This window comes from Nicotiana sylvestris, chromosome 1 (genome assembly GCF_000393655.2).
Source record: "Nicotiana sylvestris chromosome 1, ASM39365v2, whole genome shotgun sequence".
NCBI classification, from domain to species: Eukaryota; Viridiplantae; Streptophyta; class Magnoliopsida; order Solanales; family Solanaceae; genus Nicotiana; species Nicotiana sylvestris.
In genome coordinates, this window is record NC_091057.1 from 4,563,412 (window position 1) to 4,635,500 (window position 72,089).

Consider the following 72,089-nt stretch of genomic DNA (forward strand, 5'->3'; position numbering starts at 1 on the left):
ACCTTCATTTAAGCAAACCATTGGAATTCGATGGAGGCATAATTTCTTTAAAAAGTTGTTCACACCAACATTTCTCGGAGAAACTGGCTTTTTCCCACGAAGGTCTCTCCCCAATCCGGTGAGCCCACCTAATTCTTCCAATGTGGGCGTCATTTCACAATATTTGAACCTGAAGACATTGTTCGCGGGGTCCCAATAACCCACTAGAGCCTCAATTAAATCTCTGTTATGCTTAATTCCCATGATGTTTGCGAGGAACTTGAGGTGCTTAAATACTTGATTTTGTTCCCATTTAGCAAAACTAGCCCACCAATTACAGAGACTACTCGGGGTCTTATCTCTGATCAAGAACATAGGGGGTGTCTCGTCTCTTACCCTTTTCTGACTGCTTCTTTGTGGAGAACTCATGGTGATCCTAAGAGTAAAATAAAAAGGGTTAGGACTTACCTAAACTATATGCAAATTATGATCATTCATTATTTTATTTTTTATTTTTTTTAGGACAATTTAGGACTCGATCTATTTTTTTAATTACAATATATATTTTGAAATTACCGGACACAAAAGTTGAGATGATAAAAGCAGAAAAATGGCTATTATTACAAAACGGTCCTTTACTACTTCCATAGAAGGCATAAAGGATGTCTCGGCAAAAACCAGCCAAACACAGGAACAAAATGATAAAATAGAAAAAACAAAAAATAAAAACTATTTTTACGAAAATAACCCTTTGCTACTCCTATAGGGGTTAAAAAGCTGTCTCAGCAAATATAACCAGACAAAGCTAGATAAAAATGACTACTTTTTGCAAAAACAGTCTTTCGGTACTTCTGGAAAGGTTTAAAGTTGCTTCGACAAAAATGGCCAGTCATAAAGGTAAATGGTAAAAGGTGAACAAATATGGATAAAGTAACTACTTTTACAAAAATGGCCCTTCAGCACTTCACAAGAAGATTTAAGGCTGTCTTGGCAAAACAGCTAGAGCATGAGGGCAAGACAGTAAAAGGTGACAAAAATAGGGTTTTTTTTTTTGAAACATGTGGGCTGAACCCGATGGAAGTTGCCTACGTATCTCACATCCGGTGAGAATCAAACCCGCGTAGTTTGGTGAAACTGGGTACTTTTCTCTTTTGATTTTTATTGAAAATTAATCCTTACACCTCGCGCCAAACTACTAATTTTTTTTAAAAAAAAGGTTATTTGCGTTAAACTATGAGAAAAACTCCTTTTTATCTTTTTCCTTTTTTCTTTTTTTTAATAATTCCGCTGCGTCAATTTTCTAAAGCCGATCGACAATGCAAGTAAGCCTTCCAAATGATGTATCAAGTAGCACATACGTGAACATGATGGTCTCAAATAGGATACCTGTCTTATACGGACCCGGCCCATGTGCCGAGTTTCGCTAAGTCAAATGCATGTGATGCACATAGAGCGAACCTACTAGGGAAATCCGGTATGAGGTTTGTTCTTCTAGGTTTAAATCCTGGTGGAGAAGGTATCTAGACTGGCTTACTCGAGCGGACAACTCGAGCCGAGGAGGGTCAGTGTACCGGTAGCATTGCTTTTCGGCTTAACTGGTGGTGCTCCCCGCCTAAAATATGTGAGACTAAAATCCTTCACCGGGTGACAAGCACCTCAGCTATCTCAAAGAAAGCGGGTTATGTCAAGCAAATGCCCAATTTTTAATTTCAAGAAGACTTAGAGAGGATGCGTGAGAAGCCAGTTTATATGTACAGTTCAACAATATCGAAGCAGTAAAAAGTGAACAGGCAGCACATTAGGCACAGATAAATCACAATATATACAAAATTAATAAAGCCAAATAAAAAGTCAACATGTATAAGCTCGAATTCTTAAAAGGTCCCCAGCAGAGTCGCCAGAGCTGTCACACCCCTTTCTACCCCTCCAAAAGATAATGGGTGTTATGGATTGTGGGTTAAAGAGTTTTTTCCAATTAAAGTGACAAATTTGAAATATGGATTATTTTGTTATTTAGAGTCGCCACTTGGAATTGATTTTTGGGTGTTCCAAGTCACCTTTTATTTGATCCCTATTCAAAGAAAAGTTTGACTCTTTCGTTATTGATCTGCAAAAATAAAGTCCCGGTAAGGAATTCTGTTAACCGGGGAGAAGGTGTAAGGCATTCCCCGAGTCCCGTGGTTCTAGCACGGTCTCTTTATTGACTATATTTGGCTTATACTATTTTTTGGATAACTTGTGTTTTATTGGTTCTCATCTTTTACCTATGTCCGCTTTATTGTTTGATTAAAATTATGGGGAAAAAAAAGTTATCTTGAAATAAGTTACGCATTCTAATACTTATTTTGTTACATATCACAATTATGCCACGGAGACCATACACATAGTCATGATATTTAATTATTTAAAGCGCACCTAAATAAACTAGCGCACTTGAAGTATTTTCCTAAAGTAATTTAATATTATTGTAAGGCCAAAAGTTATGGAATTGTTTGTGGAAAAAGTGTATGATTTTAGATATTTGATTAAATAAATTATCATATATCAATACCATACATCCCAACAATTGAAGCCTAAACTTATTAGTGTCCAAATCTTCCCAACTTTTAGCAAGTTTAAATACTATATTTTCAGAAACATGATTAAACATATAACATTTAAGGATTGATTTACATTATTATTTATAAAGTTTAAAGATAAATAAATAAAATCACATAAAATAAGATAAAAAAAGAGAGGGAATAATAAACCTTTTAATGAAAGATTTTCAATTAAATGAGTCCCCAAGAATATGTACAATAACTCAGACGAACGCCGAACAAGCATAAGCAAAGATGATCATCAAAGCCGGTGAACAGAGCTCCAACGGAATCCTCGACCTCGACTGTTAACACCACTCTTTGGCGTGTAAAGGGGGATGTTTTGAAGTATTTTTTTGTTGGGTTTTGGGGTGTTGAATTGCTGGAAATTTTCGAAAGAAAGAGGAATAAAGAATAACCCGAGTAGAAATTGTCGTAGCGTAAGAAGAAAAAAATTGTTTCTCTCAATTCACCCCTCTCTTTTCTCCTCATATTTTCTCTTCTATTTATAGCAAAATTTTCGAAATTTTTCAGATTTGTTTTTATTTTTTTAAAAATATTTTATTATTTTTTAATTAAAAGAAATCTCACTTACAATTTGCTTTTCTTTTTTATAAAAAGAAATCTCACCTTTATTTACTTTTATTTTTTAAATTCCAACTTTAATTACTTTTATCTTATTTAAAATCTCACTTTTTTTTTTACTTTTAAAAGAGGATTCCGCTTATTTTACCTTTCTTAAAAAAATAATCCACTTTTTTTTGCTTTTCTTATAAAAATTCTACTTTCTTTTACTTTATTTTTTTTAATTTTCAGCTACCTTTATATTTATTTTTTAATTCCAACCTTCTTTACTTTTTATTTTTTTAAAATTTTCACAAAACTTTACTTTTAATTTTCCACTTTCTTTTACTTTTTAAAAGAGAATTCCACCCACTTTTACTTTATTTTTTTTATTCCATACTTCCCTTTTCTTATTTTTTATATCTCACCCGAAAATTTTAAAAAAAAACAAAAAATTCGGATTTTTTTTATTATTTTAAAAATAAAAATAAAAAATAAAATAATAGTAATAGTAATAATTCACCTTTTAAAATTTTGTATTTTTACCCTATAATAAAAAGTTAACAAAGCTAAAAATTGTAGGTTAAAATTCCTAAAATATTTACATAGAAGAAGTGACAAAAAATTAAATATTGTCAAAAATTAGGTGCTCACAGCCCTAATGTCAAGTGGTGTCATTTTATATTTGTTACTTGTTTCGACACGGTATAATTACTCATGCTTAATAAAAAAAAATCATCAAAGCGATGTCGCGTGACACCGCTTCGTCCACCGTATCTCCGCCCCTGAATGTAGCAACGTCCAAATTTAAGGTTTTGTGTAATTATATTCTATCCTTTGATCACCCACTCACACGTGTAAAACATGTTTTTTTTCAACTGTGGACTGGGGCGGAGCTAAGTAGAGAAAGGGGATTCAATTGAACTTTTATCGTTGAAAAATTATATTGTATTAATCCGGTAATTATAATGACTTTCGTAGGCAAAGTTTCAACGGCTCACAACTGTTGACTGTTTAATTTCTTGCCCAACTGATTAATAAGTAAGACACTAATAAGTATTTTACAATTGGAAATTATATGCCACATACAATAAGAAAAAAAAAAGAAAAAAAAAAAAGCAAGGTGATGTTAACTCATTGATTAGCTATTCAAAATCTTCTGCTTCAAAGAAAATTCGTCGTACAAATAAAAGAAAAGTAGGCAGAAAATTTGTGGTGTTTGGACCCTTCATTTAGTCATGTGTTTGAATTTGCTAGTTTGGCAAGCCACAACGAGGGCCGAAGCTACAGTTCTGCTTAGGGTTCGGTAAAATTTAGTAGTTTTTGCAGATTTATAATAATTATCTATAACCTAGTAAACTGCCTTTTCTAGAATCAAGATCCTATAAAACTAAAGTACTATCTCCGCCACTTCTTAGGTAATGAACTTCCCAATTACCGGGAAAACATATATATATATATAGATAGATAGAGAGAGAGTGAGAGTGAGAGAGAGTAGAGTTGCATAACTCTTACATTAATAAGAGAGTCTGAAGGAGAGTGAGTAGGAGAGGAATATGGATTACTTTACACTTGTGTTTGGATCAATTTTTGCTTGCATTTTTCTTCTTTTTCTATCAAAAAGAAACAAAAAGCTTCCACCAGGGCCATTACAACTGCCAATAATAGGAAATTTATTTCATTTATTAGGTGCAAAACCTCATATATCACTAGCCAATCTTGCCAAAATCTATGGTCCAATTATGAGTTTAAAACTTGGCCAAATAACCACAATTGTCATTTCTTCATCAACCATGGCAAAACAAGTCCTTCAAAATCAAGATCAAGCATTTTCCAATAGATTTATCCCTAATGCACTTCAAGCACACAACTATTCCAAATTCTCAGTGACGTGGCTCCCCGTTAATCCGACGTGGCGAACCCTTCGACGAATCTTGAACTCCAACATCCTCTCACTCACTAAACTTGATTCAAATCAACACTTAAGATCACAAAAGGTACAACAGTTGGTTGATTATGTTGCAAAATGTAGTCAAGAAGGTGAAGCTGTGATCATTGGCAAAGCTGCTTTCAAGACCTCTCTCAATTTCTTGTCCAATATTCTCTTCTCTAAGGACTTGGTTGACCCTTTTTTTGATTCAAAGGTAGAGCTGAAAAATGTTATTGTGATGCCCCGACTCCTCATTTTGACTTTGTGTACTAATAAAAAAAGGGCAGTGGTCTATTACACGCAACATTACCCTACATTTCTATAAGAGTCAGTTTCCACGGCTTGAACCTGTGACCTCCTGGTCAAATGACAACAACTTTACCAGTTACGCCAAGGCTCCCTTCTTTTTGTATAAAGGTAGAGCTGAAAAATGTTATTGTGACGCTCCGACTCCTCATTTTGACTTTTTGTGTACTAAACAAGGGCAACCTAGTGCACTAAGCTCCTGCTATGCGCAGGGTCTATCGTACGCAGCCTTACCCTGCATTTCTACAAGAGGTTGTTTCCACGGCTTAAACTCGTGACCTCCTGGTCACATGACAACAACTTTACCAGTTACGCAAAGGCTCCCTTCTTTTTATTTAAAGGTAGAGCTGAAAAATGTTATTGTGACGCCCTCACTCCTCAATTTGACTTTTTGTGTACTAAACAAGGGCAGCCTGGTGCACTAAGCTCCTGCTATGCGCGGAGTCTATTGTAGGCAACCATACCTTGCATTTCTATAAGTGGTTGTTTCCACGGCTTGAACCCGTAACCTCCTGGTCACACGGCAACAACTTTACCAGCTACACCAAAGGCTCCTCTTCTTTTTGTGTACTAAAGAGTGCATAATTGTTTGTGACCCTTTTTTTTGGATTCATCACAGGTAGAGTTGAAGGACGTGATTTGGAACATCTTGGCCGAGGCTGGGAAGCCTAACCTAGTGGATTTTTTTCCCATACTTGAAAACATTGATCCTCAACGAATTAGGCGTAACACAGACATTCATTTCAATAAGTTGTTTGTGCTTTTCGATGATTTGATCAACGAGCGATTGGAGGAAAAGAGGAGCAGAAGTATAAAGAATGATGTTTTGGAAGTGTTTCTCAAAATTAGAGAAGAAAATTCGGAAGAAATCGATCAGAATCACATCAATTCCTTGCTCCTGGTTTGTGCTTCTCTTTTATCATCAGCTTTAGTTTTATTTTCGTGGTATTATTATTGGTTATTGTTATTGTTTGTCCATTTTTTTGGGTCTGTTACGATGCTAATATTATTTTTTCTGACTTCTGTTGTTGTTACGGATCTATTGTCTATTTCCGTCTTCTTGAGCTGAGTGTATTTCAGAAACAGCTTCTCTACTCCTCCGGATAGGGGTAAAGTATGCGTACACTCTACCCTCTCGATACCCCACTCGTGAGATTTCACTGTGTTCTTATTGTTGTTGTTTTATTTTTACTATCATAGTTCAAGACATCTTCTTTTTGAATTTAACATAATATGATATATAAAAAAACTGCAATCTTTTTTACGTAAAGAAAAAACAACAAACCCAGTATATTCCCACAAAGTGGGTCTGCGGATGGTAGTTATGTGTACGCATGCCTTACCCTTACCTAGTGAAGGTCGAGAGATTGTTTCCAATAGCAATCTTTTTTTACATACTAGAACAAAATTCTATGTTTCAATAATTCAGATGATACACTAAAGGGCAGCCCGTTGCATTAAGCTCTAGCTATGCGAAGGGTTCGAGGAAGGGCCGAACCACAAAAGTTTATTATACACAACATTACCCTTACCTTTCTGCAAAAGGCTGTTTCCATGGTTCGAACCTGTGACCTCCTCATTACATGACAACAACTTTACCAGTGTTTCAATAATTAAGATGATACACTAACTAATTAACACAAAAAAAAAAAAAAAAAAATTCTTACTAGGTTCGCATTGACATATTTGATGGGATTTATGAAAAATGTTTCAGGACATATTCATTGGCGGTACTAATACGACGACAAGTACAGTGGAATGGGCAATGGCAGAAATACTTAGACAACCTGAGATTATGAAGAAAGTCCAAGCTGAGCTTGCAGAAGTCGTTGGAAAAGGAAAACCAATAAAAGAAGATGATGTTTCTCGACTCCCCTACTTGCAATGTATTGTCAAAGAAACCTTAAGAATGCACCCACCAGTTCCTTTCTTACTCCCACGCAAAGTAGAGCAAGATGTTGAATTGTGTGATTACATCATCCCGAAGGGCTCACAAGTAAGGTTTTAATTTCAAATGTGCAGGTCAAAATGGGTTGAATCGATAAGCTAATTGGGTCATTAGCTGACCAAACCAACACAAGCTTTTCTTTTGATTATCATGACTACATTTAACTAACCAAACGCGAAAAACTTCTTTTTTTCAATGTGTTGATAAGTTTCCTTATCGGTTAATTTGGGCTACATAGGTTGTCCTAGTTGGTCAACTGTTCCGAATTGACCAAACTATAGATGGCTAACTCGGGCTATGCCTAAATAAACCCGCCAATTAATATATGTCCAGTCAAACCATCCAAATTTGGATGAGTTGGATAAGTTAAATTTTTTTGAGCTAAATTTGACACCCCTACTCACAGGTACTAGTTAATGTGTGGGCAATCAGTCGAGACTCAGCTTTGTGGGAGGAGCCACTAGTGTTTAAACCTGAGAGGTTCTGGAGTTCAGAATTGGACGTGCGAGGCAAAGATTTTGAATTGATTCCATTTGGTGCTGGGCGAAGAATATGCCCTGGCTTACCTCTGGCAGCATCGAGAATGGTTCCAGTAATGGTAGGCTCACTCTTGAATTCCTTCAATTGGAAACTTGAAGAAGGCATTAAGCCAGAAGAACTAGACATGGAGGAGAAGTTTGGTATCACTTTAGCCAAGGCCTGTCCTTTGCGAGCTATCGCATATCCTATTTGATAGTACAAAGGATCAGGAGGCGGAGCTATAGTGATAGCTATATGTTCGACAGTATAGCTTTGGCTCAAACTCTATATTAAAAATTCCACTTGATATGTACTATAATAATTTATCTGGAACTAGTCTGATGTCTTTTTTAGAATCCAAAACTCATAAACTCAAAATCTTAGATGCGTCTCTGCATAAGATATATTCAAGTTTTGTATTACTATCATTTAGTGATTTGCAATTTTCTCTAAAAGAATAAGGGAATAAGAATAAAAGGATTACATGATGATGAAAAAGAGGAGATTGTGGTATATTATTTGTTTTCTCATATATGCCAGTATGCCACCAACACTTGGTTTACAGGTAGAAATTTCAAGTCTAAAGACCTCACACACTCTTATATATGAAGTTCTGTATTGGAAGGACTTAGTTTAAAAAATATAACAAACATTTACTGAACATGAAACTTCGTTGTTTGGACATACACTATCATGTATATAAGGTTATTATCAACCCTTAAACTTCCTCCAGACCCGACATGTGGGATTACGTTGTTATTGTTGTTGTTGTTGTTGTATCGACCCTTAAACTTCAAGTTATATGAACAATGATTAGTGAATATTCTGGGATGACTCGACAGTACAAATGAGCCTAGACACTTGTTTAAACTTTTATAATATTTACTATTTCCAACAAGAACATGTTTCAGATACATTGTAACGTGGAAAGTGCGCGAAAATCTTATCTCGTAGCCTTCCAAGTTGACAATGGTGGAGTATCAGAGTTTTTGTGATTTGCACCAGAAGCATCTCTTTCACCTTTGACTGCATCAGCTGAAGCAATGTATTCAAGTTCCACCATGTCTTCTGTTGTTAACTTAATTGACAAAGCTCCGATGTTTTGGTTGAGGTTTTCGATCTTTGTGGTACCTGGCAGCAGCAGACGTATCATAGTCAATATTCAGTAGGTTCAACTGAATCTAGTATTTTTAACACGAAGTACATATATGTATTTGAAAAATCACTAAGATTAAAAAAAATAATGGGTTCAATTGTAAGAATGTAAAGATTGAACCCATGAAATTTAGATTCTGGATCCGTATCTGATACCTGGGATGGGGCACACATCATTTCCTTGGTGATGTACCCAAGCCAAGGCTAGTTGAGATGGCGTACATCCTTTCTTCTCTGCCATTTTGCAAATTCTCTCGTACAAGATCTTGTTATGCTCAAGATTCTCGGCTTGAAACCTTGGTATATGCTGTAAAATCAATATATGTATCAAATTCAATATCTAGTTAGTTTCTTTTGAAATAGAAACTAGCTACAAAGATAGAATTGGCTTTGATTGGTCAAGATTGAACTTAGCAATTCTAGCTAACACCAGATTTAAAGCTCAAATTTTTGCGTTCTAAATATATAAATCTTCTGCATAAGTGAAAAAAGGAGCAGTCCGATGCACTAAGCTCCTGTTATGCGCGGGGTCCAGGGAAGCGTCGGACCATAAAGGTCTACTGTACGTAGCCTTACTGTACATTTCTGCAAGAGCCCGTTTCCACGGCTCGAAATCGTGACCTCCTGATCACACGGCAGCAACTTTACCAGTTACGCCAAGGCTCCGCTTCAAAGTAAGACATGAGAAGAGCAAAAAAGGATGCAGCTAACCTTCCGAAAGTCCTCATTCGACAAATCCTCGAGCAGCTTCGGACCAGATGACAAAAAACCTTTTCCCAGGGGACTGTATGCTACGATTCCAATTCCAAGTTCCCTACAAAATTAAGTTTAATCATGATCAATGCTACATTAAGAACTTATAATTAACGTTTCTTTAGACACTAAATGAAAATGGATATGATGAATGTTAAACCTGCAAGTAGGGATTATTTCTTCCTCTACATCTCTCGACCACAGAGACCATTCTAATTGTACTGCTGTTATTGGATGAACTGCATGTGCTCTTCTAATCGTCGTTGCTGAAGCCTCGGATAGACCTATATATTTTATTTTACCCTCTTCAACCAGCTTCTTGAGTTCTCCCATCTTTGTAAAAAACAATAGCAAATCTCAAAGAATACTAAATTTTGAACGACAAGCATGATGGACAAAGATACAGAAGAAAATGATGTACACTTCTGAATAGGATGATGTATCATTTGATTACTATCAGTTCGTCTTGATAAGGAAGGGGAGGCTTGGCGTAACCAGTAAAATTATTGTCATGTAACCAGGAGATCACGGGTTCGAGCCGTGGAAACAGCCTCTTGCATAAACGCAGGGTAAATGTGCATACAATAGACCCTTATGGTCCGGCCCTTCGCTAGACCTCGCTAATAGCGGGAGCTTAGTGCATCGGGCTGCTCTTTTTTAGTTCGTCTTGATAAGTTTAATTGGAAAAATGAAAGAGAGCATCATTTTGCAACATTCTGATTATCTTCTTCACAAAATGCCCAAATAACTCTGAAATTTCCAATATTTTGTGCCTACCAAAAGTCATTATACCTTAGCAAGTCAATCATCTTATCCTCTATCACTAAGAGTTAAGTTATATGCACGATCGTGTATGAAATATTTACACAACAAGGTCACTTATAAGGTTATTACAAATAAATCGCTATGACAAGCTCTACTTTGCAACCTCGTTATAAAATTGGTGACAAAAATTCAATGGTAAAAGAGGACAGACCGTGATTTCAATAGGCACACGCTTATCAATCCGATGTTGATAGTACAAATCAATGCAGTCAACATCAAGTCTCTTTAAGCTGGCTTCGCATGCTGCCCTTACGTACGAGGGATCTCCAATTATTTCTATTTTTCCATCTGCGGAACTAATACCAAACTTTGTTGCCAACTCAACTCTTTCTCTCATCCCTTCTTTCATAGCCTGCCATGGTCATAATGTGAACGTTAATCAACAAATCTGTAAATCAGTAAATCAGTATAAAGACAGATAAATGCTCATGCTGATTACAAAGACAGATAAGTGGAAGTTGAACCAGCGACCTCAGAAAGGGTTTGAATCCCCTTGACCACTGAGCTATGGTTTTGGACTATGGCAAGGGGATCAAAATATAATATATAGACGTACAAGATGGATTTTTCCTTATACGCACAGTGTAATTTTTCGGCAAAAGGGATTCGGGTGAACCCCCTTCCTCCGGCTAAATCCGCCCCTGGTGGATGTAGTGTTCAACTTATGGTTTATTCGTACTCAGTAGCTTTGGCTCGACCAGTATATGTGTTAACAATTCACTAAATAAGTACAAATAATTGATTTCGAATATCGTAAAATAAATGAGTAGTGGTAGAATCAAGATTCGCGAACTCAAACTCATAAGTTCAAATCCTGGATCCACCTCTGATCACAAGTAGACACAGTATATATCACATGCGCACTAGTACCAACCTTTCTTGCTTATGCCATGCCAAACGAAGATACAGGGATCGAACCATTATGAACAACTTGATTACTTGCAGATTGTTACCCTCAACTGAACAAATTAGGAAACACACAAGGATTCAATAGCAAAATTGCTCCCTCTTTTCCAAATTACACTATGTATAAGATCCTTTATAACATTTTATTGCCAAGGAAGATGTCCTAGCAATCTTGCAATACTCTCTTGTGGGTATCCATAAACTGTTTAAAACAGGAAAACTGAACTGTAGTCTCAATTATCTTAGTATTCAAATTACAACAACAAATCCAATGTAATCCCATAAGTGGGGTCAGGGGAGGGTGGTGGGTACGCAGATTTTACCCCTACCTTATAAAGATAGAGACGTTGTTTCTGATAGACCTTCGGCTCAAGGAACAGTGAGAATAAAGCAACCAAGCAAAAAACATGCATTAAGACATTAAAATGAAAGGTCTATGACAAATAAACCAGTTGCGATTTCAAGAGGTAACTAACATGCCTTGCCGATGAGGATTTCATTGGTGTGAGGCCCATATACATCTGAAGTATCGAGGAAAGTGATACCGGAGTTAATGGCATGATGAATGAGCTTGATCATGTCATCTTCAGGTTTCGGCGGGCCATAAAAGGCTGACATGCCCATGCAACCGAGTCCTTGAGCTGACACTTCCAAACCTTGTGAGCCGAGCTTCATTCTTGGCACTTTTCTTCCTTCGGAATCCATTGTTGGGTTTAAGAAAATCTCTTTTTGCATGTTAAATGTAGAGAAACTGGGGGGGGGGGGGGGTTCTGCAGGATGAAGATGCAGAGGTTTATATGAAGCTGTGTAGACAGAAGACAATTATGGACTAACTTGTTATGTTAAAAAGAGGCAAATAAGTAACATTAGCCAGCCATTATACAAGCACATGTGCAAAATAATATTCAACTTTTGGGTGCTTGTGTCAATTACTCTGTTCTCTTTGTCTTTACTTATTTAATAATAGCTGAGTTGTTCAATTTAGAAAATTCGCGAACTCACAATCGATATCCTGATTGTATTTGACTGGTGACACAAAGTTCAAGAAATTAAAAAAAAAAAAAAAAAAAAAGACATTTGACATATAAGCTAAATAAACATGCATCCATAAAATATATCTAAAAACTGCATTCCTTGTTTGGGGTCTTTTTCTTGAAAAATGGACAAACTGACCCAATACTTGTGCTAGGAGAAGGTAACAGTAATCAAGGGATCAGTCGAAGGACGCACAAATTTATCCAACTCGACCCTTATTAAAAACATAAATCTTGATTCTGTCCAATTAACAAAAAGATTGAATCTTACATATTTGGTAAAGCAATAATAATTTAGTGTTTTACTTCATAGTAAAGAGTATGCAAACAGAGTCAAACATTTTATTATTCGAATAATCATAAGGTCACAAGTGGCACAGTTGTTTAAAACAGAAAAATTGCAGCTTTTCAGCACATACAATGCGCAATACAGGAACAACTCAACTCAACAAACAAACTGAGAGACACTAATTCCACGATTGCATCATTATGTAGCCTTCCATACCGAAAGGGGTGGAGTGTCGGAATCTTTGTAAGTAGTCGCGCCAGAACTGTACCTATCACCCTGGACTGCATTAGCTGAAGCAATGGATTCAAGTTCCACCATATCTTCTGATGTTAACTTTATGGTGAGAGCTTCAATGTTCTGGTTCAAGTTTTCAACCTTAGTGGTGCCCGGGATAGGACACACATCGTTCCCTTGGTGATGTACCCACGCCAAGGCCAGTTGAGAGGGGGTGCATCCCTTCTTTGCCGCCATTTGACAAATTCTTTCATATAATATTTTGTTATGCTCAAGATTATCAGCCTGGAACCTTGGGAGATGCTGCAAAATTGAAGATTCATTTAAGTCAAATACAGAAACGTCTACAATACGATAATATACTTTAGGGCTTTGACAGATTATAGAATATAATTATCAAAGGTCTCACGCAGCCCCAGATTCTCACATCAGTAGCTCTCCCTCGATATTGGTCATCAGTAGAGGAAAAACAAATAGTACAGTGAACATCATGAAGCAGCTTCGGATACCAGTTCATCAAAATGGCAATATGGTGCATGCAAAACTTTGGACACCAATATGAAATCTAAGCATGTAAGGTCAGGAACACGTCAATCAACACAACTATTCCTTTCATTCAGCGAGCATGTATGCAAGAATTAAGCGTGCCTGAGCAGAGGCGGATCTATGTGTTATGTTAAGGGATCACCGGACCTTGTAAACTTCGGTAGAAATCTTGTATATGTATGTGTATACCTTAAAATGACTAATTTAAATCACTTGGCACCCTGAAGGCCCGAACGCTAAAAGCCTTTAGGCGGCACTGGTTGAGCCAAATATTGTGTCCCCATCGCGTTAAAATCTTGGGTCCGCCTCTTGCCTGAGATGTGGGAAATTCCCAAAGTAAAATGCTAGAAAGCAAGAGGCAGAAACTTCTGAACAGATAGTATTCTGGACCACCAACTCATCCAAAAACATGTCTTTTTCGATTGAAATGTACATCATTAACATACATAAATAAACTCGCTTGTCAGAAAGCAAGTTACTTTTAAATGGTCCATGTACATCTCTTCCATATAAGGAACAAATGTAAAGTTTATACTACATGGTTTACAATACCAACTATTGATCAGAGCTTTAGTCCCTAGCAATATCATCCAAATCAAATAGCTTAGTGATCAAAACCCTTTCTTTCCTCAAACAAGTAAATATAGTAGCAACAGAAATGCAGTGCAATTAAACATGAGATCAATATGCTTGAAATCCAAAACAAATATTCAGTACAATCTAACCTTTGGGAAATCTTCACTTGACAAATCTTCAAGCAGCTCTGGACCGGATGACAAAAATCCCCGTCCTAGTGGACTGTATGCCACAATCCCAATACCGAGTTCTCTGGTAGATTAACAGGAAGGCAAATATCAAGATCTCACATAGTTATAGACCGCGCAGAAATACAAAAAACTAACAGAAAGCAGAATATACCTGCAAGTAGGGATTATTTCTTCCTCTACATCTCTAGACCATAGAGACCATTCTAATTGTACTGTTGTTATTGGATGAACTGCATGTGCTCTTCTAATCGTCGATGCTGATGCCTCGGATAGACCTATATATTTTATTTTACCCTCTTCAACCAGCTTCTTAAGTTCTCCAACCTAGTCAATCAAGAATAAGAAATGCTGATAATTATCCTTTTGAACAAAGATGTGAAAACATTCAATAATACAGCACTCAACATAATTGTTAAATTGGATGTCAACAGCCAGATCAATTCCAAAAATGATGGTGTAGGTTGATGCAGCACTGGAGCCGTAAGTGTTCATAAAATTTTGATATTGAATTCAAATATTTAGTGTCTCCAAACAAGTCAATCATTTAATGCTCAATCAGTAGATTGCAAAATGTTCGTAACCCGCAATTTCCAGAGTTAGAAATGGAGAAAGAGAACCAACCGTGACTTCAATAGGCACGCGTGTATCAATTCGGTGCTGGTAGTACAAGTCAATGCAGTCAACATCAAGTCGCTTTAAGCTAGCCTCGCATGCTGCCCTTACATAGGCTGGCTCTCCACACACTTTTATCTTTCCATCTGCAAAAATAGCTCCAAATTTTGTTGCTAACTCAACTCGTTCTCTCACCCCTCCCTTCAACGCCTGCATAGATATGTATATTATCAGAAGTTAGGTAACTATTCTTGCAGAAATCTTACAAAAATGGATAAATGTTCTCAGTCGCATATAAAAGATAAGAAAGTTATGATTTGAAAGTATGCAGTTGCACATGAAATCTATTACTCATTGAAACCTATGTTGTTCGGATTCTCCGAAAATGTTGATGGGTGCATATCGGATTCTCCAAAAGTAGTGCATTTTTGGACGATCCGAAACGGGTGTGGCAGCTGTTTTGAAGATTCTGCGCAACATAGACTGCAACTACTACATTACTCTCAGAAAAGCTCTCTTTATTTTACTTGTCCGACTTTGTAACAACAATGCTTTGTATCTTGGACTAGACAAAGAGCAGTCTGGTGCAATAAGCTCCCGATATGCGCGGGGTCTAGGGAAGGGTCGGACCACAAGATTCTATTGTATGCAGCCTTACCCTGCATTTCTGCAAGAGGTTGTTTCCACGAAATGACTCCCTCTCTTTCTCTGTATATCTAAGTTTTCCATTTACTATCATCTCTATTATTTTACTTCAACTCTTGCTACTAGTTTCGTTTTCTTGATCTCGGTAGATTTTAGTACCTAAAGTAATAGTAAGACTTTAAGCATCATTAAGAATGAATTTCTTGCGTATGGCACAAACATCAAAATTGAGAATTAGTTATAAGGATGAACTTTGCATACTAGCACTCATCTCACAAGAAACCTTCTACGGTCACACCTAGAACATCCTTATATAACAATACTTCACTATAAAAGTCAAATTTTTTCCGGAACCAATTTTTATGTCATGTTATAATATATGTTCTCTATAACAGCAGTTCGCTATAACATCCAAAATATTCGAAATAAACGAGACTGTTATAAAGAGTTTTGACTATACTACCAAGCAGCCATAACATTCTCCCCCATAACACCCCATAAGATATCCTCACTTCATTACAGTTTATATGACATTATTTCCTTATTAGTTCGTTCTGAAAAACTAATACCTTTCTATTTTTTGAAATAATTTAACTTCAAACTTCTTATTTTACTATATTTAATGGCATACTTTTATAGTCGAAAAATTGTAGGCAATGTTTAAGACAACAATTTCTATTTTTTTTTTCTATTTTAAACTAAATCCCTAGTAAAACTACGTTTCATTAAAACTACGTCACATGGAAACGGAGAGAGTACAATGTTTGAAGAACCATGACCAAATCTCTTGCTAAGGTACAACATATTCAGCATTAGTACAGCTCAAAACGCCAGAAGTACCTATCATACAACTCCTTTACCAAAATTAAAAAGAAAAAAAAAACGTACAACACATTAGCATTAGGTACAATCATCCTACAGCATAAAATTAAAAAAATAAAAGAATTTAAAGAGTACCTTGCCAAGTAGGATTTCATTGGTGTGGGGCCCATACACATCTGATGTATCAAGAAAGGTGACACCAGAGTTGATGGAATGGTGAATGAGTTGGATCATATCGGGCTCGGGTTTGGGCGGCCCATAAAAAGCGGACATACCCATACAACCAAGTCCTTGAGCTGACACTTCTAGCCCCTGTGAACCCAATTTGATTCTTGGCACTTTTGTTCCCTCTTTGGCCATTGTTGTGATTTCGGCTAACTTTGCAAATACTTAGAGACTGAGATGTTAAACATAGTATGTATCTATATATAGAGATCGTTGACAGAGCCAATGGATGATGAGGTAGGTTGGTTGGTCCTAGAGATGTGAAAGCTATTTGAGGTTTGGATTTTGACTATGACACGTCACTAGTGACGTTGTATAGTACTTTGACAAGGCAAATATTGTAAGAAAACACGTCACTAGTGACTTCCGTTTTTATATTTAAAAATTGGCCAAATACATACGAAGCCTATTTACCTTCGCCCCATTTTTTATTTTGATACTTTATTTTAATTCTGTTTCATTTTGGCCTTCTAATTCTATTTCTTATGTTTTACTTTAACATAAAAGCTGAAACCAGTGCAAAAAATATAGCGCGTATGTATATACAAATTTGAGGTGTAATAAATATCCAATTAAATATTGTCACCTGATTTTTTTATCCATGTCAAACGGGTCAATACTAAAATACTTGAACCCGACCATATTTAGGTAAAATTACGTCTACTTCTTATTTACACAAGAAAGTGACAACACTAAAAATGAAATTCGAAAATGGTTCACTTACTTAGTCAACTTTGTACCCATAAAAGCTACGACCTGGATTTCTTGTTGTCCATGATACTTTCAGTTCAACTTGAAATCCACAAAAACAAATATACATTCCATTATGAAAAAATAATTTTCTTGAGATATGGATTCACTTCAAACTTCAAACTTAGATGTAATAAACCCACAAAAAAATTAATTAGAATAAATAAACAAATAATAAAATTGCAAAAGTTTGAAGTTTTCTGGATGGCCAGGTGTCACACCTCCTTTTTGCGCGCTCCGCCCCGAAGGGTTAAATGCGCGGGTGAAGTTTTTCCAATTTAAGTGACAATATTCGAAATGAGATTATTTATTTAATTCAGAGTCGCCACTTGGGAAAGGTTTGGCTTTTGGTGTCCCAAGTCACCGGTTTATCTTGAATCCCAAATCGAGGAAAAATATTCGACTATCCAAATGAAGTCTGCGAACCAGAAATTCTAAGTAAGGAATTCTGTTGACCCGAGGGAAGGTGTTAGGCACCCTCGAATCCCGTGGTTCTAGCACGGTCGCTTAAATTGTTATAATGGCTAAATATCTGATTTAAATACATGTTATGACTTACGTGCTTTTATTAAGTTTAAACCGCTTTTATCATTATCACTTATTTTTATAGAATTGCAACGTCGTGAAAATGCATCTCGAACCACGTCACAATCAATGCGCCCGTGATCGTCAACACATTTTGACTCCGTTGAGACTTGGATTTGGGTCACATCAATGTGCACCCGTGTTTAAGAAGGTAATTTAATTAAGCCGCGCCTAAAGAGTCTAACGTGTTGTTATCTTTGGAGAAGGCAAGGAAATTCACTATACCGCCCATCTCCAAATTCTAAATGTTTATTTATTGAGGGCCCCGCAATGTGTATCTTTCTTCTAACGGGGCTCATCTCATTATTTAAAAGAGATATCCTAAAGTGGCTACATTTTCTATTATGTTTGTCTCTAAAATAAAAAGGGAAAAGGGTACGTGCTAAATTACTTAACCAAATCCGGATTTCCTGTCAATCATTTGATTCATTTGGTGAATTGTTTGCAAGATGAAGAATGCAGTATCTCATAGAACCTGCCTTCAATTTTAATGAAAATGACATACAAGCTGGTGAAACGCTACATACTCCAAACATTTCTTGAGTTGAATTTAGCTAAACTTATTTAGGCAAGATTAAAGGAATTAACTACTAGGCGTTGTTACTAATGGGATTTGAATGTGATCTTATGTACTACCTAACGAGACCCAGCAAAAGGACTAAAATAAAACAAGGCAGCATAGTATAAGTTTGGAGTATCCATACCCCGTATTAACAAACAACTACAAACTAAAACGTGAAGGACTAAGCTCAAATGAATGTTAGTTAACATACACTTTCGTACTATTGAATTGTAAACTGACAACTACACAGGCCCATTAATATACCATGAATATTACAACAAATAACTTTGAACTTCTTCAACCTTTTTCATTTCATGCTTTCAAACTGTTTCGGTTACACCAATATGGGACTTGAAATGTGTACCTGGGAGATGCTTACAATGAAGAAAGCAGGAGAGTCAGTTGAGCAGCAGTGCAAACGAAGCAGCAGCAGTAGCAGATAAATAGCAGCAGGACAAATTCCAGTGCAAGATGCAATTATAAACGAGGGAAAAGGCCAAATGATGGCAGCACACAGTGTAGTAGAAATAGAACTCCAGACAATCCAATTCCGAGATAAACCAATGCAACAAACACTACCAGTAATCTCGACTAAAACTTAGAAGAAACAATACTACCTAACAGATTGACAGCAGATGAACTTCAAACAAAACCAAAGTTTCTGATTTCCTTGTCTGTTTTTTATTTATTGCTCTCTTTCTATCCCTATCTATCTCTCTATCTGTGTATTTTAAAATCCAGAACCAGTCCCTCAATGTTTATACCTTCCTTGTTTTACTTCTCTGTCTTGTGTTATTATCGAAAATCTCCCTGTCTGTCTCCTGTATGTTCTGTGTGTATTAATATGTATGTATTTCAGCTCTCTCCTCTCAAATCTCTATTTTCTAAAACTGATGGAAGTCCTCTTCTTTTATAAGCCTAAAGTCTGCCCTTTAACAGCTTGTTCATCAATCACCAAAACACCCTCCCATGTGCTCTCTCTTTTTCAGTTTCCACTCAAACCTTTTAGTATACAAACCTCCCATGTCATCTGTTTTCTTTTTCCCCTTAATTACTTAAAAATAAAACCCTCCCATGACATTCCCTGACAGTCCTCTTTCCCATTTTATTTACTAAAAGCAAACATGGGCAGCAGGAATATAATCTGACAAACATGCTGTCAAACTATTTTAATTCAAAAAGGGCCTTTATGCACATGTTGTGCACAAGTGCACATGCCATCAATTCAGATTGCAATTACAGACCAAACCTTAGGTTTCTGAAATCACATTAACAACTATAAGTAACTAAACTTAGTTCTTAATTGATTCAGGCAATGTTTAACAGAAGCAAATCGATTTATTTTGTTCAGACAGTTGAAACTAATTGAGACACATGTCGACTCGACTATATTAGTTATAACACATACAATCGAAACCAAAATCAGACATTTAACAGTATAGGACACATGATTCGAATTGTATTGACTAAACAGAATTGTATCCGAGGAATCAGTTAATCAGTTCAAATTTGAAATTCAACTAATTGCACAACAAATACATACATACACATTATCAGAACAAGTAGAAGAAGAAACTCAATCAAACAACAAAGGTTCAGGCAAGGTGGATAGGACACAGTTGATCGAACTCAAAACACAGATTTCACGAAACATGAACAGCCTTTAGAACAATCACATGGACTAAAACAAATAAAGAAAAGAAAGCAAAACTCACCTTAAAATCCGAAAAATCAAAGACCCTAGCTTGGACTCGAACAGACCTTTCTTAAGGCTGAACGGACTTTAATCGAAGTGTTTCTCAGATGAGAAACACTTCGATTAAGGTCCATTAGACCTTAATCTCTTCGGCTTGAACAAGACACGGACCATCGACGAGGAACCCTATGGTTCCAAAAATCAGATCTGGGATTCATGCTTCCCTGGTCAGATTCGGACCAAACCAAGCATGGTTTGGTCACGAGGGGGTCTGGGGAGTGTCTGGTATGAATTTAGGGCCGATCGGTGTAGATCGAGTTTTGACTCGAATCTTCAAATGAAGATTCGAGAAGGTGGGGAGGGATTCGAGCTAAATGGTTAAAAGATCTAGGTTCAGGATGGCAAGGGGGTTCTATGGTGTTAAGGGTGTGGTCACCGGCATTCATGCCGCCGGGTTTCTGGTGAAGGGAGATGGGGGCGGCTCTAGGGTTCTGGGGTTCTTGTGAAGATGATGAAAGGCAGAGGTATTTGGATAGGGGGTGGGGTATGAGTGGAAGCTTATATATGGAGTGGGTGAATGGATCTCAGCTGTTGGATGAGGCACGATGAAGGGCCAGGATCCTTCAGCTCGCAGGAAACGGTGTCGTTTCAGGTGCTGGGGTCAAAGTTGGTTCGGGTAACGGGTCGGGCAAATGGGGTTATGGGTGAGAGATCCGGACCGTTGGATCAGCTTGGTTTGAATGGTTGGGATGGATTGGCATTGAAACGACGTAGTTTTGGTGTTAAACTTGTAAGCACGTGATTTTTGACCCTCCCCGAGGATTTTCACATTTTTTTTAGCATAAATATGTAATTGGGTCTAATATAGTCATTTTAACTATTTTACTTTATTTCGTTGCGAAAAGAAAAATCACAAAAATATATATATAAATTTTAGTTTATGTATTTCTCATAGACTTGAAAAATACAAAAAAAAATTGTACTTTATTTTGGTACTTTATATAAATTCGAAAATTACAAAAAATATAATTCTATTAATGTTTTGTAGTCGTTTTAATTTTGGAAAAAATACAAAAAATATTACTTTATATTTTGTCTTTATTAAAAAAAACGAAAATTACAAAAATAGTTTTATTAATATTTTATAGTCATTTTAACTTTGAAAAATACAAAAAATATTACTTCATATTTTATCTTAATATTTAAGAAAATTACAAAAAAAATAGTTTTATTAATATTTTGTAGCTATTTTAAATCTTGAAAAATATTTAAAAAAGATATAGTTTTGTTTAAATACTAGTCTTATTTTTGGTAGTTATTTTGCTTACATAGGACTAGTTAAGCAACGTGTTCCTATTTCTCGGGTCCGGGCAAAAGAATAATATTCGGGTTCAAATCACCCGCTTTTAGGCCTAATTTCGGACCTAGCCCATAATAATCCGAGTCCACCACACATGAGGGGACACGCGTGGGGAACACGGACGGAATCTCGTACACGGGGAACCCCACCACGCGTGGGAACATAAGGCTCGAACCCCACCACGCGTGGGGCTCATTTTTCTGGGCAAACCCATGCTAAATACACGGACAAAAACATGTTGAAGGGGCAGGATTTTTTTTGAAAATTTTGTTTTGGAAAAAACAGGTGTATCGTCTTCTTCCTCTCGTTGGCAAACCAGAGAAGCCATACCCAAACAACCACCCTTTCTTCATCCTCCATAACCATCGTCGTCAAACGTTCAGCTCCCATCACCACCATCACCCTCGTTCCCACCGTGAAACCACCATAAACAAACCCTACTCACTCCGTCAACAACCTCACGTCCAAACCCACCTGCTCGTCGACCACCTGCTCCAACAGACCACCCTCCTCCTCCCAGCTCCACCATCATCACTACCCAGTCCGACGAGTAGCAGCAGCGTCGTCACCTCCATTGTTCGAACACCACCCCGTCACCTTCCCCCAGCACCACGACCAACAGCAACAACCTAACCTCATCGTCAACCTCCAACTCCATTCCTTACCAGTCCGTCACCTTCACCATCATCACTACCCAGCTCCTCGACCTCACGTCCGAAACCAACAAACCACCAGCAACAACCCTACCCAAAAAACCAGTCGCGACCAGCTCCCCCATCGACTCCCTCACGTCGAAACACCATCACCCTACTGTCCAAACCACCATAATCCAGCCCTCGACCACTGCCCCGACGACCACTGTTGTTCGTCGTCCCCATGTCCAGCGATGCCTCCGGCCATTAAACACTGCCCGTCGACCCCACAATCGTCGACTAAACAGTCCGTCAGCTTCACGTCAGGCAACCCTGCGGCTGTTTCCCCTATCCTCACGCCACTAGCTGAGCCGGAGTTCATGGAGGTGAGCTGCTCGACCTTGTGTTGAAGTCGAGTTCCAGTCCAAAGTCCAAAAGTTGAGTCGAGGTCCGGTGCGTCGAGTTTGTTCCGAGGTTTCGTCTTTGTTCCTCGTTCAGTGAGGTCCGGCTTGAGTTCCGTCGAGGTCGTGTTTGTCGTCCTGAGTTTGCCGAGGTTCAAAGGTTAGTAAACCTCAAGTATTAGATAAGGAAATTCTACGTTAAATGTTCGAAGATGCAATATAAAAAATTCGCATAATAATTCTCTGCCCATATTTCACTGTATGCGTTTTGCTTCATTTTTATGTTACGTTATTCTTGTTTATTTGATGTCATTTAATTAAGTTGGATTAGTTGTTCTATGACACAAGTTTGATGTTAATCGGTTCGCCCTTCCTTTTGCTTAGGTCCTTCGGACAAAATTAGTATTAGTACATGCTGTTACTACTCCCGAAACCTTCATTCGCTAAACTCCTTTTATTAAACTTCTAACAAGTTATGAGACTCTGGTCGTAAAGAAGCTGTAAGGTTTAGTATGGTTAAAGGCATAAAAATAGCATCTTTTTTTAAAAAATAAATAAATAAATAATAAATAAAAATAAAAAAATAAATAAAAAAATAAATAAATAAAAAGAAAAACGAGACAAGCTTCGCCAAAAAATAAAAATGTATAGATTGCGGAGCCCTCATAAAATATATGCATTAAATACTTAGATTCCGGGTCGGGCTGTTTAGCGAATTTCACGGCCCTACCCCAAAGTAATAATGCGCTAGTTGCTTCAGGCGCGCCTTTAATAATTTAATTTTCCTAAACTCGGGTGCACATTTATGTGACCCAAATCTAAATCTCAACGGAATCGAAATGTGTCTCTACTCACGGGTATATTGATTATGGCGTGGCCCGAGATGCATTTCCATGACGTTGTAAATTCCTTTTAATAATAAATGAGACGAGCCTCGACAAACAAAAATGTAGAAGCTGCGGGGCCCTCTAAATGTATATATATTAAAAATACTTAGAATCCGGGACATGCCGTTTAGCAAATTTTACGGCCTTCCCCAAAATAACAATACGTTAGTTGCTTTAGGCGCGTCTTAATAATTTATTTTTCTTAATTCGGGTGCACATTTATGTGACCCAAATCCAAATCTCAACCGAGTCGAGATATGTCAATAACCACGGGTGCATTGATGTAACGTGGTTCGAGATATATTTTCACGACGTTGCAATTCTCGTAAAAATAATAACAAAAGCGGTCAAGAGTTTAAAACTTGCACATAGGTTTTAACATGTATAAAATCAGATAATCAAGCCAAATATAACAGTTGAGCGACCGTGCTAGAACCACGGAACTCGGGAATGCCTAACACCTTCTCCCGGGTTAACAGAATTCCTTATCCGGATTTTTGGTACGCAGACCATAATATAGAGTCATTCTTTTCCTCGATTCGGGATTAAAATTGGTGACTTGGGACACCCTAAATCTCTCAAGTGGCGACTCTGAAATAAATAAACCAATCCCGTTTCGATTGTCCTTTAATTGGAAAAGACTCCCCTCGCGCCCCGCGGGTGCGGAAAAAGGAGGTGTGACAGCTCTGGTGACTCTGCTGGGGATCAATGGACCCAGAACCACTGGTTCAGGGTTAAGAATTCGAGCTTAGAATAATTGTTATTATTTGGCTTTATTTATTATCTGATTTTTACATGTTTGAGCCTAATGTGCTAAATGCTGCTTTTACCGCTTTGATATTATTTGAACTGTATATAAATTGTGCCGAAACCTTTCTCTTCTTACCTCCGGGGATGTGCTTACTGGTTGAGACTCCCTATTCTGTTAGTGTCATACCCTAAATAAAAGAGGCTCGGAAAGTTTCTAAGCCGGCTGGCCTTTTGGTTCCCGGAAAGGAGCTCCTTCCTCAACTCGAGTTGTCCGCTCGGGTACACTGTCTAGAACACCGACCCAGGTTTTGAACATAGAATAACGTGACTTCATGCCGGATCCCTAGTAGGAACGCCTATGTCCCCCACGCTTGCTTTTTGGGAAAGCACATGGGGAACATTTGTGGAATCCAAGAAGTCTTGGAATTCCCATATGTCCCCCACGCTTCATATGTTGGGAAAAGCGCATGGGGAGCATTTGCGGAATCCAAGAAGTCTTGGAAATCATTATGTCTCCCATGCCACATTTTTGAAAGAAATAATAAATATAAAAAATAAAATTACAAATAAAACAAAGCATGAAAATTCAAAAAGATTTTGTATGTTTTCATTATTTTCCACAGATTAAAAAAAATCGTGAAAAAGAGGAGAAAAAATGACAGTGTAGAGATATAACTACTTATTTTTAGAGAAAAATCAATGTCCGAGTAGTATCGAAACTCTGCCGAAGTTTTGAGAAATGAAAAAGGTCTTATTAGTTTGTTATATTAAAAGCAAAGAAAAATAGAAGAAAAAAAAATCATCATTTTTCTGTCTTGTTTTTTTTCAAAAAAAAAAAGAAAATGGTTTGTTGTGCCATTAAATGAAAATCAAAAAGAGTCTGGTTTTTAAAATGTTTTAGTTTATTTTATTTTGTTTTGTTTGTCTATGAAAATGCCAAAAAAAAAAGGAGTCGGGCATTGAAAGTGGTTTTATTATTGCAAATATATATATATAAAAATCCAAAAAGTTTTTCTTTATTTCCAAAAACTGTATATATATCTTTATCTGTTGCAAGAACATTTGTCTTGCCAAAAGTTTTTAGAATCCCAATTTTCAAAATAAATAATCCAAAATATTTTCCATTATTTACTTCTTTCGAAAGTCTTTCTAATTGTTTTTTTAAAAAAAAAATATATAATATAAAAAAAAACAAATCCGAAAATATTTTGATTCTTCTTTCAAAAATTGAAAAGAAAATTCAAAATTCAAAAAAAACATTTTAGAAGCATTTCTTTTATTAAAGGTAAAATTCCAAAAAATATATTCTTCTTCTTCTTTAGAATAAAAAAATAATGCAAATGAAAATTCAAAAAATATATCTTAGAAGTGTTTCTTTTAAAAAGAAAATCAACCAAAAATCAAAAAAATACTTCCTTTCTTCTTTTAAAGTAGTTCTTTCACAAATTCACAAAAAAAAAGGGAGTTAGTTCATCTACTTATTCTTGATTGCCCGAACTACGCGGGTTTGATTCTCACCGGATGTGAGATACGTAGGCAACCCTCATCGGGTCCAACCCCACCGTTTTGTTAAAAAGCCAAAAACAAACAAATAATAATCATAAAAAAATATATATATGTCAAATTTTAATTTTTGTCATAAAGAAGTCGGGTGACGCTGTTTTATCAAGACATAGCCGAATGTTCCCGAAAGGGACGCCGGAAGGCTGACTTTGCATAAACAGCCACCTTTGGGTCATTTTTTAAGATTTGGTCCAGTTTGACCCACACAGCCTTAAAAATCTTCGTCCCCGAGACGTTGACAGGCCGTGTTTGCAGTATTGGGTTTCCTATTTTCGAAAAACAATAAAAGAGTCATAACTAAGTCAGGAGATGCTGTTTGTCATAAATAGCCGAATGTTCCCGAAAGGGACGCCGGAAGGCTGACTTTGCATAAACAGCCACCTTTTGGGTCATGTCTAGGAGTTTGGTCCAGTTGACCCACACAGCCTTAAAAAGCTTCGTCCTCGAGACGCTGAAGGGCCATGTTTTGCAACACCAGGTCTTTATTATAATTTGAAAAAAAAAGAGTCGACGGTCAGGTGAATACCGTTTGAATTTTGTCATAATAAGCCGAGCCAGCTTCGGCCGCGTCTTAAACCGTTCTTGCCAAAATAGCCTTAGAGTATCTTTCAGTTGTCGAAAGGCCATTTTCGTAAAAGAACGGACAAGTTGGTAAAAGTGTCATAAAATAATCCTCCCCGGCCTCAAAATTCATGTGAGAATTGGAAGGGGCCACATTTGCAAAAAATAACCATTTGGTTAAAATTAGCAAACGTAGGAAGGAAGTTGGCCATTTGTTTTGATGTTTTTAAATCTTTTGACTAGAATATGCGGGTTGTTTAGTTTGTGGGTAATCTTTAAATCCTTGAAACCCAGTTTGTTTTAAAAAAATTTTTTTTAAAAAAAAATGTGTTTAGTATTGTTTATCTTTTATTGGTCTGAACTACGCAAGGTCTGATTCATACGGGGACATGATACGTAGGCAATCTCCATAAGATTCGACCACCACTAAAAAAAATAATAATAATAATAATAATAACAATAAAAAAAAGAATAAATAAATAAAGGAAAGTGTGGGAAATTTTCAGAGGGGCACAATTGTCTGACTGCTTAGGTGCATTGTATCTCTGATATATGATTGTCTGTCAAATGCCCTAACACTAACGTTGATGGCTTCCCTTTGCTGTGTTCATATATAGAAAAGTGGTTGGTTGTGGTAACTCCTCCCTGCAAAGCAAAATCAAAGGACAATGGCTCAGAACCGCAGAACCGAGTGGGTCGGTACTGATGACCGACAACAATTGATCGAACGGAACAGCGGGTTGGTAGAAGAAGTGAGAATGCTGAGACAGCATGTGGCAGACATGTATCAGGCATGGATAACGGGAAAAGCACCACCCCCTCCACCGCCAAGTCTCTTGAGCTCGGTCATTTCCCAAGCACCCAACACCATAATGGAAGATCCCCCATACTCTCCATCCCAACCCACTTATGGCAGCTTTCCCAGCTACCCGAGTAGCTCCATCACTCCTCAATGCTTCTCCGCTCCCCAACACCATTTCTTTCCCCGCCATACTTCACTTTCCAGGCACCCGGCTCCACAAAATGCCTACCCACCTACACAAGCCTACCAAAAGCCACCTGGATCAGGTTTCCGGCCCTGTCAACATGCAAGAATGAAGAGGCTATTGAAACGAGGAAAGACTCTCACCCCTATCGGAGTATCTTATGCCAGTCTGTTTGGAAGGCTAAGGCATGCTGGCTTGATTGAGCCACTCCCCGCATGTACTCCAGATCCACTTGCAAGGAACTTTGATCCGGCAGCGCGATGCGCATACCACTCCAATGTCGTAGGGCACAACGTTGAGAGCTGTCGTACTTTGAAAAGGGAAGTGGAGAAAATGATCCAAGAAGGGCGGATTGTGATCAATAACAGTGACATGGAGCACTCGAACCCTATCGAGAGCTTGTCGACGGAGGTTGATGATGTTGAAGCTGGCAATAGTCTTGGCAGTATTGATGCAAAGCTCAGTGGCTAAGATGCCAGTTTTTGCTAAAGTGGGAGGACGCTTCGTTTCCTTGGTCAGCAAGAGAGAAGCTTGTGGTGGCTTATTTTGTGGTCATTTCTGTTGTTCGGATTATTAAGGTTGTAATTGGGATTTTGTCCTGTGTCAAACCTTCTTATCTTTCCATTTTGTCATAACAGTTTGTTTAAATTTTGTCCAGTTTGTGTTAGGATTTTATTCTGGTTGTTTTGTTTGTTTTATTATTCAAACCATTTCGCCGGTAGTCTAATACAAAGTCGGTCTTTTGTTAGTTCCAGTCGTCTTTTGTTTAGTCCTTTTATCATTTCGTTCAATACCGATTCTAGGGACATGACATGCGCACACACTTTGGGCCTAGTCTTTAAAGTTAATCATAAAACCCTGGAAAGGCGATCAGACCATTTAAAGAAAATAAGGACGGTTTGAGATTATTCAGAGCTCGAGTCATGTGGAACTGGGGCAAGTTAAGCACAAAGAAAACCGTTAAAAGCAAGATTCGCCAAATTGGCATGAGGGTCGGTCATGATAATGAGAGTGTCGCCCAACGGTGCTTAGAAATGACAAAGGAAAAATAAAATGTTTAACATAATTGTCAAGTCCAGCACCATCAGAAGAGACTACAAATTTAAAGTGTGTTGTTTGCACTTGGCATGTTTTGAAGACTGAAATGACGAAGGCATTTTGTTCTGCTACCTAAACACTTTATCCTTCGTTACCCCTTTTGAGCCTTATTTATTTTTCTTTCATACCCCTCGTTCGGAATCAGTAACAACGAAAAAAAAGAGAAAGAAAGAAAACAACAACGAAAAAAAAAGAGAAAAAAAAAGAAAAGAAAAGAAAAGAAAATTGATAACAAAGAAAAAAAGAAAATCAAATGAAAAAGAGGAATTGGGAACTACATTTGACCTGATTCCTCAAAGAGGATACGTAGGCGCTTCACGGCTCGGTCATAGTTTTGAAAAATGAAAAAAATGATGAGAAAAAAATCAATTAAAATATCCCCAAGCAAGAAACTGGGGCAAAAGTTGCGTTTGTTGTAAATAAATCTAATTCCGAAAGTTGTAACTAATAACCCAAAAATTAATGTATTTTTGAGCTTTTTATACTCTTTCTTTCTAGCCTATCCAAAACCCACATTACGGTCCAAAGAAAGACCTTCTGATCAGTCTTCAAAAGATGCCAAGTCAGACAAATGAAGAGTCTTACCGGCGAACATAACATTCTGTTCCACAGCAGAAAGGACTCTAATCTCCAACAGAAAGAGTCATACCAGAAACACTCCAAAATCCCCAGCTGGAGAGAGATATAAAACGAGAGAGTCTTATTGGTGAAAACCTTCACAGGCACCATAAGGCGATGAAAGCTGAGAGAAAACCAAAATGAGAGAGACTTGATAGTGAAAACCCTTCGGGCACTACAAGTCGAATAAGATTGAGAATCAGATGGGGAATCGCCAATTGAAGATCTTGAAAGATGATTGACGGTAGAGGATAAGCCACATACGCATGTCATGGCTATTAGAGTCGGTATCTGCGTTTGATAGATTTTTATTTATAGTTTCTTTTGTAAAAGAGTTGCGTTTCATTTGTGCTTTATTTTGTTTCTTTTATCTTTCTCCTTTCATAGAACCCCCCCCCCCCGATAGAGTCTGTTTGGTCAGAACAAGTGTGAATTGACTTCAAAATAGGCCATCAGCTTTCCAAAATGAGATCTGACTAGTACATCCAAGTGGTATAGTCAGCAGGGAACAAACGCGAGGCCAGTGTCAAAAAGATATCCCCAGCAAAAAGGGGAATTGACAGAAGGATTGACAAGCGTCAAGAGGGATACCGTTGCCTTTATCAAAAGTTATAAACCTCAAGGCCAAAGCCCATGAACAAAGCAAGGAAAGCAGTGAGCATGATTTGGCGAAATCCATACTAGACTAAAAAGTCGGGGAAATGCCAGTTTCTGAGCTATGCCACAAAAGAAGAGGGATATCCCCAGCAGAAAGGGATTGTACCCAGCAAATAAAATCGTCCCCAACAAGTTGTGCAACGCAAAGCAAGGAAGGAAAAAGGAAAAGTCATCCCGTTGGGAGTATCACAACCAACCACCATATTTTAAACTAACAAATTTTGTTTGATTTGAAACAGGTAAAGGAAATGGCATTGATGCAGAAACGCATGCCACAAGGGATATTATCAAACTGGGGCAGAAAAGTTTCCTTCCATTTAGAAAATTTTCTGGAAGTCAGACACCCCCAGCTGATAACATTTTACCCCCCAACACGTGAGTAAATAATTCCCCAACAGTGTTATCCCTAGCAGTTGCGAGGAGTCCAACACAAGGTTGGAAAGTCGGTATCCTCAGCGGTTCCTTTCGGGGAAAGGCAAAACGACTCTCAAGGGAGGTAGTCTTCAAAGGAAGAAGCTATGCAAAAAAGAAATAAAAAAAAAGAAAAAAAAGAAAATCAAATGAAAAAGAGGAAGTGGGAACTACGTTTGACCTGATTCCTCGAAGAGGATACGTAGGCGCCTCACGGCTCGGTCATAGTGTGCATCATAGTGAATATAGGATGCATAATGTACATAATGTGCATAATAGGCACAATGTGCGTAACGCACATAGCTCAACATAAGTGTAAAAAATAAAATTCCCCAAGCAAGAAAACTGGGGCAGAGGTTATGTTTTAAGTTCCAACAAAGGTTTGATTCCAAAAGTTGTAGCACATCACCCATCAAATTATTTTCATTTTTATAGCCCTTCTTTAACTCCACACCAAAACCAACATCAACGTCCAAAAGACCTCCCGATCAATGTTCAAGAGATGTCGAGTCAGGCAAATGAGGCCGAGAATAATACACCGATCCCCAGCAAAGAAGAGGATCGTAAGACTGGGAATGAATTGATGGTCAAAGGAATCTCCAGAAGAGAGGGTCGTATCTACAACGCCCCGATTCCTCGAAAGAAATAAAATGAGAGAGTCTTATCGGTGAAAACCTTCACAGGCACCGAGAGGCGATGTAAGATGAGGGATATGAAATGAGAGAGTCTTATTGGTGAAAACCTTCACAGGCACCATAAGGCGCCGGGAGATGAGAGAAAAGAGAGAGTCTCATTAGTGAAAACCCCTCGAAGGGCACTATGAGGCGACAAGACAGATCAACAAAAGCTACCACATTCGAAACGAAATGGACACTCCTTTATCATCCCCAGCAAATCAGACCATCGGGAAAACCCATTGGTACAAATAGACTGGGTCGGGAATCTGTGATGCACGTCATGATCACGGGGACCAGTCAGGTCCTCCAGATAAGTTCTTTTGAGTTTCTTCTCCCACCAAATATGGTTCAGAAAGACTTTCTCCTTTTTCTATCTTTTATTTCTTTTCCTAAAATTTGTCTTGAAAGGATTTTTCAAAGCTTACTACCAGAAACCGGAGGGGAATTCATCCAATGCAGGATAGTACAAACAGTCTTAAAAGCCGATCCCAGGCAATGCAGTGATCGTGCCCGGCAATTTTGGAGGAAGTAAGCTCCTAAAGGGAGTGGTGTCGGGAGTTAAAAGCAGACTCCCACAACATGTGCTTAAAGAGAGAACAGAAAAGGGGATTAATTGAAAGCCAATCCCCAGCAGGCTAGAGACCCCCAGCAGGCAACTCTGCTCACTAATCAATTATGGGGACATAAAGCAAGAAAAAGAGAAGAAAGGAAAAATCATCCGCCCGAAAGGCACCCTCTACCACCACGATGAAAACTAATTAAATCCTTTTGTCTGCTGCAGGAAAACAAAGGATTGATGATGGCAGCAAGATGCAACGCCAGGGAAGTCACCAAAACTGGGGCAGAAAATTTTCTATCGATTGTCAAAATTTTCTCGGAAGAACGGGGAAACAATTTCAAATACTTTTAAGTTCTAGGTCGCCCACCAGTATAATGCGGGAATACATTTAAGTTCTAGGTCGCCCACCAGTATAATGCGGGAATACTTTTAAGTTCTAGGTCGCCCACCAGTATAATGTGGGAATACTTTTAAGTTCTAGGTCGCCCACCAGTATAATGCGGGAATACATTTAAGTTCTAGGTCGCCCACCAGTATAATGCGGGAATATTTTTAAGTTCTAGGTCGCCCACCAGTAAAATGCGGGAATACATTTAAGTTCTAGGTCGCCCACCAGTATAATGCGGGAATACTTTTAAGTTCTAGGTCGCCCACCAGTATAATGCGGGAATACATTTAAGTTCTAGGTCGCCCACCAGTAAAATGCGGGAATACTTTTAAGTTCTAGGTCGTCCACCAGTATAATGCGGGAATACATTTAAGTTCTAGGTCGCCCACCAGTATAATGCGGGAATACTTTTAAGTTCTAGGTCACCCACCAGTATAATGCGGGAATACATTTAAGTTCTAGGTCGCCCACCAGTATAATGCGGGAATACTTTTAAGTTCTAGGTCGCCCACCAGTATAATGCGGGAATACTTTTAAGTTCTAGGTCGCCCACCAGTATAATGTGGGAATACTTTTAAGTTCTAGGTCGCCCACCAGTATAATGCGGGAATACTATTTAAGTTCTAGGTCGCCCACCAGTATAATGCGGGAATATTTTTAAGTTCTAGGTCGCCCACCAGTAAAATGCGGGAATACATTTAAGTTCTAGGTCGCCCACCAGTATAATGCGGGAATACTTTTAAGTTCTAGGTCGCCCACCAGTATAATGCGGGAATACATTTAAGTTCTAGGTCGCCCACCAGTAAAATGCGGGAATACTTTTAAGTTCTAGGTCGTCCACCAGTATAATGCGGGAATACATTTAAGTTCTAGGTCGCCCACCAGTATAATGCGGGAATACTTTTAAGTTCTAGGTCACCCACCAGTATAATGCGGGAATACATTTAAGTTCTAGGTCGCCCACCAGTATAATGCGGGAATACTTTTAAGTTCTAGGTCGCCCACCAGTATAATGCGGGAATACATTTAAGTTCTAGGTCGCCCACTAGTAAAATGCAGGAATACTTTTAAGTTCCAGGTCGCCCACCAGTAAAATGCGGGAATACATTTAAGTTCTAGGTCGCCCACAAGTATAATGCGGGAATACTTTTAAGTTCTAGGTCACCCACCAGTATAATGCGGGAATACTTTTAAGTTCTAGGTCACCCACCAGTATAATGCGGGAATACTTTTAAGTTCTAGGTTGCCCACCAGTATAATGCGGGAATACATTTTGTCTGTTCATTCCATATTCTAGGTCGCCCGTAAGTATAAATGCAGGCATGTCATTACCAATAGGAGACACACTTCCTCAGTTTAGTTTCACCATAGGAGACGCACTTCCTAAGTTTAATCTTACCAATAGGAGACCCGCCTGTAGAACGGAGTTTGTTGTATGTCGAAGAAAAGAAGAAATCAGGCGTCCACCTGGAGAACAAGGACAAAGAAAAATAGAAATCAGGCGTCCACCGGGAGAATAAGGACAAAGGAAGGAAGAAATCAGGCATCCACATGGAGAACAAGGATAAAAGAAATAGAAATCAGGCACCCACCTGGAGAATAAGGGAATACAATTGAAGTATTGAAGTCAAAAGCCCGCTCATATGAGAAAGGAGCACACTTAGAATCAATGAAGCAGAGGAATACAACAGGAATCTCCAGCAGGAAGCAATAAAATCCCCAGCATTCACAAAAGGCTGGTCAAGAAAAGACAACAAGAAAACAAGAGGGGAAAAGAACCCAAGGTACGGAAGTGGAGAACAGATGTGGTCCGCTCAAAGAACTAGCACCTACAACTAGCAGTATCAAGGTTCAAATCTGAAGTCTGTATGAAGCACCATTCAAGACTCAAGACCAAGTTTCAGAAGACTTACAGATAGGAATCCCTGTAACTAGTAGCTGATAGGCTTAGTTAGTCTTTTTCAGTCTTCATTTTTTGTTGTAACGACAGGACCGCGGACCGGAACCTCAACGGAACGACACCTCGATCGGCTCCTCACCTCGGTACACTCTACCATCTCTCTCATTTCCGAACTACACGGGGCCTGATTCCTGCATAACCAAGGATATGCAGGCAGCTCAGATACCAGGGCTCGGTCACATTCCTTTCCTTTCCGTAGTGTAGTCCCCTCCAAATAATGGTTGGGTCAAAAAACACGTCTAGTCGTTCTTTGCTCGAAAACTCTTCGTGTTTCCAGTCAAAGAGGGGCAGCTGTAAGCACATGATTTTTGACCCTCCCCGAGGATTTTCACATTTTGTTTTTAGCATAAATATGTAATTGGGTCTAATATAGTCATTTTAACTATTTTACTTTATTTCGTTGCGAAAAGAAAAATCACAAAAATATATATATAAATTTTAGTTTATGTATTTCTCATAGACTTGAAAAATACAAAAAAAAAATTGTACTTTATTTTGGTACTTTATATAAATTCGAAAATTACAAAAAATATAATTCTATTAATGTTTTGTAGTCGTTTTAATTTTGGAAAAAATACAAAAAATATTACTTTATATTTTGTCTTTATTAAAAAAAACGAAAATTACAAAAATAGTTTTATTAATATTTTATAGTCATTTTAACTTTGAAAAATACAAAAAATATTACTTCATATTTTATCTTAATATTTACGAAAATTACAAAAAAATAGTTTTATTAATATTTTGTAGCTATTTTAAATCTTGAAAAATATTTAAAAAAGATATAGTTTTGTTTAAATACTAGTCTTATTTTTGGTAGTTATTTTGCTTACATAGGACTAGTTAAGCAACGTGTTCCTATTTCTCGGGTCCGGGCAAAAGAATAATATTCGGGTTCAAACTACCCGGTTTTAGGCCTAATTTTCGGACCTAGCCCATAATAAACCGTGTCCAGGACACGTGGGGAACCCCACCACGCGTGGGGGACATATGCCTCGAACCCCACCACGCGTGGGGCTCATTTTCATGGGCATCACGCGTGGGGCTCATTTTTCTGGGCAAACCCATGCTAAATACACGGACAAAAACATGTTGAAGGGGCAGGATTTTTTTTGAAAATTTTGTTTTGGAAAAAACAGGTGCATCGTCTTCTTCCTCTCGTTGGCAAACCAGAGAAGCCATACCCAAACAACCACCCTTTCTTCATCCTCCATAACCATCGTCGTCAAACCTTCAGCTCCCATCACCACCATCACCCTCGTTCCCACCGTGAAACCACCATAAACAAACCCTACTCACTCCGTCAACAACCTCACGTCCAAACCCACCTGCTCGTCGACCACCTGCTCCAACAGACCACCCTCCTCCTCCCAGCTCCACCATCATCACTACCCAGTCCGACGAGTAGCAGCAGCGTCGTCACCTCCACTGTCCGAACACCACCCCGTCACCTTCCCCCAGCACCACGACCAACAGCAACAACCTAACCTCATCGTCAACCTCCAACTCCATTCCTTACCAGTCCGTCACCTTCACCATCATCACTACCCAGCTCCTCGACCTCACGTCCGAAACCAACAAACCACCAGCAACAACCCTACCCAAAAAACCAGTCGCGACCAGCTCCCCCATCGACTCCCTCACGTCGAAACACCATCACCCTACTGTCCAAACCACCGTAATCCAGCCCTCGACCACTGCCCCGACGACCACTGCTGTTCGTCGTCCCCATGTCCAGCGACGCCTCCAGCCATTAGCCCGTCGACCCCACAATCGTCGACTAAATAGTCTGTCAGCTTCACGTCAGGCAACCCGGCGGCTGTTTCCCCTATCCTCACGCCACTAGCTGAGCCGGAGTTCATGGAGGTGAGCTGCTCGACCTTGTGTTGAAGTCGAGTTCCAGTCCAAAGTCCAAAAGTTGAGTCGACGTCCGGTGCGTCGAGTTTGATCCGAGGTTTCATCTTTGTTCCTCGTTCAGTGAGGTCCGGCTTGAGTTCCGTCGGGGTCGTGTTTGTCGTCCTGAGTTTGCCGAGGTTCAAAGGTTAGTAAACCTCAAGTATTAGATAAGGAAATGCTACGTTAAATGTTCGAAGATGCAATATAAAAAATTCGCATAATAATTCTCTGCCCATATTTCACTGTATGCGTTTTGCTTCATTTTTATGTTATGTTATTCTTGTTTATTTGATGTCATTTAATTAAGTTGGATTAGTTGTTCTATGACACAAGTTTGATGTTAATCGGTTCGCCCTTCCTTTTGCTTAGGTCCTTCGGACAAAATTAGTATTAGTACATGCTGTTACTACTCCCGAAACCTTCATTCGCTAAACTCCTTTTATTAAACTTCTAACAAGTTATGAGACTCTGGTCGTAAAGAAGCTGTAAGGTTTACTATGGTTAAAGGCATAAAAATAGCATCCTTTTTTTAAAAAAAATAAAAAAATAATAAATAAAAATAAAAAAATAAATAAATAAATAAAAAGAAAAACGAGACAAGCTTCGCCAAAAAATAAAAATGTACAGATTGCGGAGCCCTCATAAAATATATGCATTAAATACTTAGATTCCGGGTCGGGCCGTTTAGCGAATTTCACGGCCCTACCCCAAAGTAATAATGCGCTAGTTGCTTCAGGCGCACCTTTAATAATTTAATTTTCCTAAACTCGGGTGCACATTTATGTGACCCAAATCTAAATCTCAACGGAATCGAAATGTGTCTCTACTCACGGGTATATTGATTATGGCGTGGCCCGAGATGCATTTCCATGACGTTGTAAATTCCTTTTAATAATAAATGAGACGAGCCTCGACAAACAAAAATGTAGAAGCTGCGGGGCCCTCTAAATGTATATATATTAAAAATACTTAGAATCCGGGACATGCCGTTTAGCAAATTTTACGGCCTTCCCCAAAATAACAATACGTTAGTTGCTTTAGGCGCGTCTTAATAATTTATTTTTCTTAATTCGGGTGCACATTTATGTGACCCAAATCCAAATCTCAACCGAGTCGAGATATGTCAATAACCACGGGTGCATTGATGTAACGTGGTTCGAGATATATTTTCACGACGTTGCAATTCTCGTAAAAATAATAACAAAAGCGGTCAAGAGTTTAAAACTTGCACATAGGTTTTAACATGTATAAAATCAGATAATCAAGCCAAATATAACAGTTGAGCGACCGTGCTAGAACCACGGAACTCGGGAATGCCTAACACCTTCTCCCGGGTTAACAGAATTCCTTATCCGGATTTTTGGTACGCAGACCATAATATAGAGTCATTCTTTTCCTCGATTCGGGATTAAAATTGGTGACTTGGGACACCCTAAATCTCCCAAGTGGCGACTCTGAAATAATTAAACCAATCCCGTTTCGATTGTCCTTTAATTGGAAAAAACTCCCCCTGCGCCCCGCGGGTGCGGAAAAAGGAGGTGTGACAAAACTACGTCGTTTTGCGGCCTGGGGGGTGGGTTGTGCGGACTGGTGGATTGGGCCATTCATTTGGGCTTCAGATTTTATAATGTTTGTAGCCCAAATTCATTTTAAAACAAATTTTCCCCCTTTTTTCTTTATTTCTAATTTCCTAAATACACAACCTAATTAAATAAAACTAGACACCATTAATTAACACTTAACATATTTATTTCATGCGTATAAAATGTTAAAAGTAGGTAAAATTAAACAAGGCAACAAATCAGGACAAAAGAAATGCGTATTTTTGTGATCTCCTATTTAACAATCGGATTACGGTTCAAATTACGCACGACACATACATTTTGTATTTTGTTTTAATAAAAATGGGCAAAAATCATAAATAATTAACAAAGTGCCAGGTAAAAATCCAAATTTGTACAGCAGGACCATTTGTTATTATTATTTTTTTTAATTCTTTTGGAGCGATTGTTGCGCAAGACAAAAATCACGTGCTCACAGCTGCCCCTCTTTGTTCGGAAACACGAAATGTTTTCGTGCAAAGATAAAGTGAGCGGATATGAGCGATATTTGCTTATGGACTACTCCGTGTGAAGCATGTTTTTTTTTGAAAGATCTGACCGAATCTTGCTTCAAAGATTCCCTACATATCCTGGGCTAAACAGGAATCAGGTCAATGTAGTTCGAGAAGCTTTGGTAGCTGGGACTACCATGGGATTGCAATGCTTGTTGTTACTGCTGTTGTTGTTGCCACTGCTGCTTCACTGACCGCCTTATTACAACCAAAGGAAAATTGGAACTGAACTAACTACTTATATGCATGTCAACTGCGAGTTACAAGATTCCTATCTATGATTCTTATTGGGTCTTAGCTGATTGTGCTTGGAGACTTTGATCCGAATCTTGATGCTTGCGAGTTGCGACGACTTGTTCAATATTTGGGATACTGAGTGAAACGCGACTGACAGAGTTAAGGACCTTAGTCAAATGTTGGAGTCGATCCGCCCTCCATTTACTCTGATATTCTCGGGGCATCTTCTTTTTGTCTTTTTCTTCTTTGATTCTGAGTTGAGACTCATCTCGTGGGTCATTTCGAATCGTGTGGCTCGAGGTTAGATCTGCGGGAGAAAACAAACAAACGAACGAAATTTTCTGCCCTAGTTTTACTAGGAAAATTTCATGAATTATTCGCCAGGAAGTTCATAAAATTGATGAAGGAAGATAAAAATGCTCAGTTCAGGGTTGGAGCCTTAATACCGACTAGCTGGGGAGAAGTTCAGTTTTAGAGTTGAAACTCTAATACTGGCCAACTGGGGAAAAGTTCAGCTTAGGGTTTAAAACCCTAATGCTGACTGAAGGAAAAGTTCAGTTTAGGGTTTAAAACCCTAACGCTGATTACAGGAAACAGTTCAGTATAGGGTTTAAAACCCTAATGCTGGCTGAAGGAAAGAAACTCAGTTTAGGGTTTAAAAACCCTAATGCTGGCTGAATGAAAGGAGTTCAGTTTAGGGTTTCAAACCCTAATGCTGACTAAAGAAAAAATTCAGTTTAGGGTTTAAAACCCTAATGCTAACTGCATGGAAAAGCTCAGTTTAGGGTTTAAAACCCTAATGCTGGCTGAAAAGAAAAAGTTCAGTTTAGGGTTTAAAACCCTAATGCTGACTAAAGGAAAAAGTTCAGTTTAGGGTTTTAAAACCCTAAATGCTGATTGCATGGAAAAAAGTTCAGTTTAGGGTTTAAAACCCTAATGCTGACTAAAGGGAAAAATTCAGTTTAGGGTTTAAAACCCTAATGCTGATTGCATGGAAAAGCTCAGTTTAGGGTTTAAAACCCTAATGCTGGCTGAATGGAAAATTCAGTTTAGGGTTTAAAACTCTAATGCTGACTGAAGGAAAAAGTTCAGTTTAGGGTTTAAAACCCTAATGCTGACTAAAGGAAAATTCAGTTTAGGGTTTAAAACCCTAATGCTGGCTGAAAGGAAAGAGTTCAGTTTAGGGTTTAAAACCCTAATGCTGACTAAAGGGAAAAATTCAGTTTAAGGTTTTAAAACCCTAATGCTGATTGCATGAAAAAGCTCAGTTTAGGGTTTAAAACCCTAATGCTGGCAGAATGAAAAATTCAGTTTAGGGTTTAAAACCCTAATGCTGACTAAAGGAAAAAGTTCAGTTTAGGGTTTAAAACCCTAATGCTGACTAAAGGAAAAATTCAGTTTAGGGTTTAAAACTCTAATGCTGATTGCATGGAAAAGCTCAGTTTAGGGTTTAAAACCCTAATGCTGGCTGAATGGAAAAAAGTTCAGTTTAGGGTTTAAAACCCTAATGCTGATTGCATGGAAAAGCTCAGTTTAGGGTTTAAAACCCTAATGCTGGCTGAAAGGAAAATCTCGGTTTAGGGTTTAAAACCCTAATGCTGGCTGAAAGGAAAAGCTCAGTTTAGGGTTTAAAACCCTAATGCTGACTAAAGGAAAAAGTTCAGTTTAGGGTTTAAAACCCTAATGCTGACTAAAGAAAAAATTCAGTTTAGGGTTTAAAACCCTAATGCTGATTGCATGAAAAAGCTCAGTTTAGGGTTTAAAACCCTAATGCTGGCTGAAAGGAAAAGCTCAGTTTAGGGTTTAAAAACCCTAATGCTGGCTGAAGGAAAAAGTTCAGTTTAGGGTTTAAAACCCTAATGCTGACTAAAGGAAAATTCAGTTTAGGGTTTAAAACCCTAATGCTGGCTGAAAGGAAAGAGTTCAGTTTAGGGTTTAAAACCCTAATGCTGACTAAAGGGAAAAATTCAGTTTAAGGTTTTAAAACCCTAATGCTAATTGCATGAAAAAGCTCAGTTTAGGGTTTAAAACCCTAATGCTGGCTGAATGGAAAATTCAGTTTAGGGTTTAAAACCCTAATGCTGACTGAAGGAAAAAGTTCAGTTTAGGGTTTAAAACCCTAATGCTGACTAAAGGAAAATTCAGTTTAGGGTTTAAAACCCTAATGCTGGCTGAAAGGAAAGAGTTCAGTTTAGGGTTTAAAACCCTAATGCTGACTAAAGGGAAAAATTCAGTTTAAGGTTTTAAAACCCTAATGCTGATTGCATAAAAAAGTTCAGTTTAGGGTTTAAAACCCTAATGCTGGTTGAATGGAAAATTCAGTTTAGGGTTTTAAACCCTAATGCTGACTAAAGGAAAAAGTTCAGTTTAGGGTTTAAAACCCTAATGCTGACTAAAGGAAAAATTCAGTTTAGGGTTTAAAACCCTAATGCTGATTGCATGGAAAAGCTCAGTTTAGGGTTTAAAACCCTAATGCTGGCTGAAAGGAAAAGCTCAGTTTAGGGTTTAAAACCCTAATGCTGACTAAAGGAAAAGCTCAGTTTAGGGTTTAAAACCCTAATGCTGGCTGAATGGAAAAAAATTCAGTTTAGGGTTTAAAACCCTAATGCTGATTGCATGGAAAAGCTCAGTTTAGGGTTTAAAACCCTAATGCTGGCTGAATGGAAAAAAGTTCAGTTTAGGGTTTAAAACCCTAATGCTGACTAAAGGAAAAATTCAGTTTAGGTTTTAAAACCCTAATGCTGATGGCTGGGGGCAAAATTTGAGAATACTAAGCGACCTCTTTTTTTTTGAATTTTCTTGTTTTAGTAGAAGATAAAAAGGGAGTTTCGTGGAAACTTACCTTTCGAGTGAATTCCTTATTGCCAAAATATTTCTTGTACCCATGTACCTTCTTCTTTGGGCGACACCTGCTTCTTGCACGGTTGTCTTGGATTACACCTGTTTCAACTTTTCAGATAAAGAACAATCGTTAGTTTGGAACTGACGGTCGGTTTGGTGACCTTGATCATTCTCGGTTGCTTTGTTGCGTCTTCATTTTTGTTGCGAAATCCCGCCATTGATTTGATTCATATGTCGGAACCTTTTAGACTGCTCAGGCTTGTATTTCCAGATTCTGTGATGATTTGCCTCGTAAGGCTCTTTTTCTTTTCTCTTTTCTTTTGTGTCCCGTTTTGCTTGGAGGTTCTCAACGGGGATTTTATTGGAGGTATTCTGTGGGGATTTGTACAAGGAGAGACTCTGAGGGGGAATATTTACAAAGTGGATTCTTTGTGCGGATTTTGTACAATGGGGCATGCTGGGTATTTGTTTCAAAGCGGGCTTTCTAGGATTTGTTGGGGTAAGCTTGTTGGGGAATTTTTACAAAGGGACTCGCTGGGGATGTGCTGGGGAAATTCCAACAGGATTTTTTTCTTTTTTTATTTTTATTTTTATATTGGGGAGATTCTGTGGGAGGATTGTACAAGGAGAGACTCTGTGGGGATTCGTCCGAAGGCGGACTTGCTGGGGGAAATTTCTCTTTTTCCTCTTTTCTTCGAACGCCATCAAACGTCATGATTCATCAAGTTTGGGCAGACGTACCAACGAAATGGGGTGTTTTCTTTCATGAAACGGAACTCCGTGAAAACAAACCTGCCACCTGCCCTCTCCGGTGTATCCTGAACTTGGGGTTAAAACATAAAAGGGATTCGAAAAGAAACAAAGAAAGGAGAAAATAAATTTCAGGAAGGGAGTGTCCCTTTTGGGACGAGAAAGACTTATCTGAGGAAGATAACGCTGGCTTTAAATGACACGACATGCTCTTTGGACTGGACGCCTGACCTTCCATGAACTTGCGTTTCCCTGAACCAGAACGGATCTGTGATTCCAAACCGGTGGAACTTTGCCGAGACCTCCTTGGGGCGGAGTCATTCTTTTCGGCCAACAGCGCCCTTTGCGGGTTTTCGCCGGCTGACCTCTCTCATTTCTCTTCCTGTCATCGCTTGATAGCACTCTTTGTGAGTTTTTACTAAACAAGCTCTCTCATTTTGGTTTCTCTACTCCCGTCGCCTCGTGGTGCCCGAAGGTTTTCACCGACGAGACTCTCTCATTTTATCTCTCTCAATTCAGAGTGTGCCGGTCTCCATTTGTGACGCTTATTGGTTCCCCACCATCTTTGGTAATTGATTTGAAGGCTTGTGCTTGGTAAAGAGAGGTAGATAATACTAACTTCTTAACTGCTCGACGTGCCCCGGTTTCCATTTCAGGGCGAATGGGATTTTATTGTTGGTGTGACTGAACCTCATGGAGAGGCTGCCTACGTATCCTTTCGGAATCAAGTCAAACGTAGTTCAGGCCTCAATCAATGTTTTTTTTTTCTTTGTTTTTTTTTTTTTGTAAGCGGCTCAAAGGTTTGTAGAGAGAATTGGGCAGTGTTTGGGGAGTAGTGGGGAATAAAACCTTCATCATTTCAAATGTGTCAAGACTACTGGAGTATAATTCAGACGTAGTATCTCTTGACTGCATCCGCATTTACTGCTGTGTCGGGGTCATTTCCTTCGATATCACCTAAATACAATGCTCCTCTCGGCAATATCTTCCTTATGATGTATGGGCCTTTCCAATTTGGAGCAAACTTCCCTTTTGCTTCCTCATGATGCGGCAGAATACGCCTCAGTACCAGCTGACCTACTTCGAAATTCCTGGGTCGGACTTTCTTGTTGTAAGCACGGGCCATTCTTCGTTGGTACAACTGTCCGTGACAAACCGCGGCCATTCGCTTTTCATCAATCAAAGTCAATTGCTCTAACCGAGTCTTGACCCACTCGCTGTCTTCGATTTCTGCTTCGACAATGGTTCGAAGCGAAGGAATTTCTACCTCTGCCGGTATTACAGCCTCGGTCCCATAAACCAAAAGATAAGGAGTCGCTCCTACTGATGTGCGTACCGTAGTGCGATACCCCAACAATGCAAATGGTAACTGCTCATGCCACTGTCGGGAACTTTGGATCGTTTTCCTCAAAATCTTCTTGATGTTTTTGTTTGCCGCTTCTACAGCGCCATTGGCCTTTGGCCGATAAGGAGTAGAATTCCTATGCGTTATTTTGAATTGCTCGCATACATCTCCCATCAAGTGACTGTTCAAGTTTGCTGCGTTATCTGTAATGATAGTCGCAGGAATACCGAAACGACAGATAAGATTTGAGTGTACAAAATCCACTACAGCTTTTTTAGTGACCGACTTGAGAGTGACAGCTTCTACCCATTTTGTGAAGTAATCGATGGCAACCAGTATAAACCTGTGTCCATTCGAAGCCTTTGGTTCAATTGGTCCAATGACGTCCATGCCCCAAGCGACAAATGGCCAAGGTGCAGACATGGGATGCAGCTCCGTGGGAGGTGCATGAATCAAATCACCGTGCACCTGACACTGATGACACTTCCGAACGAAGCTAAAGCAATCCTTTTCCATGGTCATCCAGTAATAACCTGCTCGAAGGATTTTCTTCGCTAAGACATACCCGTTCATGTGAGGTCTGCACACACCTGCATGTACTTCGTGCATGATCTTTCTTGCTTCCTCGATATCGACACATCTTAGGAGATTGAGGTCTGGGGTCCTCTTATATAACAATTCACCGCTCAGAATGAAACCACTTGCATGTCGCCTAATGGTCCTCTTTTGATCTCCAGTAGCGTGCTCGGGGTATTCTTGCGTCTTCAGGAACCTCTTGATGTCATGGTACCAAGGTTGCGTATTTGATCCCGCCTCGATTACACTGCAGTAACCGTGTCTTTCCTTGATTTGGATTTCCAAAGGATCGACGTGGGCGTTGCCCGGGTAGGGTAGCATTGAAGCCAAAGTAGCAAGTGCATCTGCCAGTTCATTGTGACACCTCGGGATATACCTGAACTCTATTGATGTAAAGCGCTTGCTGAGGTCCTCCACATGCTGTCGGTAAGGGATAAGTTTGACATCCCGAGTTTCCCATTCGCCTTGAGCTTGCCGGATAATCAGGTCAGAATCTCCCATAATCAGTAAGTCTTCGACATCCTGATCGATCGCCATATGCATGCCCATGATGCAGGCTTCATACTCAGCTGTATTATTTGTGCAAAAGAAATGCAATCTAGCTGTGGCGGGATAATGCTGACCAGAAGGCGAGATCAAAATTGCCCCAATCCCTACACCTTTGGCATTCACGGCTCCATCAAAGAACATCTTCCAAACATGAGCGTCCTCTGAGACCACTTCTACAGTATTTACCTCTTCATCTGGAAAGTAGGTATCCAATGGCTGGTATTCCTCATCGACCGGGTTTTCGGCCAAATGATCTGCTAACGCCTGGGCTTTCATTGCCGTGCGAGTGACATAAACTATGTCGAATTCCGTAAGCAAGATTTGCCATTTAGCCAGTCTCCCAGTAGGCATTGGTTTCTGAAATATATACTTCAAAGGATCCAACCTGCTTATGAGGAATGTAGTGTGGGCTTGGAGATAATGTCTCAGCTTTTGAGCAACCCATGTGAGAGCGCAGCATGTCCTTTCCAGCAGAGTGTATTTGGCCTCGTAGCCGGTGAATTTCTTGCTCAAGTAGTAGATTGCTTGCTCCTTTTTCCCGGTTATGTCGTGTTGCCCGAGGACGCAACCGAAAGAGTTCTCCAAGACTGTTAGATACAAGAAAAGTGGCCTCCCTGGTTCTGGAGGGACCAAGACTGGGGGATTCGAAAGGTATTCTTTGACTTTATCAAAGGCTTCTTGACACTCAGTTGTCCATTTAATCGCCGCATCTTTCCTTAACAGCTTGAATATGGGCTCACACGTGCTTGTCAGCTGGGCAATAAACCGACTGATGTAGTTCAACCTGCCCAACAGACTCATCACGTCTTTCTTTGTTCTCGGGGGAGGCAGATCTCTGATGGATTTTATCTTAGTTGGATCTAGCTCGATACCTCTCCTGCTTACGATGAAGCCCAAAAGTTTGCCCGACGGAACTCCGAAAGCGCATTTGGCTGGGTTCAGCTTCAAGTCATACTTCCTTAATCTCTCGAAGAATTTCCTCAAGTCTTGGATGTGATTATCCTGCGTCCTGGACTTGACTATCACGTCGTCCACGTACACCTCTATTTCCTGATGCATCATGTCATGAAAAATGGCAGTCATGGCCCTCATGTAAGTAGCCCCAGCATTCTTCAAACCAAATGGCATGACCCGGTAACAGTAGGTGCCCCAAGGCGTGGTGAAGGCAGTTTTCTCGGCGTCCTCTTCATCCATCAATACCTGATGATACCCAGCGTAACAATCTACGAAAGACTGTATCTCGTGTTTGGCGCAATTATCAACGAGGATGTGGATGTTGGGCAGCGGGAAATTATCTTTAGGACTTGCTCTGTTCAGATCTCGGTAATCTACACATACCCGAGTTTTCCCGTCCTTTTTTGGTACTGGAACCACATTCGCCAACCATGTTGTATATTGGACTACCCGAATCACTCCCGTTTTCAGTTGTTTGGTGATCTCCTCTTTAATCTTGTCACTGACCTCAGTTTTGAACTTTCGTTGCTTTTGTTGAACTGGAGGACAATCAGGATGAATCGGCAATTTATGAACCACTAGATCAACACCTAGTCCCGGCATGTCATCATATGACCAAGCAAACACGTCTTTAAATTCAAAAAGAAGTTGAATTATCGCCTCTCGCGTTTTCTTGTCCGTGTGAATGCTTATCTTGGTCTCCCGGATTTCTTCCGGGGTTCCTAAATTTACCGGTTCAGTGTCATTCAGATTTGGCTTAGGTTTATTCTCGAAATATTCCAACTCTCGGTTTATCTCCCTAAAAGCTTCTTCCGCATCATATTCTGGTTCTGGGTTCATTAATTCGCAGTTAAATAGCTCATTGTGATTTGGGCGTGAAGTCCGCAAGCATGTCATATTTAAAGCCGCATTATTATGACTGAAAAGAAAGATAAAAGGAAAAATGACAAAAATCAGAACAAAAGAAAGAATGGGAAAGCAATGATGATTTTTTTTTATTTTTCTTTGGAAAGTTGGAAGACAACAATGTTTACATCTTAGGAATTCAAAACAACAATTAAAAAGAAGAAAACGTTCAAGTTATGTCCTAGAGATAACTTGTGACACAGGAAAGGTGGCAGGACAGGTCTACCTGGACTTCCGTCTAGTCGGGAATGGCGTAGCCTCCCAGTTTTGAAGTTTGGCGTTCGGCCCCATATACAGCATCTTAGCAGTGCTTGTGCCTTCACCTGGTTGAACCATGTGGACCTCGTAGATCATCTCTCTCATCGCCCCACATATCTCCTCGATTTCCTCAACTGTGAAGACCTCATCATCTTCTTCTTCAACGTACCTTGGCCTGATGAAAGTTGCATATAAATCCGGCAGTGGTTGAGGTAACTTCCAACCCTTATTTTTCCTTTTCTTTGCCCACTCTTCGTCTGCTGGAGTAGGTTTGAAACCTAGTCCAAAAGGTTTCTTGATGACTGGCAAGGTAATGGGTTCTGTTATTCCCTGAAGGGTTCGTCCAAGCCCCTTCCCTGGCCTAAATCCGTGCCGGATCATCTCTTTGGCCACCATAACCGAGGCGTTAGACAAGAAAGGCTGGGGGCAGGGTATTCCCTCTTCGTGCTGCTCTGCCAGTACAATCTCAAAAGCTTGATAGACCGTATGTTCGCTCCCTTCTCTCGGTTCCAGATATGGGGTGGATGGGTCCCGATAAATAGCATGCTCATCTTCCCCATGGACCACGATCTCTCTGTCTTCGTACTCGAACTTCACCATCTGGTGAAGAGTGGAAGGCACGGCTCCTGCCGCATGGATCCAAGGTCTGCCAAGGAGAAAATTGTAGGATGTATCCATGTCGAGCACCTGGAAGGTTACTTGAAATTCGACTGGTCCTATGACCAACAACAGGTCTATTTCTCCCATGGTATCTCTCTTGATGCCGTCGAAAGCCCTTACGCAGACATTGTTGGGTCGGATTCTTCCGGTCCCAATTTCCATTCTTTGTAGCGTGGAGAGCGGGCAAATGTCAACGCCTGAGCCCCCATCCAACATTACCCGCTTGACATAATAGTCTTCGCATTTAACTGTTAGATGCAAAGCCTTGTTGTGTGCCGCTCCTTCCGGGGGTAGATCGTTCTTGCTGAAAGAGATTTGGTTGACGGCGAAGAATCTTTCTGTCATCCGCTCTAATTGTTCTACCGAGGTTTCAACTGGCACATATGCTTCATTCAGAGTCTTCAGTAAGATCTTTTGATGCTTGGTCGACCTCATCAACAATGACATCATGGACACTTGCTCAGGGTACTTGCGCAGCTGATCTATCACTTCGTAATCCGGCATTTTCATTTGTTGGAAGAACATTTCCGCTTCTTCAACGCTTACTGGCTTCTTTGGTGGGAAGCGCCTTTGTGTGGCGTTGTTCAGTTCTTGGGTATTTGAATACCTTCCCATGAAAGTATTTTCTGGAAGTTCTCCCATGACCTCTTTACTTTTGTATATTACAAAAGTCTTTTGATAATTCCACGACACTGTGGATGGGTTGGTCATTGGCTTTTGTGGCACGCGTCCGATAACCACTGGCTCATTCAGCCGAGGTGGTTGAATCGTCCCCCGGACCACATAGGCCCCTTTCGGCATGTACATAGGTTTTGTCTTTTTGATTGCGAAGTTCTGCGTCTTCTCAGCTCGACCTCGTGGTATGTAAAGAACTCCATCCTCTACCGGTACCACTTTCTTCTCCACCTTCTTTTCAGGCTCTTTCTTTATAGCCTTGGACTCCTCCCCCTTTTTTGGTTTCTGGTCTGTCTCAGGCCTCTTCCCCGTGTCGACAATGGCAATTATGGCTTTCAGAGCAGGGTCGAATTCTTTATCTTCGCAAATCATTCCGATCAGCAGCCCATTATTGTGAGCAGGTAATGGATTGTTAGTTACATTCGGGATCTCCTCGTCCCTTAGCACTATTTTCCCTTGCTCTATCAAATTTTCGACCACTCTTTTCAACGACCAGCAGTCATTTGTATCATGTCCCTCGGCCCCTGAATGATAGGCGCATCTGACTCCAGCTTTGTAAGAAGGTGATATCGGGTTTTGCCTTGTTTGAGGGATTGGTTGCAAGAAACCCAACTGGACCAGCTTTGGGAACAAAGTTGAGTATGGTTTACCGATGGGCGTGAAAGTCCGCCTTCTGGGTGGCTCCTGAGGGCGGAAGTTATTCTGCGGGGGTTGTGGGTTATAGTGGTTGCGGTAAGGAAGCTGATTTCTGGGAGGTGGAGCTGGGCCTCGGTTGGCTTGTTGTGGTGGATGGGTATAAGGTTGGGCATTCATGACCATATAAGGTTGATGAGCATATGCCAAATTTGAGTGGGGGTAGTAGTGTTGTGGGGTTCTTTCCGGAAAACGGGGCCTGGGATGACGATACTCCCTTGTTTCCGAGGCTGCCATAGTCATTTCTTCTTTCTTCTTCCCTCTTGTCATTCCTCCGGACCCGCTTTGGACGGCCTGGGAGGTCGCCCTTATGGCTGCTTGACTCAGAATCCTACCTGTTTTCAAACCATTTTCCACCATCTCTCCAATCTTGATCGCTTCCGCGAATGGCTTACCCATGGCTGACATCATGTTTTGGAAATAGTCAGACTCTTGAGCCTGGAGAAAGGTAGTGACCATTTCCACTTCATCCATGGGAGGCTTTACTCTTGACGCCTGTTCGCGCCACTTAATAGCATATTCTCTGAAGCTTTCTGAAGGTTTCTTCTTCAAATTCGACAGAGAATTTCGGTCTGGCGCAATGTCGATGTTATACTGGAATTGTTTCACAAAATCTCTGGCGAGATCATCCCATATATGCCATCGGGACATTTCCTGGTCCATATACCATTCCGAGGCTATCCCTACTAGACTTTCCCCAAAATATGCCATTAGCAGTTCTTCTTTTCCGCCGGCTCCCCGCAATTGGTTGCAGTATTTCTTAAGATGTGCAATGGGGTCACCGTGCCCATCGTATTTCTCGAACTTTGGGGTCTTGAAACCCGTTGGCAGGTGCACGTGAGGGAACATGCACAGGTCGGCGTAAGAGACGCTCTTCTGTCCGCTCAATCCTTGCATATTCTTCAAACTTTGTTCAAGGCTTTTCATTCTCTTGGCAATCTCATTTTGTTCTGCAATTCTGGGGTTCTGATCCTGCCCGGGTGCAAGCTCGCACTGAGGCGGTAGAGGATTAGTGCTGGTAGAGAACCTAGTTGGTTCCATTGAGAACGATGGTGCTTGGAATGTAAAAGAGGATGAGTCAAAGCTTGGCTTGTACGTGGTAGGCTGTGCTGTAATCGGGCAAGGCGATGCAGTAAAGATGTTCATGCTTGCATCAGTGGATGACATTCGGGGATGAGGCTCAGAAGGCGATCCAGCAGAGAAGGCTGAGGTGGCTGGGTACCCGAATGGGGTAGCAGGATAATTTATGGGGACATTAGAAGTCCCACTCGACCTGGAGAATATTTCAGGGAATCCGGGGACGACACTTGGCGGTTCTTTCCCATTATTCCAGTCGTCCAACATTTCCAACATGCGGAGCCGTAGGATTCTATTTTCCTCCGCGGTTGCGGATTCAGGTGTGAGGACGGCTGAGATTGAGCTCTCCTCAGAAACAGGGATTGTTTGCAATGGAATTTCTGAAGACATTTCCACACTTCCTTTTGACCTGGTGAAGTAAGTGTGAGTACTGCTTCTGGTCCTAACAACAGGTAGTTGAACACTTCTCCTTGACCTCGTGAAGTATGAGTGCGAGGCCAGACTTTCACCAAACCAACCGTCTTTTCAAAACCCTGGGTAATACTCAACGACAAACGCACTGTTAATTTGCAGCAAATAACATATAGTCAATCTCACGTTGGGCATGATGCACCTATACAGTTAAGTGGATTACTACATGTTTGCTACGAGAGCATGCGTCATTCCGGCATTTTCTTCTTATTAGTTTTTCCCCTTTTTATTATATTTTCTTTTTTTTTTTATTTTGCAGTAAAAGAAATGGGACCAGATCCGATGAGGATTGCCTACGTATCACGATGCCTACGTGAATCAGATCATTACGTAGTTCGAAAAACACAAATGAGCGTAAAAGAAGCAACCTCTTTATTGTTGAAATGTTCTATTACAAACTACATTTTGCAAAAGAAAGAGCAAACTTTGAAAATAAACCTAGACTCAAAATAGACTAAAAATCACCCTGATGGAAAAACAGGCAGAAGATGCTAAGATACGGGCTTGACTTATGAGTGCATTATGGTTTTGAAAATTGGTGTCCGCGGGGCATCGTTCGGCCTCGCCGCGGTCCTAGGCGTGATATCCCTCTCAAGTTGCTCCAGCTCATGCATAGTCTGCTTGACATAACCCATCACTGCCGAGAGGACGGTAACGCTGGACATGTTCTCACATCGTAGACATCGTCTGGTGATGGCATGGGCAATGGCCTTGATCCTATCTCTGGTTTGCTTCTTCTCTACGAGTAGGCGTTTTATCTGATCGCTACATATCTTGAATACTTGAGTATCCTGTATATGCTGATGCTTCAGTCGTCGTACTTCCAACTTCATCTGGGCTATTGAGTCGTACCAGTATCTGCTCTCAATTTGGAAATCCTTGGCCTGATTAGCTGCTTTGATCTCAAGTGCAGCCATCTCTCTCTTTATTTTAGCAACAGTTTTCTCGTGGTCGCCTTCCAATTGATTCAAATATCGGCGATGCTTATCTGTTCTTGTATCCCACTGTGCCCTGAGCTCCGCTATGACGTTTTCAGATTTCTCCAAACCATCTTGCCATTCCTTGATTTCACTTTTAACCTTTTTATCAGCTGCTCGTCTGATCGACGCCTTGGCTGTTTATCTGCATCCACCCTTATCTGTTTGATCTGGGCTCTGAGCATTTCGTTTTCCTGAATTAACCTGTTCCGCTCTCCCAGATTGGTAGCAGCTTGCACGTTGTGCTCATATTTCAAGCCTTCTACTTGTTGCTTTAACCTGCTGATTTCGGCGCAATAGCCTCTTTCCTTTGCTAACCAATCCCACTGCCTTTGCGATGATTCGGTGAAATTCCGGATGTGGGGTCTCTTAGCCGGCCTTTCATGCTCAAATTCCCTTCTATACCATGCAAGGTAACCTGGCGCTGTCTCTCCTTTGGCTCGATCCCGCACGCAAGTATCTGATTTCAAATATTGACACTCACTCCAGATTTGGCGAATCTTTGCTTCTGGGAATTGTCCGTTAGGACTTATCTCAATTGCTTGAGTGCTAAGATCTTCCTCATGAGGTACTGTCTGGCATCTTCCGAACTGTCTCAAAACTCGGCAGGGTGCGTAAGGTTAAATGCTCTTAAGCCCCATCAGTAAGAAATGAGTTTTAGCTGCAGACATATATAGGATCTCATCAACAGGCAACCATCCTAACGTCCATTGTATTTGGCTGGCAGTAAGAGCTTGAAAGAACGAGGTCCATGCCAGGACTCCTTTAGGCAAACTGATCTCTTTGGTTCTCGTGTAAGATTCTTCTATGCAGGTCTTTGCCGGGGAACCATGGCTCAAAATCTCGGAATGATGGCAGAGGTGCTCGGTCATCCATATCTGTAGGAGCAAGTTACAACCTTCGAAGAAATTTCCCCCAGCTTTACAAACTGTAAGAGCTCGAAAGATGTCAGATACCACCATAGGCGCGAGAGTACTGTCATTTTGCGTGAGTAAAGTGCTGACGACCCCGGATATCTTCAAATCAATGTTTCCGTCTTTCCTTGGAAATACCAGAAGGCCCAGGAACATCATCATGAACGCTACCCGTCTGTGCTTGTCCCACTTCTGACGAACACCTTTGCTGCACAGTTTGTTGATTGGATTATTGAATCCCCCCTCATGACCGTACCTATCATATATGAAGCATGGAGTACAAAATCCGGCTGCCAGATCCGGGTTGTGGACTGTTCTGGGTATCTTCAATGAATCTAGGAACCGATGTACCGTGATGACTCTTGGGGCGACCAAGTATTTTTGTCTTAACGGAAGTTCAGCATTCCCGATGTACCCAGCCATTTCTTCCAAAGCCGGGGTGAGTTCAAAATCAGAGAAATGGAAAACATTGTGCGCCGGGTCCCAATAGGTAACCAAAGCTCTTATGATATCTCCCCGAGGTTGGATTTCCAACAAACCCACAAGACCTTTCAGATATTTCTTGACCTCATTTTGTCCTTCAGCACCTAGATCATTCCACCATAGCCGTAACTTGACAGGGATTTTGGTCATTATTGAAAAATGTTCATTTTGCATCGTGCTCATCCTGCACATTTATTAAGGTGATTTCAACAAAAATGACTTTGACTCAAAAATATTTTACAAAGGGGATCAAGTTTTGAACACGGCTTTTAAACACTTTGAGGACGAAGATTTTAAGGCCGTGTGGGTCAACTGGACAAAAATGCTAAACATGACCCAAAGGTGGCTGTTCATGCAAAGTCAGCCTTCCGGCATCCCTTTTCGGGAACATTCGGCTATTTATGACAAAACAACATCACCTGACTTATTTATGACTCTTTTAAAAATTGACACAACTTCCTTTTTTTATTTATTTATTGATTTTGGCTATTTTAGCAAAATGGGGTTGAACCCGTCGAGGGTTGCCTACGTATCTCACATCCGGTGAGAATCAAACCGGCGTAGTTCGGGAATATCGTAAATAGAAAAAATCAAACAAACCTAGAAATCAAGAATACGTATTTTTATTATATTCTTTCTTTTGGAAAGAGATAAAGACTAAAGAAAATATTATTTTTTTTAGGAAATATTTGGAGTATTAGTCTGAATTCATAAAAGGGGTGCTACGAAAGAGACAACATTTTTTTTTTGATTATGAATTTCCGTTTTTTTTTACTTTTAAATAAATACCTTCTTTTTTTTTTGATTTTGGGAAGTGATAAAAAAAGAAAAAATTTTATATTATTTTTTTTAATAACTCAAACTAAGAAGACAAATTTTGTTTTTATTCTCTTTTTTTTAGAAAAATTCCGGCGAGGTTTTGACACTACTTGGACATTGGTTTTATTTTTCCAAAATAAGTAATTATCTCCCTACGCTGCTATTTTTCTTTTTTAGAAACCGGTCGGCATGCGGAACCGAAGCAAATAAATGCACAACACAGATAGGAATGCAACATGATGGTCTTTTCATTTCAGGTTGCTAGTCCTAGACGGACCCAACCCCTGTGTTGAGTCCCCTAAGTCAAATGCAACATGATGCAAATAAGCGTTCCTACTAGGGATCCGACATGAAGTCAAGTTATTCTAGGTTCGTAACCTGGGTATTTGTTCTAGACTGTGTACCCGAGCGGACAACTCGAGTCGAGGAGGGGGCTACGTACCGGGGACCCGCGAGATCGTCCGGCTTTGTAACTTGTCCGACCTCTTTCTTATTTCAGGTATTGACACTAACAGAATAGGGAGTCTCGACCAGCGAGCTTCTCCCCGGAGGTAAGAAGAGAAGGGTTTCGGCACAGTTTATATACAGTTCAGATAATATCAAAGCGGTAAAAGACAACATTTAGCACGTTATGCAAAAACATGTAATAAAGATCAGATAATAAAGCCAAATATAACAATTATTCTAAGCTCGAATTCTTGAACCCTGAACCAGTGGTTCTGGGTTACGTCCCCAGCAGAGTCGCCAGAGCTGTCACACCTCCTTTTTGCGCGCCCCGCCCCGAAGGGTTAAATGCGCGGGTGGAGTTTTTCCAATTTAAGTGACAATATTCGAAATGGGATTATTTATTTAATTCAGAGTCGCCACTTGGGAAAGGTTTGACTTTTGGTGTCCCAAGTCACCGGTTTATCTTGAATCCCAAATCGAGGAAAAATATTCGACTTTCCAAATGAAGTCTGCGAACCAGAAATTCTAAGTAAGGAATTCTGTTGACCCGAGGGAAGGTGTTAGGCACCCTCGAATCCCGTGGTTCTAGCACGGTCGCTTAAATTGTTATAATGGCTAAATATCTGATTTAAATACATGTTATGACTTACGTGCTTTTATTAAGTTTAAACCGCTTTTATCATTATCACTTATTTTTATAGAATTGCAACGTCGTGAAAATGCATCTCGAACCACGTCACAATCAATGCGCCCGTGATCGTCAACACATTTTGACTCTGTTGAGACTTGGATTTGGGTCACATCAATGTGCACCCGTGTTTAAGAAGGTAATTTAATTAAGCCGCGCCTAAAGAGTCTAACGTGTTGTTATCTTTGGAGAAGGCAAGGAAATTCACTATACCGCCCATCTCCAAATTCTAAATGTTTATTTATTGAGGGCCCCGCAATGTGTATCTTTCTTCTAACGGGGCTCATCTCATTATTTAAAAGAGATATCCTAAAGTGGCTACATTTTCTATTATGTTTGTCTCTAAAATAAAAAGGGAAAAGGGTACGTGCTAAATTACTTAACCAAATCCGGATTTCCTGTCAATCATTTGATTCATTTGGTGAATTGTTTGCAAGATGAAGAATGCAGTATCTCGTAGAACCTGCCTTCAATTTTAATGAAAATGACATACAAGCTGGTGAAACGCTACATACTCCAAACATTTCTTGAGTTGAATTTAGCTAAACTTATTTAGGCAAGATTAAAGGAATTAACTACTAGGCGTTGTTACTAATGGGATTTGAATGTGATCTTATGTACTACCTAACGAGACCCAGCAAAAGGACTAAAATAAAACAAGGCAGCATAGTATAAGTTTGGAGTATCCATACCCCGTATTAACAAACAACTACAAACTAAAACGTGAAGGACTAAGCTCAAATGAATGTTAGTTAACATACACTTTCGTACTATTGAATTGTAAACTGACAACTACACAGGCCCATTAATATACCATGAATATTACAACAAATAACTTTGAACTTCTTCAACCTTTTTCATTTCATGCTTTCAAACTGTTTCGGTTACACCAATATGGGACTTGAAATGTGTACCTGGGAGATGCTTACAATGAAGAAAGCAGGAGAGTCAGTTGAGCAGCAGTGCAAACGAAGCAGCAGCAGTAGCAGATAAATAGCAGCAGGACAAATTCCAGTGCAAGATGCAATTATAGACGAGGGAAAAGGCCAAATGATGGCAGCACACAGTGTAGTAGAAATAGAACTCCAGACAATCCAATTCCGAGATAAACCAATGCAACAAACACTACCAGTAATCTCGACTAAAACTTAGAAGAAACAATACTACCTAACAGATTGACAGCAGATGAACTTCAAACAAAACCAAAGTTTCTGATTTCCTTGTCTGTTTTTTATTTATTGCTCTCTTTCTATCCCTATCTATCTCTCTATCTGTGTATTTTAAAATCCAGAACCAGTCCCTCAATGTTTATACCTTCCTTGTTTTACTTCTCTGTCTTGTGTTATTATCGAAAATCTCCCTGTCTGTCTCCTGTATGTTCTGTGTGTATTAATATGTATGTATTTCAGCTCTCTCCTCTCAAATCTCTATTTTCTAAAACTGATGGAAGTCCTCTTCTTTTATAAGCCTAAAGTCTGCCCTTTAACAGCCTGTTCATCAATCACCCAAACACCCTCCCATGTGCTCTTTCTTTTTCAGTTTCCACTCAAACCTTTTAGTATACAAACCTCCCATGTGATCTGTTTTCTTTTTCCCCTTAATTACTTAAAAATAAAACCCTCCCATGACATTCCCTGACAGTCCTCTTTCCCATTTTATTTACTAAAAGCAAACATGGGCAGCAGGAATATAATCTGACAAACATGCTGTCAAACTATTTTAATTCAAAAAGGGCCTTTATGCACATGTTGTGCACAAGTGCACATGCCATCAATTCAGATTGCAATTACAGACCAAACCTTAGGTTTCTGAAATCACATTAACAACTATAAGTAACTAAACTTAGTTCTTAATTGATTCAGGCAATGTTTAACAGAAGCAAATCGATTTATTTTGTTCAGACAGTTGAAACTAATTGACGACACATGTCGACTCGACTATATTAGTTATAACACATACAATCGAAACCAAAATCAGACATTTAACAGTATAGGACACATGATTCGAATTGTATTGACTAAACAGAATTGTATCCGAGGAATCAGTTAATCAGTTCAAATTTGAAATTCAACTAATTGCACAACAAATACATACATACACATTATCAGAACAAGTAGAAGAAGAAACTCAATCAAACAACAAAGGTTCAGGCAAGGTGGATAGGACACAGTTGATCGAACTCAAAACACAGATTTCACGAAACATGAACAGCCTTTAGAACAATCACATGGACTAAAACAAATAAAGAAAAGAAAGCAAAACTCACCTTAAAATCCGAAAAATCAAAAGACCCTAGCTTGGACTCGAACAGACCTTTCTTAAGGCTGAACGGACTTTAATCGAAGTGTTTCTCAGATGAGAAACACTTCGATTAAGGTCCATTAGACCTTAATCTCTTCGGCTTGAACAAGACACGGACCATCAACGAGGAACCCTATGGTTCCAAAAATCAGATCTGGGATTCATGCTTCCCTGGTCAGATTCGGACCAAACCAAGCATGGTTTGGTCACGATGGGGGTCTGGGGAGTGTCTGGTATGAATTTAGGGCCGATCGGTGTAGATCGAGTTTTGACTTGAATCTTCAAATGAAGATTCGAGAAGGTGGGGAGGGATTCGAGCTAAATGGTTAAAAGATCTAGGTTCAGGATGGCAAGGGGGTTCTATGGTGTTAAGGGTGTGGTCACCGGCGTTCATGCCGCCGGGTTTCTGGTGAAGGGAGATGAGGGCGGCTCTAGGGTTCCGGGGTTCTTGTGAAGATGATGAAAGGCAGGGGTATTTGGATAGGGGGTGGGGTATGAGGGGAAGCTTATATATGGAGTGGGTGAATGGATCTCAGCTGTTGGATGAGGCACGATGAAGGGCCAGGATCCTTCAGCTCGCAGGAAACGGTGTCGTTTCAGGTGCTGGGGTCAAAGTTGGTTCGGGTAACGGGTCGGGCAAATGGGGTTATGGGTGAGAGATCCGGACCGTTGGATCAGCTTGGTTTGAATGGTTGGGATGGATTGGCATTGAAACGACGTAGTTTTGGTGTTAAACTACGTCGTTTTGCGGCCTGGGGGGTGGGTTGTGCGGACTGGTGGATTGGGCCATTCATTTGGGCTTCAGATTTTATAATGTTTGTAGCCCAAATTCATTTTAAAACAAATTTTCCCCCTTTTTTCTTTATTTCTAATTTCCTAAATACACAACCTAATTAAATAAAACTAGACACCATTAATTAACACTTTAACATATTTATTTCATGCGTATAAAATGTTAAAAGTAGGTAAAATTAAACAAGGCAACAAATCAGGACAAAAGAAATGCGTATTTTTGTGATCTCCTATTTAACAATCGGATTACGGTTCAAATTACGCACGACACATACATTTTGTATTTTGTTTTAATAAAAATGGGCAAAAATCATAAATAATTAACAAAGTGCCAGGTAAAAATCCAAATTTGTACAGCAGGACCATTTGTTATTATTATTATTTTTTAATTCTTTTGGAGCGATTGTCGCGCAAGACAAAAATCACGTGCTCACACCAGGTATGAAATCAGCAGATAAAAATGTTGGAACTTTGAGAATGAAGATGGGGAAAAGTGAATGGGGAAGGAAATGATGAAGATGAAATAAAGGGAAAGGGAGTTGGGGGATTAAATATGGGGCCAACAGTTATTTTAATACTGTTGGGGAAGAAATTTTGCCAAAAAGAATCTGTCTCACGCGCCTACTAGTTGAGCCAGTTCACACTATGTGACTAGTCAGCTTTTGTGTTAAAGTGAAACATAAGAAATAGAGTTGGAGGGCCAAAATGGAACAAAGTTGAGATAGAGTGCCAAAATGAAAAATGGGGCCAAGTTGAATGGGTTGTGTATGTATTTGGCCTTTAAAATTACTCTCTCTGTTCACTTTTACTTGGCATGTATACTAAAAATAGATTTTCATTTTTACTTGTACTTTACGTATATCAAGAGAAGACAAAAAAAAATTCTTGTTATACCTACAGTATTTATTACTCATTTCAAATCATTTTCTCAAATCCAAAAAGATATACATCAATTAATATGGGTATCATGATAAATTATACATTTCATTTATTATTTTTTAAAGGACGTGAAAAGTCTAAATGTGTTAAGTGAAAATGAACGAAGGGAGTATTTAATTTGAGAATTTTAATTCATCTTTAATATCGTGATTGTTATGATCACAAATAGCGGTGGAGGTAAGTGGAGTAATTAGAGGCAGATTTGGGATTTTTGAGAGAGTGTGTATTTAGGTTAGTTTAGCACAACAATTGATATCAGGGCTCAGGTTTGGGGGACAAGTATGAAGATGACAAAGTGATGGTGTGGGCCGGTGCGCACACAAGAAGAAACTAGTTGCGGGTTTCGATTGCCATAATACTCTAACAATGTGGGTGTCATACAGTGAATCTCAGAAATTGACCCGTGGATTGTGGCAATAGGCAACATGGAACTTAGTTCAAGGGGAAGACCCGTGAATCGTGGTAGTGAGCCACGTGAAACTTAGTTCGACGGGGAGATTGTTGGGTGTGCGAACAAAGTCCCACATTGAAAGCTGAAACTATTGGGAGTCCACATATAAGGTGTAGGGATCTCTCAATGGTGTAAGGCCTTCTGAGAAAAACGTGTGAGCTTGACCCAAAGTGGACAATATCACACCATGTGAAGAGTGTATTTGGGTTAGTTTAACCCAACAATATGGCTTACAGGTTCAACTGAACCCACTAAATTTGTTCGAATTATGTATGTCTTTAAGAAAATGAGTTAAATATGTACAAATTATTATTTTAGAACTCAATAACTTAAAAAGGAATAGAATCTTAAACTCATAAATTTCAAATCCTGACTTTGACTCTGGTTCGAGATTCTGCGTGCGAAATTTAATATTTGAACATAATTAGTAAACTTTTTAAAACACTTACTTATAGCTTGTTTGGTCAAGCTTTTTTGGGCCAAAAGTATTTTTTTCTGAAAATTGAGGTGTTTGGCCAAGCTTTTAGAAGGAAAAAAAGTGTTTTTGAGGAGAAACAGATGCATTTTTTGAGAAGCACAAAATAATAGCTTCTCTCCACAAGTACTTTTTTAAAAAGCATTTTTGAAAAAAAATACACTTAGAAGCAATTTTTAAAAGCTTGACCAAACACTAATTACTGCTCAAAAGTGTTTCTCAAATTAATTATCCAAACACAAACTGTTTTTCACCAAAAGCACTTTTTTGAAAAGTACTTTTGAGAAAAACACTTCTCAAAATAAGCTGATTTTAAAAGTTTGGCCAAACAAGCTATTAATATGATCAAAGCTATTGAGTTTTGACTAAAGTAGTTTACATGGTACAACTGCCACAATATTTTTTATATTAAATTATTTGAATTAAAATGACAATTTTGGGGGATCTGGGCCATTATCTTCTCTTTAGGCCCAAGCCTAGAACTGGACCTTACTGATATTGGGTTGTTGGATGATTGACCCAACACTAACAGTAGATCGCCTCTAGAACAGGCGACCTGCTTTAAAATACTGTTGCTCCAGTCCCATGAAATACCAGTGAACTAACACACCCCTACTTCACGGTAGGGATGTATACATGGATCGGGTTGGTTCGGTTTTGTCGGGTTTTTTGGGTTTTCGGGTTTTTTTGTTACATGAATATTATTTCAATCTTAATTTGTTAAAATTATAGATAAAGCTTTGATAAGTGAATACATGTTTAGTAAATATGGAAAAAATTGACAAACATATGATCTATTAAAATATTCTAATGGGAGAATTTTTTAGTAACACGTGATAGTCATCTAACAATAATTTTTCGTTAATTACTGCTCTCAAGGTTAATACATGAGAGAATCCCAAATATTTCTATCTTATAAAATATAAATAAAATTTATATATTTATATGTCGGTTTAGTTCGGATTTTTTTACTCAATACCAAACCTAGTCGGGTTTTTTAATCGATTTGGTTTGATTTTTCGGTTTGGTGCGATTTTCCGGTTCGATTTGAACACCCCTACTTCACAGGATAATTATTAAACACCATCGATTTCCGAGGAAATTGTCTGTTATGATCACTTACAACTTGAATTGAAAAATATATGCTATACATTTAAATCTGTTGTGTTATTTTCAGATATTATATATATAAAAAATGAAAATCTCTTGTAAAAAAAATATAATAAAAAATTTAATTTGTTAAAGACTACAAAACCGATTGACCATTTTGATATTTCATCACTTTTTTCCAAATAAGTGTATGTCACATACCAAACACGTGTCATTAGCTTAAAAAAGAATTAACGTCCATTTCAGTAAAAATCCCAAGAAGAGAACCCATTAGGTCAAACTATGTATTAAGCCATATTTTTCTATCATTTACATGTGTAATTATTTGTGTACAATGTAAGAAATCTTTGGAGGTCAATTGAGAACATATCTACGATCAAATATACAGCTTAAAGTTGCAGACAAAAGACATAAATCCAGTAGAGACAGCGAATCAAAGCTAGGCTTTTTTCTATCATTTATTTGGGTAAGTTGTTATCCCTTTTTACTTTATAATTGACGAACCTTTGAGCGTCATGTTAGCTGACGTACATTTTAAAACTCGAGGATATTATTTTTCTCAACTTAATTATTATTAGGTTTTTTGTCACCCATAAAGTTCGAATTCTTAACGTAAGCTGCTTGATATGCAGATCTTGCGTGTCTTAGACCAAAACAATAAAATAGAAATGCTTGCCTTTTGGCTAAAGAAGAAAAAGGAAAAAGAAATAGAAAATGATAACAATACTTAGCAATATGTATGCGAGGTGTATTTACACAACTTTTTCTTAGAAGTGCCCCTAAACTTCTGGAAATAAAACAAAAGTACACTTTGTTTGGGTTTTGGTGCAATATTGACCCATTGCTATTAAAATAGTGGCTCAATTTTGCCCCTCCAACTTAACGGTGTCAAACAACTCTGGCCCATTTTTCAATTTATACAATGATAACAAACTTAGAGTCCGTTTGTCCATGAAATTTTTTTCATCTTTTTTTAATTTTATTTTTATTTTTTTTTCGAAATCGGTATATGACCATAAAAGTTTTATTTTTCTCTTGAAGATTAATTTTGAATAAGTTGTTTTTCAAAATTTTCACTCAGATCACTCATAAAAATTCAAAAACAACCCAGAATTATATTCATATCCAAACACAACTCTAATTTTCAAATACCATTTTCACTTGAATTTTAGTTTACTTTTTTCGAAATTTTACAATTCTTATGTCCAAATGCCCACCTAGTGTAATTCACAAGTGGGGTGGGGGAAAATAGTATATATGCATAATTTACCCCTATTTTGTGAAAGCAGAGAAGAAAATGAAAAGCAGCAGTAGCAACAAATAATAACAATAACAAGCTAATAAAAAAAACAAAAAAAAAATGGAAGTAATAATAAAGTGTGTTTAGGAACAACTGGATTATCTTCTATCAAATTGCTTATCTTATTTTTCAAGTTAACAAACCTACTAACATCATTGATTATTTACACTATCGCTATATAACAATTATAAACAATTACATAAAAAAGAGCTACAGTGTTTGGTAACCGATCAGGTTTAGTGTAAGTTTTGCATGCACTAGCTTCCATGAATATGAAGCTACATGAAGAGCCCATTTGGACATAATAGATTTTTTATCTTTTTCCAAAAAAATTCACTTTTTTTGAAATCAACATTTGCTCATAAAATTTTTAATTTTCACTTGAAAATATTGTAGGCATATGAATTTTATTAAAATTAAATTCATAAAATAATTTGGATTTTATTGGTCCATGTCACACCTCCTTTTTCCGCACCCGCGGGGCGCAGAGGGAGTTTTTCCAATTAAAGGACAATCGAAACGGGATTGGTTTATTTATTTCAGAGTCGCCACTTGGGAGATTTAGGGTGTCCCAAGTCACCAATTTTAATCCCGAATCGAGGAAAAGAATGACTCTATATTACAGTCTGCGTACCAGAAATCTAGATAAGGAATTCTGTTAACCCGGGAGAAGGTGTTAGGCATTCCCGAGTTCCGTGGTTCTAGCACGGTCGCTCAACTGTTATATTCGGCTTGATTATCTGATTTTATACAAGTGTGAACTTATGTGCAAAATTTAACTTTTAACCGCTTTTATCATTTACTGTTTTTATCAAGAATTGCAACGTTGTGAAAATGTATCTCGAACCGCGTTACAATCAATGTACCCGTGGTCGTCGACACACTTTGACTCCGTTGAGATTTGGATTTGGGTCACATCAATGTGCACCCGAGTTTAAGGAAATTAAATTATTAAAGGCGCGCCTAAAGCGACTAGCGTATTTATTTTGGGTAAGACCGTGGAATTTTACTAAACGGTCCATCCCGAAGTCCAAATAATTTTTAAAGCAAATATTTACTGAGGGCCCCGTAATTTGTATTTTTATTCGGCGAGGCTCATCTCGTTCTTTATTTTTAATGAATTTGCAACGTCATGGACATGCATCTCGAACCACGTCACAGTCAATGTACCCGTGATTAGAAACACATTTCGACTCCGTTGAGAATTGGATTTGGGTCGCATAAATGCTCACCCGAGTTTAAGAAGGTAAGGTTTGTTAAGGCGCGTCCTAAAGAATCTATCGTATTGTTATTTTAGGAGGGTTGTGAGATTTGCTAAACAACCCGTCCTGGAACCTAAATGCTTCGATAATATACATTTAAACAAGGGCCCCGCATTTGCACGTTTTGTTTATTTTCATCGAGGCTCATCTCGTTCTTATTTTAAAAGGATATCCTATAGCAACTACGTTTCTTATCGCGTTTGTCCTTATCAATTGAAAACAGTAGATAGTCCTAATTAATTACATGCTTGCAAGTTGTTTGTAACAACATTCAGAAATGCCTAAATCAGAAACGAGGCTGTCCGAACAAATAATATCGGCCCAAATCCAGCCCAAGCGTGATTGGCCAGACCTGGGCCACTGCTTGTTCGAAGCAGGCCGGCTTGGCCTGTTTTGGCCTGAACTCGACCTTTGTGAGGTTGAGGCCCTGAATTTGTGTTCCTGATCTTAAAACATGGTTTTAAGAGTTATATATAGCAATTTATTGGAAAGGAAAGAACTTATTTAGTGTACGAATTTCATGCTTGGCATACATTACATGCTTATACTACACTATTGCACTAAATCTGAGATACAACCTGTTGCCTTAGGCATACTCTTATCACCATCCTATATACACAATCTAACATTCAACTACCATTCATTGACAGTTATCAGGCCTGAAGGCTATCTCCAGCATCCAAAACAAGCATAAAATTTCCTACATTACATGATATTTAAAGGGGCAAACTACGTATATAAACAAAATTCTTCAGGTCTTTCATTTACATTCATGCTCAAATTTCCAGTTACATCTGACAGTGTATTGGGTGTGTACCTGGTATAGAAAGGAAAGGAAGAAAGGGAATAATCAGTCGAGTAGTGTGCCACAATCAACAGCAGCAACAGACACAGCAACAACACAGCAACAAACAACCAGCCGATAATGGTGAAGCTCAGCAAGGAGTCGAGCAACAAATGAACAATCCCAGAAAAAGAACAGAGTAGGAAACAACAGCCCAGAATGTTGAATGTAACAGCAACAGAAATCCAATGACCACAAGAAAGCTTGGCAGACAACAGGAAAAGCAAAACCCCACAGAAAACCTGATCAAACTGGACTCTTGCACAGTTTCTTCTAGACAATACTCGTTCACAATGTTCTGAAATTTATTTCTATTTTTCCTTTTTAGTTTTTCTTACTCCCAGGATCTCTCCAGACTCAAAAATTGAACCCCCCTTTTCTAATGGAAGGTCTGCCTCTTTTATAGCCTAACCTTAACACTTTACAGTCTTTTTGACAACTCAAAATTCCCCCTCCCTGTTGTTTTTCCACTCACCTCTTTTAAATAAATAAAACTCCCATCAAATTCCTGACAGCCCCTCTCTCTTTTGTTGTTAAAATGTACTAATCACTTGTTTATTTAACCAAAGTATAGGCAGTAGGAATATAATCTGACAGCACATGCTGTCCAATTATTTTAATTCCTTAAAGCTAACCATACACATGCTGCCCACGGTCCAAACCAAATGGCATCGTGTTTTAAAATCAAAGTCTGAATCTGCCATTATAACCTTTCCCCTAGATGTTCTTTAATTCAATTTGAACAAAATCAATAGGCAATACAATTCAGTTCCTAATGGGATTCAAATACGATCACAGCAAAAATAAACAACATGAATCAAGTTGTTATCATTAATGACTGCAAACTAATTGACGACATATATCGACTCGACTATATTAATCGTAACACATAACAATCAATCGTTCATATAAACAACACGTACAGAGTCCCGAGTGACTTCAGACAACTTTGTTCAATCACTGGGAACCTATATGAATTAACTCGTTTGACGACTAATCTAATCGAACATGTATATCACAGAATACATTCAAATCATACACAGAAAACAATTGACCAAATAAAAGGTCTTTACAAAGACGGAAGAAATTAAGAAAAGTATCAGAAAACACCGAACAAACACAACAGAACATGCTAACATACTCATCCACACAAAAACAGAAAAGGAAAACTTACTAAAAATGTTCAAAGCAGGCCGACCCCAGTCCGAATTAAATTTGACCATTTGAGGCCAAACAAACTCTAACCAGGGTATTCTCAAACCGAGAACACCTTGGTTAAGGTCTATTAGACCTCAAACCCTCCATGAAGCAGGTCGGGTTCCTCAGGCTCTTGTGTTCTAAGGTTCAGATTTTCAGATCTGGTTTTTAGGAGTTGTGGGTAGATTCGGACCAAACCAAGCTTGGTTTGGTCACGAGGAAGGTCAGGGGAATGTCTGGTATGAAGATGGAGTGGTTTGGCATAGGTCCGGGTTCGACTCAAATCTTCAAACGAAGATTCGAGACGAGGGAAGGTGATTCGAGGCAAGAGGGTAACAGATCCATGTTCAGGGGAGTGAGGGGGTCTTAGGGTGTTCAGGAGGTGGTCACCGGCGTTCGTGCCGCCGGCTTTAATGGCGAGGGAGACGAAGGCGGCTAGGGTTTCTAATGGGAGGTCCGGGTTCGACTTGGGGACGAAGGGGTGGGGTGTTGGTATAGGGGGCGTGGGTGTAAGGGAAGGTTTATATATGGTCTATGGGATTGGATCTGAGCCGTTAGATCAGATGATCTCAACGGCTTGGATCTGAGGGTGAGAACTGAGACGGGGTCGTTTGGTAGTTAAACGGGGTCGTTTGGTTTAAGTGAGGGGTTGGGTCAGATTTGGGTCGGGTTTGAACCTGGGTTATTGAAAGTGATCCTGGACCGTTGGATTGGATTGATTGGAACGGCTGAGATGGATTGGCCTGAAACGATGCCATTTTAGGAGATGCCTGGGCAGCCGGATTTGGACTGGGCCTGAGTGCTGGTTGGGCCTGTTATTTTGTTTAATTTTTTGGCCCAAACCGATTTCCTTCACTTTTGTTTTCTAATTTCATTTTTTCTTTTTTTAAAACAAAAATAAAAATAAAAATAATAAATAACGAAATTAAAACTAAACAACAATGCAACATTTTAACACAATTATCACAAAAATTATTTAAGTAAGTTAAAAACCTAGAACAAACGATGCACACATATATATATATATTTTTTTTGAATTTTCTTTTATATATATATATATATATATATATATATATATATATTTTGAATTTTCTTTTGCTGACCGAATTATGGTTTAATCATACATACATATTTTGTTTGTTAATGATTAAATGCAAAAATGGACAGATCCACAAATGACTAACAACACATGTCACGAAAACTCGAACAATTGTACAGCGAAACCATTTGTTACTATTTTTATTTTCTTTTGGAGCGATTGCTCGTAAAGCAAAAATCACGTGCTTACAGCTGCCCCTCTTTGCACGAAGACACGAAGGGTTTTCGCGCAAAGATAAGCGAGCGATTTTTGCCCGTCCGAATACTCCGTGTGAAGCATTTTTTGAAAAAGATTTGACCGAACCTTTGCTTCAGAGGTTTCCTACATATCCTGGGCTGAAACAGGAATCAGGTCAATGTAGTTCGGGAAATTTTGGTAGCTGGGACTACCGTGTGACTGTATTGCTTGCTGCTGTTGTGCGCTGTTGCATGCTGCTATAGGATGCTACTGCTCAACCGATCTCCCTGTTACATTGCTCTAAAAGGAAAAACAAGAAGTTAAGCTAGAGTATGAGATATCATCTATCTCCCGCTTGTTCTTGTTGTCTTGCTTTCTTGTCGGCTAACGCTTTCCTCTGACGCCTTTATTTTGTGAACTTGGAGATGATGCTGGTCCTTCACCTTTTCTGAATGTCAGTTCTCATCACTTTGCTTGATTTGCTGGGAACATGGCTTTCTTCCTTAAATCTTTCAATGGTTTCTTCAGCGGTATGGCTTTTCATCAGAATTGTTATGTTGGGCATGCCATAGCGTTCCCAAACTGCTTCTTTTGAGACGCGTTCCTTTTTCCTTTTGAATTGCGCGCTTGCCTCTGCAGCTGTCTGCTTCTGGGGATTTTATTGTTTCCCGTTTGGGCATCTCTGTTGTACCCTTCCGTCTTCAGGTGGGGTGACTGATTCCAAAATCTAGAGCTAAAGAGTGTTCCCGCATTATACTGGTGGGCGACCTAGAACTTAAATGTATTCCCGCATTATACTGGTGGGCGACCTAGAACTTAAATGTATTCCCGCATTATACTGGTGGGCGACCTAGAACTTAAATGTATTCCCGCATTATACTGGTGGGCGACCTAGAACTTAAAAGTATTCCCGCATTATACTGGTGGGCGACCTAGAACTTAAAATGTATTCCCGCATTATACTGGTGGGCGACCTAGAACTTAAAAGTATTCCCGCATTATACTGGTGGGCGACCTAGAACTTAAACGTATTCCCGCATTATACTGGTGGGCGACCTAGAACTTAAATGTATTCCCGCATTATACTGGTGGGCGACCTAGAACTTAAATGTATTCCCGCATTATACTGGTGGGCGACCTAGAACTTAAAAGTATTCCCGCATTATACTGGTGGGCGACCTAGAACTTAAAAGTATTCCTGCATTATACTGGTGGGCGACCTAGAACTTAAAAGTATTCCCGCATTATACTGGTGGGCGACCTAGAACTTAAAAGTATTCCCGCATTATACTGGTGGGCGACCTAGAACTTAAACGTATTCCCGCATTATACTGGTGGGCGACCTAGAACTTAAAAGTATTCCCGCATTATACTGGTGGGCGACCTAGAACTTAAAAGTATTCCCGCATTATACTGGTGGGCGACCTAGAACTTAAATGTATTCCCGCATTATACTGGTGGGCGACCTAGAACTTAAATGTATTCCCGCATTATACTGGTGGGCGACCTAGAACTTAAACGTATTCCCGCATTATACTGGTGGGCGACCTAGAACTTAAACGTATTCCCGCATTATACTGGTGGGCGACCTAGAACTTAAATGTATTCCCCGCATTATACTGGTGGGCGACCTAGAACTTAAAAGTATTCCCGCATTATACTGGTGGGCGACCTAGAACTTAAATGTATTCCCGCATTATACTGGTGGGCGACCTAGAACTTAAATGTATTCCCGCATTATACTGGTGGGCGACCTAGAACTTAAAAGTATTCCCGCATTATACTGGTGGGCGACCTAGAACTTAAAAGTATTCCTGCATTATACTGGTGGGCGACCTAGAACTTAAATGTATTAAAATTGCTTCCCCGTTCTTCCGAGAAAATTTTTGACAATCGGCAGAAAATTTTCTGCCCCGGTTTTTGGTGACTTCCCTGGCGTTGTCTCTCGCTGCCATCATCAATCCTTTGTTTTCCTGCAGCAGACAAAGGGATTTAATTAGTTTTTATCGTGGTGGTAGAGGGTGCCTTTCTGGCGGATGATTTTCCTTTCTTCTCTTTTCTTGCTCCACGTCCAGATTGATTAGTGGGCAAAGTTGTCTGTTGGGGGCCTCTAGCCTGCCGGGGATTGGCTTTCAATTAATCCCCTTTTCTGCTTTATCTCTAAGCATATTCTGTGGGAGTCTTCTTTTAACTCCCGAAACCACTCCCTTTAGGAGCTTACTTCTTCCAAAATTTCCTAGCACGAATCCCTGCATTGCCTGGGACCGGCCTTTAAGACTGTTTGTATTATCCTGCATTGGATGAATTCCCCTTCGGTTCCTGGTAGTAAGCTTTGAAAAATCCTTTCAAGACACATTTTAGGAAAAGAAATAAAAGATATGGAAAGGAGAAAATCTTTCTGAACCAATATTTTTTGTGGGAGGAGACAATCAAAAGAACTTATCTGGAGGACACAACTGGTCCCTGTGATCATGGCGTGCACCATAGATTCCCGACCCAGTCTATCTGTATCAATCGATTTGCCGGATGGTTTGACTTGCTGGGGATGATAAAGGAGTGTTCACTTCGTTTCTAATGTGGTAGCTTCGCTGATCTGTCTCGTCGCCTCATAGTGCCCTTCGAGGGGTTTTCACTAATGAGACTCTCTCTTTTCTCTCATCTCCCGGCGCCTTATGGTGCCTGTGAAGGTTTTCACCAATAAGACTCTCTCATTTCATATCCCTCGTCTTACATCGCCTCTCGGTGCCTGTGAAGGTTTTCACCGATAAGACTCTCTCATTTTATTTCTTTCGAGGAATCAGGGCGTTGTAGATACGACCCTCTCTTCTGGAGACTCCTTTGACTATCAATTCATTCCCAGTCTTATGATCCTCTTCTTTGCTGGGGATTGGTGTATTATTCTCGGTCTTATTTGCCTGACTTGGCATCTCTTGGACATTGATCGGGAGGTCTTTTGGACGTTGATGTTGGTTTTGGTGTGGGGTTAAAGAAAGGCTATAAAAATGAAAATAATTTGATGGGTGATGTGCTACAACTTTTGGAATCAAACCTTTGTTGGAACTTAAAACATAACCTCTGCCCCAGTTTTCTTGCTTGGGGAATTTATTTTTTACACTTATGTTGCGCTATGTGCGTTACGCACACTGTGCCTATTATGCACACTATGTACATTATGCATCCTATATTCACTATGATGCATACTATGACCGAGCCGTGAGGCGCCTACGTATCCTCTTTGAGGAATCAGGTCAAACGTAGTTCCCACGGTTTTGTATTTCTTATGATTTTATCTTCCTTTTTTCTTTTTCCTTCTTTTCATTTTTCTTTTTCTTTTCTTTTCTCTTTTTTTTTTCTTCATGTCTTTTCCATTAGTGATTCCAAAAGAGGGGTATGAAAGAATAACTTAAGGCTCAAAGGGGGAAGCAAAGGTTAAAAAGTGTTTGGATAGAAGAAAGAATTGCCCCCGTCATCTCATTATCCAATAAATGCCAAATACAAACAAATAAACCAAAAATTGCCATAATTAAAGAAGTTACGCATAATATCTCTTGACTGCATCTGAATTGATAGCCATGTCGACACATCTACCTTCGACATCTGTCAAACACAAAGCACCGTTGGACAATACTCTGGTCACGATATAAGGCCCTTGCCAATTTGGGGCGAATTTGCCTTTTGCCTCGACCTGATGTGGGAGGATCTTCTTCAATACCAGCTGCCCTACTTCAAACTTCCTGGGGCGCACCTTCTTATTATACGCTCTTGCCATTCTCTTCTGGTACAGCTGACCATGGCACACTGCTGCCAATCTTTTCTCATCTATCAGGCTCAACTGTTCCAATCGAGCTTTGACCCATTCATCATCATCAATCCCGGCTTCAGCGACAATTCGGAGGGACGGAATTTCAACCTCCGCTGGTATTACGGCCTCAGTTCCATACACCAACAAATAAGGAGTTGCGCCTGTGGAAGTTCGGACGGTAGTGCGGTAACCCAACAAAGCAAAGGGTAATTTCTCGTGCCATTGTCTGGACCCTTCCACCATTTTTCGCAGTATCTTCTTGATATTCTTATTGGCTGCTTCGACTGCTCCATTCGCCTTGGGACGATATGGGGTGGAATTGCGGTGTGTAATCTTGAATTGTTGGCATACCTCTTTCATCAGGCTGCTATTAAGATTCGCACCGTTATCCGTGATGATCACTTTTGGGATCCCAAATCTGCAGATGATATGGGAGTGAACAAAGTCCACCACCGCCTTCTTGGTTACTGATTTGAAGGTTTTAGCCTCAACCCATTTGGTGAAGTAATCAATGGTCACTAGAATGAACCTGTGACCGTTGGATGCTGCTGGCTCGATGGGCCCAATGACATCCATGCCCCATGCCACAAACGGCCAAGGTGCTGACATCGTATGTAACTCTGTTGGCGGAGAATGAATCAAATCCCCATGTATCTGGCATTGATGGCATTTCCTCACAAAAGTGATGCAATCGTGTTCCATGGTGAGCCAATAACACCCTGTTCGAAGGATCTTTCTTGCCAATACATATCCGCTCATGTGCGGTCCGTAAACTCCAGCATGTACCTCTGCCATAACCGTCGTTGCTTGACTGGCATCTATGCATCTCAACAATCCCAAATCCGGGGTTCTTTTGTACAATACTCCTCCACTGAGGAAGAAACCATTCGACAAACGCCGAAGGGCTCTTTTTTGGTCTCCAGAGGCATGTTCTGGATATATCCCCATTCTGAGGTATTCCTTGATATCATGAAACCAGGGTTCGCCATCTGCTTCTTCTTCTATGGCATTGCAGTAGGCGTGCTGATCACGGACCTGGATGTGTAGAGGATCAACATACATTTTGTCAGGGTGGTGCAGCATTGATGCTAAGGTGGCCAAAGCATCTGCAACCTCATTGTGAACTCTCGGAATGTGTTTGAATTTCACCGATCGAAATTGCTTGCTCAGATCATGCAAGCATTGTCGGTATGGTATGAGCTTTAGATCTCGTGTTTCCCATTCACCCTGAATTTGATGTACCAAGAGGTCCGAGTCTCCCAAGACCAAGACGTCTTGGACATCCATGTCGGCAGCCAGGCGCAGACCCAGAATGCAAGCCTCATACTCGGCCATATTGTTGGTGCAATAGAAGCGTAGTTGAGCCGTAACAGGATAATGCCGTCCTGTTTCAGAAATGAGTACTGCTCCTATTCCAACCCCTTTTGCGTTTGCAGCTCCATCGAAGAAAAGCTTCCAACCCGGTTCCTCAGGTAATTCCAAATCATTCGTATGCATCACCTCTTCGTCAGGAAAATACGTTCTTAAGGGCTCGTATTTTTCATCAACGGGATTCTCTGCCAAATGGTCTGCCAGTGCCTGGGCTTTCATGGCCGTCCTCGTTACGTAGATGATATCAAATTCTGTGAGCAGAATTTGCCATTTTGCCAACCTTCCCGTGGGCATAGGTTTCTGAAAGATGTACTTCAATGGGTCCAAACGGGATATGAGATAAGTAGTATACGAAGACAGGTAGTGCTTCAACTTCTGAGCTACCCAAGTTAAGGCACAACATGTTTTCTCGAGTTGAGTGTACTTGACCTCATGTACTGTGAATTTCTTGCTAAGATAGTAGATGGCCTTGCTCCTTCCTTCCTGTGTCATCGTGTTGCCCCAATACACAACCAAATGAATTTTCCAAGACCGTCAGGTAAAGAATTAGGGGCTTCCCGGGCTTAGGCGGGACCAATACGGGTGGATTAGACAGATACCCTTTGATTTGGTCGAAAGCCTCCTGACACTCTGCCGTCCAACCTACCGCAGCATCCTTTCTCAGCAGCCGAAATATGGGCTCACAAGTTGCTGTGAGTTGAGCGATGAACCTGCTGATGTAATTGAGTCTACCCAGCAAACTCATTACCTCTGTTTTGTTCCTTGGCGGTGGCAAATCTCGGATGGATTCAATTTTGGATGGGTCTAACTCAATCCCCCGTCGACTGACGATGAATCCTAGCAACTTTCCTGATGGAACCCCGAATGCGCATTTGGCCGGGTTAAGCTTGATATCATACCT

At 39.6% G+C, this 72,089-nt stretch overlaps 2 protein-coding genes across 2 annotated transcripts; one reads left to right on the forward strand and one right to left on the reverse strand.

Annotated features, from left to right (window-relative positions):
* Window positions 1-4,568: 4,568 nt before the first annotated feature.
* Window positions 4,569-8,225, forward strand: LOC104241205 (geraniol 8-hydroxylase-like). Its single transcript, XM_009796124.2, has 4 exons — window positions 4,569-5,266; window positions 5,978-6,259; window positions 7,073-7,354; window positions 7,713-8,225. Exons 1-4 carry the CDS (start codon window positions 4,679-4,681, stop codon window positions 8,037-8,039), a joined length of 1,479 nt encoding a protein of 492 aa, XP_009794426.1. The 5' UTR covers window positions 4,569-4,678; the 3' UTR covers window positions 8,040-8,225.
* A 91-nt stretch (window positions 8,226-8,316) lies between these two features.
* Window positions 8,317-16,882, reverse strand: LOC104241207 (auxin-induced protein PCNT115-like). Its single transcript, XM_009796130.2, is given in 9 exon segments — window positions 8,317-8,956; window positions 9,137-9,287; window positions 9,692-9,794; window positions 9,894-10,038; window positions 12,976-13,324; window positions 14,293-14,395; window positions 14,486-14,658; window positions 14,956-15,156; window positions 16,549-16,882. Coding segments are annotated over 9 exon segments (1,638 nt in total). The 5' UTR covers window positions 16,774-16,882; the 3' UTR covers window positions 8,317-8,768.
* Between the last annotated feature and the right edge of the window lie 55,207 nt (window positions 16,883-72,089).

Coding starts and splice junctions, on each gene's coding strand:
- LOC104241205 (XM_009796124.2), top strand. CDS start 4,679: ATGGATTACTTTACACTTGTGTTTGGATCAATTTTTGCTTGCATTTTT. Junction 5,267..5,977: donor ACCCTTTTTTTGATTCAAAG/GTAGAGCTGAAA, acceptor GATTCATCACAG/GTAGAGTTGAAGGACGTGAT. Junction 6,260..7,072: donor ACATCAATTCCTTGCTCCTG/GTTTGTGCTTCT, acceptor AAAATGTTTCAG/GACATATTCATTGGCGGTAC.